Source organism: Triticum urartu, chromosome 3, assembly GCF_003073215.2.
Source record: "Triticum urartu cultivar G1812 chromosome 3, Tu2.1, whole genome shotgun sequence".
NCBI lineage: Eukaryota > Viridiplantae > Streptophyta > Magnoliopsida > Poales > Poaceae > Triticum > Triticum urartu.
Genome location: NC_053024.1, coordinates 72,878,403 through 72,950,491, shown reverse-complemented (window position 1 = coordinate 72,950,491; position 72,089 = coordinate 72,878,403). Strand labels below are relative to the sequence as shown.

Here is a 72,089-nt window from a genome sequence, read left to right as displayed (position 1 = left end):
ACTTAGTTGGATAGGGTGCATTTGGAGGAAATGGCTTCATCATTGAGAGCATCTGACTCATATCTGGCTCAGGACGCTGAAATATGCTCTCAATTGCTTCAACATGGAGTTGGCACCCTTCTTCAAAGAATTCGCCAGGAGTGGGAAGTCCGGTAAGCTCAATTAGATCGAAAGCATTGGCTTCATGATGGATATTTCCTGTCATCCACTCCAGGATCCATGTCTTCGGATCTCTGTTATAGCCTTTGATATGCAAGGTGGCATAGAACTGGAGCAGAAGCTCTTTGTTCCAGTGCTCTTCGTCAGTGATAAATGGCAGCAAACCCATTTGCTTGAAGCAATCCAGTGCTTCTTCCAGACCAGGCAGACCAGCAACAGCTTCAACCTCAAGGCGCTTGTGAGGAAAGATGCGGCCTTGGTTGTAGAGGATGCATGAATAATAGCTGCGCTGTTGATGGCTCCAGAACCTATCTGATACAATCCGTTCCCTTGAATAAGGGTTCTTGGAGCGGTCAAAAAACGTGTTATCTGCCCTGAAGCCGTTGATGTTGAAGGAACCAGGAGCTGATGCAGGACCTGGGAACCTTGGTAGTCGTGGGATCGGCTTCTGGACCTGGGGCCTGTGCGCAATATGATAGTTGAATTGTGGTCCGGCAGCAGACTCAGGCACAGAATGTTCAGGAGCAGTAGCTTCGGTGTCTTCTGAAGCTGTTGTTGGGGAGGGCTCCACATTTGCTTCGGCGTTGTTTGTGGCAGCCTCAACATTTCCAGCTTCAGGCACGTTCTCCTTGAGAACTGCTTCTTGTTGGTGCGAGGGAGTTGGAGCTTGTGGTATTTCTGCTTGCTCTTCGGCTGATGCAGCCGGAATGTCTTCAGCAGCCTGAGCCCTTGGCCCTTTGCGAAGCCTATGGAATGTAGGCGCTGGTGGAGTTGCAGTGGGTTGGGGCTCATCTTCCTCCTGTGGGCGATCTGCCCACGATGCATTTTGTGTGATTGGCGTCAATGGACGACCAATACTGATCTGTTCGCTTGTCTCAAGCTGAGGAAGGGCTGCATCACCTTGCACATTGTCTTGGGGACTAATGTCTTCAGCAGCATTGGGGTTGGCTGCTGGAATGTCTTCAGCGTGCGGAGCCTCTATGTAAGCAGGCTCATGCACTGTCAACTGATGGTCTGCGTCAGGATAGCGGACGCAGAGTGGTTCAACTATCAGGGGCTCTGTGGGAGCAGCCCGAGATTTCTTGGTCTTGCGCTTCTTGATGATGGGTTCAGAAGGAGAGGCTTCAGAATGTTTTCTCTTCTTAGCTTTAGCCTCTGCAGTCCGTGTCTTCTTGTGCTGTGAGGCGGTTGATCGACTCTTTGGCTTCGAGCCAGTCGTTGCAGCGGGGAAGACAATTGGAGCATCAGGTTCTGACCTTGGCGCTACAGGTTCGGGCACAGCCGCCTTCTTTTTCTTCTTCGCGGCCATCCTGGGGTCAATGCCGGGACGCCCAAGTGCCTTGCGCTTTTCTGCCTCATTGTAGGCTTGCACGCAGCGTTCAGCCAAAGTCTTCATGCGTTCTCACGAGCCTTGAGCTTCGGCGCGTGTCTTCAGGAAGTTCTCTTTCAGCTCGTGCAACATGATCTTGAAGTTTTTCACTTCTTGCACACTGAGCTTGGCCACGTGCTTCTTGAACTGAGCCTTTTCATGATCAATTTTCTGCTTCAGTTCTACAATTCGCTGGGCTATTGCAAGTTCTGAAGCAATTGCACCTTGAAAGGCAACGCTGAGACCTATGGGTAGCTGCAGATCATTGAAGCTTATGTCTGGTGTGTCAAACCATTCATCGATGAAGTTGTGAATGATGGCGACATCAAACAGAGGCAGATTGTTGAAGATTTCGGCCTCCTCCTTGCTCTTGATGAGCTGCTCAAGAGCATCATCTCCAAGATCTTCATCGCTTGAGAGATCAATGGCTTCGCAGCGCAGAATGTCAGCAGCTGTGAGCTCTTTGCCTGTGTGTGACTGAGGCTTCTTGGCTTCTTGGGGCTTGGACACTCGTGATAAGCCTTCTGACTGCACACTGGCTTCAGGAGGTGCAGTTGCTAAAGGCTTCACTCTTGCGATCTTGGGAGAAGCGGCTGGCTTTTAAGCTTTTGGTGCTTTTGGCTTCTTCTGCTTTGGCTTCGGAGCAGCAGGGGCGTCATCTGACTCAGTATCTGCTGGAGGGTCATTCACAGCAGTCCCTTGGACTAGGATGCGAGTGATGAGGCCTGCAAGATTGGCATACGGCTCGATGATATTGGGATCGGCGTTGCGTGTGCCATCCGCCCTTGGTGAGGAGGGACCAGGGTTGAAGTCAAGCCCAAATTTCTTCTTGTTTATCTTTGCTGACTGTTGTGCAAACTGAAAGTTGCTCTTGAAGAGATTATCATCGCGACACCAGAGAAGTGATGACGGATGTGCCTCAGCTGGCTGTGGTCCTCTCACCATGCATGGATAGAAGCCTTGAGCAATGGCTTCGTCTCTGGACTTGGGTACGAGATTTTTGTATAATACATCTCCCCACGGTCTCTTGATGGCGCACTTCTCCGCATATTCCTGAGTGACGAAGCGGTAGTGGAACCATTGCTCTGCCCAATATCTTCGAATCCATTGGATTCATGTCTTGCGCTGACCATAGCTTTCTTCAGGATCAGTTTTGTACATCTCTGCCAATTCATCAGGCAGATATTTGGACGTTTCACCACGTCGCTGTCTGCCTCCCTTCCTTGCAGCTGTTTCTGAAGCCATGAATAACTTGGAAGGCTTCAAGATGTTCAAAGGCTTCAAAGGCTTCCTTTTGCAAGAACTGGCTTCAGGCGAGTTGATGTGATGCTGCAAGTACTCTGCAAATGAATGCAGACTATGAGAACCAAAGGATTCTCCCACGGACATGTACCTGTGACAGCATTAAGGTGCGAGGGAAGGGGAAGAGGTCATATGCATTCTCAGAAGATTTTGAAGATAAATCGGTTTAGAAGACATTGACCTCATTATGCGAAGACATTCACTTATAGATAAGAAGTTGGTTCCAGATTTGTACGAACCCATGGATCAGTACAAGTGAGGAATCTAACTACTTTATGAAGCACAAGTGAATATACTAGGCATGTTATGAGATGCAGCGAGAGATTTAACTGGTGTGAAGAGAAACTTCTTATGGCAGAAAGTGACTGAACTGTAGGATCAAAAGAAGCTGTAAAAAGAGGTTTTATTTACCACACTTGGAACTGCTAGACGAAGTGAGAGTTGAGGCCGAGCAGTTCGATCCTCCATGCCCTAACTTGGCGATGGAAGACACCTACGGCGACGGCGGAGAGAGCGATGTCCGCTGTCGGCGTGAAAACGGCGTCGGAGAGGTTGCGGCAGTGAAGCGCTTCATCGCCGGCGTCGTCGAGTGCTAGCGGTGGCGCTAGGGTTCGTGCGAGGGTGGAAGAAGGAGATAATGACCGCAGTGAATCGTGTATTTATAGGGATAGAGGCGGCACAACGTTATTATGCAGGTACCCCTGGCGGTTCGCATTTGAGGCACGCGTGGCCAGTTAGAGGAAGATTGGGATTTGTTCTGTGTCCCACGCACGCCTAAATTGTCGGACGGTCGTTCCTGCTTCTCCGGATCTTATGTGGAGGAATGAGCATTAAAAACGGACTTTTATGGTTGTCTCAATGTCTTCGGCCGACAAGGACACTGTGAAGACATTCGACAGTTTCAACAGAATGCATATGACTTGGAGAGATAGAGTTTGAGATAGAAAGCATAGAGAGGTTAGGGTCCGATCACATTCACTTAGTTCAAAAGATTCAACCAAGAAGACATAGCTATAAGTGAATGCTGTAGAGGACAGAACATCAGTACATATATATATATCCATATAATCAACGCAGTGAAGATAATCATGAAGACATATTGAGAATGAAACCAAACCAATTGTGAAGACATTGAGAGGTAACGCCATGAGAGAAATGCTTCAAAATGGAACGTTTGGTGGTGGCGTTACCCACCGTATAGGAAGTATTAGACCCAGACATGGCGCACAATTATCGTGGCGCTCCGAAGTCAAATTCCACATTAATGTATTCACACTTAGAATGTATGTCTTCATTGTTTGAAGATATACGCTACTTCGTGTGTTGCACATCTAAGTCATCAATATGCTTAAGTGTTAGGATGTGTGCCTGATCACAGGACATTTGAGGATTCCAAGATATTTAGCTCACACCGTAACTTGCAAAATCTCTTCTCATCCAAGGGATTTGTGAAGATATCTGCCAATTGTTCTTCAGTGTTGACGTGTATGATATCAATGTCTTCCTTCACAACATGATCTCTGAGAAAGTGATGACGAATTTCAATGTGCTTTGTCTTCGAGTGCTGAACTGGGTTGTTGGCAATCTTGATGGCGCTTTCGTTGTCAAAGTAAAGTGGCACTTGCTTCAGATGAATGCCATAACCTTGAGTGTTTGCTTCATCCACAGAAGCTGAGCACAGCAAGATCCAGCAGCAATGTATTCAGATTCAGCAGTGGAGAGTGATACACAGTTCTGCTTCTTTGAAGACCAACATACAAGTGATCGTCCCAGAAAGTGACATGTGCCTGATGTAGACTTGCGATCAACTTTGTCACCAGCATAATCAGCATCCGAAAATCCAACTAAATCAAACTCTGAGCCCTTTGGATACCATAATCCTAGAGTTGGGGTGTGAGCCAAATATCGAAGAATTCGCTTCACAGCTAAGTGATGCGACTCCTTTGGTGTCGCTTGAAATCGAGCACACATGCAAACACTAAGCATGATATCTGGCCTAGATGCACATAAATAAAGCAAAGACCCAATCATGGAGCGGTATACCTTTTGATCTAACTCTTTACCATTGTCGTCGGGACCCAGATGATGCTTGGCTGGCATTGGTGTTGTGAAGCCTTTGCAGTCTTGCATACCGAACTTCTTCAGGCACTCTTTAAGATACTTCTCTTGAGATATGAAGATGTCATTGCGTTGTTGTCATATTTGAAGACCAAGGAAGAACTTCAGCTCCCCCATCATGGACATCTGATATTGCTCTTGCATCATATATCCAAACTCTTCACTGTACTTCTGATTGGTGCAGCCGAACATAATGTCATCCACATATATTTGGCACACAAATAGTTCACCATCATATGTCTTTGTGAAAAGAGTGGGATCCAGGGAACCAGGTATGAAGCCTTTGCTTTTCAGAAAGTACTTGAGTGTATCATACCAGGCCCTAGGGGCTTGTTTGAGGCCATACAGTGCCTTGTTGAGCTTGTATACCATATCAGGATATTTTGGATTTTCAAAGCCAGGTGGTTGTGCAACATACACTTCTTCTTCAATCTTGCCATTGAGAAAGGCACTTTTCACATCCATCTGATAGAGAAGTATGTTATGATGATTTGCATAGGCCAGCAGTATGCGTATGGCTTCAAGCCTAGCCACAGGAGCAAATGTTTCATCGAAGTCAATGCCCTCCACCTGAGTATATCCTTGAGCAACTAGACGAGCTTTGTTTCTGACAACTTGACCATGCTCATCTTGCTTGTTGCGGTATATCCATTTGGTGCCTATTATGTTGTGCTTCCGTGGATCAGGACACTTGACCAGTTCCCATACATTATTCAGCTCAAACTGTTGAAGCTCTTCTTGCATAGCTTGAATCCATTCAGGTTCCATGAAGGCTTCTTCAACTTTCTTGGGTTCTGATATTGAGACGAATGCGAAATGCCCACAGAAGTTTGTTAGCTGAGTTGCCCTTGAACGAGTGAGTGGACCAGGTGCATTGATGCTGTCCATTATTTTGTCAATTTGTACTTCATTTGCAACACGAGGGTGTGTGGGGCGAAGACTTTGCTCTTGCTGATCTATGTGGTCATTTGAAGGTATATCTTCAGGCTGAGCATTGTCTTCATGTGGATCAGGTGCTGAGATGATAAGTTCTTCTTCAGGTTGAGCTTCAGAAGGTACAATTTCTCCAGTTCCCATAAGCTTGATTGATTCATTTGCTGGAACTTCATTAGCACATTTGGCAATTGCTCTCTTTGTGATCCATTGGTTTCATCAAACCGCACATCCACTGTTTCAACCACTTTGTAGTGGTAGAGGTTGAAGACTCTGTAGGAGTGCGAATCCTTTCCATATCCAAGCATGAAGCCCTCATGTGCTTTTGGTGCAAACTTTGAGGTGTGGTGTGGGTCCTTGATCCAGCATTTTGCGCCAAATACTCTGAAGTAACTGACATTTGGCTTCTTGCCAGTTAGGAGTTCATAGGATGTCTTGTTCAGAAGCTTATGAAGATAAACACGATTGATTGTATGGCATGCAGTATCAATGGCTTCAGTCCAGAATTTTCTTGGAGTCTTGTATTCATCTAGCATTGTTCTGGCCATCTCAATGAGTGTTCTGTTCTTGCGTTCGACGACACCATTCTGCTGTGGCGTGTATGGAGCTGAGAATTCATGTGTGATGCCCAAGGTGTCCAGATATGTATCAAGGCCAGTGTTTTTGAATTCAGTGCCATTGTCACTTCTGATGTGCTTTATCTTGGCGCCAAAATTGTTCATAGCTCGATTTGCGAAGCGTCTGAAGACATCCTGCACTTCAGTCTTGTAAAGGATTATGTGCACCCAAGTATATCTAGAATAATCATCAACAATTACGAAGCCATAGAGGCATGCAGAAGTAGTAAAAGTTGAGTAGTGAGTGGGACCGAAAAGATCCATGTGAAGCAGTTCGAAGGGTTGAGTAGTGGTCATGATTGTCTTCGAAGGATGTTTTGCCCTTGTCATCTTCCCTGCTTCACAGGCACCGCATAAGTGATCTTTCTTGAACTTGACGCCTTCAATGCCTATGACGCGCTTTTTCTTCGCAAGGGTGTGGAGGTTCCTCATGCCAGCATGCCCAAGCCTTCGATGCCAAAGCCAGCATTCTGAAGCTTTTGCAAGAAGACATACTGCAAGTTGTGGTCCTGCTGAGAAATCTACCACATACAAATCACCTTTCCTATACCCTTCAAACACTAGAGATTTGTCAGATTCCATTAGCACCAGGCAGCGATATTTGCCAAACATTACAATCATATTCAAATCGCAAAGCATTGAGACAGACATTAAGTTGAAGCCAAGGGATTCAACAAGCATGACTTTATCCATGTGTTGATCCTTTGAGATTGCAACTCTACCTAGACTCAATACCTTACTTTTACCAGTGTCAGCGAATGTAATGTGGCTCTTGTCGGATGGACGTAAAGTTGAGTCCATAAGAAGGCTTCTTCTACCAGTCATGTGATTTGTACACCCACTGTCAATAATCCATTCTGAAGACTTTGAAGTTGCTGGTATCGTACCCTACAGTGCAGTTAGGGGGATAGGCTTCACGAAGAGTGTTGTGAAGCATAAACATTTGACGAACCAGTGGGTTATGAAAGCTTAGATCCAAATTAGGACTAATGGGGAGAGTAGCATGCGATTCAGGAACGAAGTACATAATGATGCCATTTGGGCAGTTTATCTTGCGCCCCACAAGATTTTTATGGTCCCCAGCAATAGCATCAGAAGATTTTGTTTTTGTGCTGGAGACCTTTCCCTGCAAAGGAGAGTTAAGCTTTCTTAACCACCCACATCTTCAAGGGTGGCTTAGAAGCTATAAGTCTAAGTGCAGCATCTGAGAATTTTGGCTTTGAAACCTTAGCAAACAGTCTAGCAGGTGGACAATAATACTCATAGGAATAAGCAGAATAATTTTTGGTCATTTGAACATGACGGTTCGATGAACCACTCTCATATTCATATGCCTGAGTATGGTTCCCCTGCAAAACATTTGCGTTAGTGCGACTCAGGTGAGTCCCCTGTTTGTATGAAGCATTTGGACCATATGAAGCCTTTGGTCTGAGGTTTGTCTTCTTCAAGTGAGGTGTCATGAAGACATTCACAGGAAGATTTTCCAGACATGTTTTCGGAACCCAGATCTTCTTCATATGCGGTCCATTCCTACAGTTAGTACCAATGTACCTGGCAAACACTTCACCATTCTGATTCTTAAACAGCTTATAGTTTGCATCAAAGGATTCATCAATGATAATTGGGTTAGCACAAGTGAAGCCAGATAAATTGGATGGATCTGCTGAAAGTTCCTTTGCAGCAACCCATGTAGTTTTGGGGTACTGCTCAGGTTTCCAGTAAGACCCATCTGCATTAATTTTCCTTACGAACCCAACACCCTCTTTCCTAGGGTTTCGGTTCAGAATCTGCTTCTTAAGGACATCACATAATGTCTGATGCCCTTTCAGACTTTTGTACATCCCTGTTTCAAGCAATGTCTTCAACCTAGCATTCTCATCAGCAATAGCAGTGGTATCCTCAGCAGAGGGGTTAGTTACCATATCAACAGTTGAAGATATTGAAACAGTAGTAGCAGTGGAACATTCAGCAACAGAAGCAGCATTATCACGCTCAATGCATTTAAGACATGGCGGTTCAAATCCTTCCTGAGCGGGACTGATCTGTTCAGCGCGAAGTGACTCATTTTCCTTTTGAAGATCTTCATGAGCCACCCTCAATTTCTCAAGTTCTTGCTTCCTTTGAAGATAATCATAGGAAAGCTTTTCATGAGTTGTTGAGAGAGTATCATGACGATCTTCAAGTTCCTGATACTTAACGTGAAGGTTTTTTATGTCTTCAATTAAGGATTCAGATCGAGTCATTTCAGCACCCAACAGATCATCGCTTCTGTCTAACAATTTTTGAATATGTTCCATAGCTTTCTGTTGTTCAGTTGCAATTTTAGCAAGTGTTTTGTAGCTAGGTTTTGAATCACATTCAGAGTCATCGTCACTAGATGTTTCATAGCGAGTTGTGCGTGTGTTTACCTTGGCACCGCGTGCCATGAAGCAGTAGGTAGGAGTGGAGTCGTCCTTGTCATTTGCGTCGGTGTCGGTGATGCAGTCATTGTCTTCAGTATTGAAGATGGACTTGGCGACGTATGCTGTAGCCAGACTCGCAGTGCCAGAATCAGACTCCTCCTCAGACTCCACCTCTGCCTCCTCAGATGCGGACTCCTCCTCTGAATCCATCTCTTTTCCAACAAACGCACGTGCCTTGCCGGATGAGCTCTTCTTGTGTGATGAAGACCTTGATGAAGTTTTGGAAGAAGACTTTGAGTATTTCTTCTTCTTCTTGTCGTCAGAATCATATTCCTTGCTCTTCTTCTTCCTTCTGTTCTCATTGTCCCACTGTGGACACTCAGAGATGAAGTGTCCAGTTTTCTTGGACTTGTGACATGTTTTCTTCTTGTAGTCATGAGCAGAAGCTTCATCATTCCTTGAGCTTGATCGTGAAGATTTCCTGAAGCCTTTCTTCTTAGTGAATTTTTGGAACTTCTTCACTAGCATTGCAAGTTCTCTTCCAATGTCTTCAGGATCATCAGAACTGCAGTCAGATTCTTCTTCAGATGAGGAGACAGCTTTTGCCTTCTAGGCACGAGTTCGCCCATAGTTTGGACCGTAGATATCTCTTTTCTCAGAAAGCTGAAACTCATGTGTGTTGAGCCTCTCAAGTATGTCAGACGGATCGAGTGTCTTGAAATCAGGACGTTCTTGAATCATCAGGGCCAGAATGTCAAACGAACTATCAAGTGATCTCAGCAGCGTCTTGACGATTTCATGTTTGGTGATCTCAGTAGCGCCGAGGGCTTGAAGCTCATTTGTGATGTCAGTGAGCCGATCAAAGGTGTGCTGGACATTCTCATTGTCATTTCGTTTGAAGTGGTTGAAGAGATTGCGAAGGACACTGATTCTTTGATCTCTCTGGGTTGATATGCCTTCATTAACCTTGGAGAGCCAGTCCCAGACCAGCTTGGATGTCTTCAAGGCACTCACACGGCCATACTGTCCTTTGGTCAGATGACCACAGATGATATTTTTGGCAGTAGAGTCCAGTTGAGTGAACTTCTTGACATCAGCAGCAGTGACACCTTCTCCAGCCTTGGGAACGCCGTTCTCGATGACATACCATAGGTCGACGTCAATGGCTTCAAGATGCATGCGCATCTTATTCTTCCAGTAGGGATATTCAGTTCCATCAAAGACGGGGCACGCAGCGGAGACTTTGATTATCCCTGCAGTCGACATAGCTAAAACTCCAGGTGGTTAAACCGAATCACACAGAACAAGGGAGCACCTTGCTCTGATACCAATTGAAAGTGCGTTATATCGACTAGAGGGGGGGTGAATAGGCAATTTTTATGAAAGTCTTCAAAACGTGAGAGTTGTGAAGACAAACAGTGAAGATCATGCCTATTACTATGTAGCGGAAGTTAGATTACACTAGGCCAGCCATGGTCATGTATTCAATAGAGTGAAAGCGCAATGACAAACAGCTTCAGTGTAATAAGGATCAGGTAGGAAGAAGTTATGAAGCCAAACAGATCATGCATTCATGTTGTGAAGACAAAAGATAAAGCAAGCATGCAATGGCTTCACAATGAATAACTGTAAGCGAGAAGAAGTGAAGATGAAACCAGTGACACGTTGGAAGACAATGATTTGTTGGACCAGTTCCAGTTGCTGTGACAACTGTACGTCTGGTTGGAGCGGCTAGGTATTTAAACCAAAGGACACACAGTCCCGGACACCCAGTCAAGGACACTTAGTCCAAGACACCCAGTCCTCACCGTTTTCTCCTTGAGCTAAGGTCACACAGACCTCGCCCAATCACTCAGGTAAGTCTTCAAGGTAGACTCCCAAACCTTCACAGACTTCGTTCACTGCAATCCACAATTTCTCTTGGATGCTCAGAACGCGACGCCTAACCGTCTGGAGGATGCACAGTCCTCAAGTGTAATAAGTCTTCAAATCACACAGACACGAAGACTTAAGTGATGCCCAATTTACTCTGGCTCTGGGTGGTTAGGGCTTTTCTCCTCACTAGGAATTTTTCTTTCAAAGGCTTCGAGGTGGGTTGCTCTCAAACGACAAAAGCCGTGCACTGAAATCTGAGCAGCCAACCGTTTATGGTTGTGGGGTGGACTATTTATAGCCACTTGGCAACCCGACCTGATCTGTCCGAAATGACCCTGGGTCACTAAGGAACTGACACGTGTACCAACGGTCGAATTTTGAACTCACACGGCAACTTTACTTGGGCTACAAGTAAAGCTGACTTGTCTGACTCTTGGACAAGATTTTCTCTCAAAGTCTTCGCTCGAAGACATAGGATTTGAATTAGGCATCACTTCAGTCATTCTGACTGGTTCTCTTCGACCCCACTTAACAGTACGGTGGTTCCTATGACACAACATGAATGAAATAAAACTACGAAGGATCTAGGTCTTCGAGTTCCAAAAGCTTCATAGGGAGTCTTCTCATGTCATTGTCTTCAATATGAATATCTTCATAAACCACCATTGTCTTCAATGTCTTCGTACATTTTTAGGGGTCATCTCTGGTAGTAAAACCGAATCAATGAGGGACTTCTACCTGTGTTTTCCTGCAATTCTCACAAACACATTAGTCCCTCAACTAGGTTTGTCGTCAATACTCCAAAACCAACTAGAGGTGGCACTAGATGCATTTACAGTAATGGTGCTGTAGAAGCGCATCAAGAGCATGGTAGATAAAAATACCAGCCTCGCCAGCGTGATCCAGGTGATGCTCTTCCGTCGAATTCTTCCCTGTCAGGCGTGTCAAGAGCCCATGTGGAAGTTCAACCCGTCGGTCCTCGGACCCTGCAGCGGTTCTTCGGCACGAAGCATGAAGACATGTGGAAGTTGCTCTTCAAGACCAAGAAGTCATGTCCGGAGGCAACCGAAGACCTCGGCTACGACAGCATCCACGCCGCGACCCCCGTAAGTTCTTTGATAACCTTACTTTGCGAATCCAAGGAGCACACTAAACCCTTCATTTATTTTTGAAGGGCTGAAGAAGAAAGCGGACCGGATTCACTGTCCGGCTCCGCTGCCCGAAGACCCAGCTATTCCTCTATTGACGAGGGTGCTGGTCCCGGCGCCGGAAAAGAAAGCCAGGGGAAGGGCAAGGAGGCCAAGAGCGGCTTCCGCCGTAAGAGTGCTTCAGACGTAGTGTCCGAGGACATCAGAACCCTCTCCTCCCCTGACGAAGAGGAAGAGGAGGAGGAAGAGAGCAACTCCCCCCTAAGGGGGAGAAGAAGAAAAGGGCAGCCTCCGTCGATCTAGAGGCGGAGGCATCCAAGAAAGGGAGGACGTCCCTTACGGATGACTCAGAATTGGATGCCGATGAGTGGCACCCCAGGCCAAAGCCCCTGGTCGGATCATAAGTACTCAAAGGTATGTATATGTCTGGCTTTTCTGGCTTATAGTTTTAATGCATTTAAATTGTATGTTGCAGTCCCTTACGTAGTCATGCAGGCAATTTTCTTTGTTCAGAGTTCCTTATGCTTGTCAAGATCTGCAAGCATTTCTTCTCTAAATATGCTTCTTGCTTACTTGAGCAATTTTAGTTTTCTGAATATGCAACTCCTCCTGAAGGTTGGAAACACATTTAGTTTGTGATAGTTAATCATGCTACCAATTTATTTGTTTCAATTCTCCTCTTTCTAGCAAACAACAACAAGGTTACGTCTGAATATGCAAGATGCTAAATGCAGTTGTCCAGAATCAACCAGAAGCTAACATGAAGACTGATTAAAGAAAGAGGTGGTGGGGGATCATCTATTACCTTGCAAATTCGTGAAGCAAGTTCTTCTCCAGGTTTATATCTTCTCGATTTTGATTTTCTTCCAGACAGATCTATCATTCTAAAATGATATGACGACTCATCCATTTTTTTGGTATTGTTCTGCTGTTGTGGATCTAAGGGCGTTTGGAGGAGAAGGACTTTGCAAGGAAGAAATTTAGCACAAGATCTATAGAGAGGTCAGAAGAGATCAGCACATCTCATGTTTGTTTCAGCGTCCATGGCGGCAGCTGAGTGTTTGCGGTGTCGGGGATGAAAGAGGAGGAAGAAGACCTAGTGGCTCTGTGCGTTAGGTGGATTCTGTGTAGTGGGTCTGTCTCTTAGCGGGTTCATGCCCATTTTAGTTTTGGGCTGAAGACTGAAGGCAGAAATATAAAGTCAGAACTCTTTTTTCAGCCCGTTTGACTGCTGGCCTTTTTCGACTGACCACAACTTTGGGCCAGTCAATTTGTTCTGAATAGTTATGTTTCCTTACCTTCTACAAATCGACTGATCCCTTTCTTGAGTCAGTCGATTGATCTATAGCCGCTCCCGTTTTGAGAAGTCAGTGGAGTACTTTATGATGATGATTAGATTGCAGCGCATTTTTCGCTCATTCTCTCTTGGTGTTTTGTTCGTGCATCCCTGTCACCCGTACCTTGAGATGCATGGCTCGGCAGAAAGTGCCGAATTCCATCATGATTTCCAATTCATATTTCTCGATGAGGACAGCCTACTGGAATTACGGGAGCATCTACAGGATATTAGTTAGTACTCCTACTAATCAAACTAACTTATTACATGCTTTCAGATCACGAAATTCACTTGCGGCGGGTTCGTGATGGGCGTGCGGTTCAACCACGCGTCGGCGGACGGCATGGGCGCGGCGCAGTTCATCAAGGCGGTGGGCGACATGGCGCGGGGGCTCCCGGAGCCGGCGGTGAAGCCGGTGTGGGACAGGGAGAAGTTCGCCAACCCGAGCATCAAGCCTGGCCCGCTCCCGGAGGTCCCCGTGCTGGTGCTGGACTACATCGTGCTCGACTTCCCCACGGGCTACATCGACGGGCTCAAGACGCAGTACAAGGCACACATCGGCAAGTTCTGCTCCGGCTTCGACGTGCTGACGGCCAAGCTGTGGCAGTGCCGCACCCGGGCGCTGAACCTGGAGCCGGAGGCCACGGTGAAGCTCTGCTTCTTCGCCAGCGTGCGCCACCTGCTGAAGCTGGACGCCGGGTACTACGGCAACTCCATCTTCCCCGTGAAGATGTCCGGGAGCAGCAAGAAGGTGCTGGAGTCGTCGTTGATGGAGGTGATCGACATGATCCGGGAGGTGAAGCAGCGGATGGCGGTGGAGTTCTTCCAGTTCGCCAAGGAGGAGACGCGGCAGGATCCCTTCCAGATGAGCTTCGACTACGAGTCCATCTACGTCTCCGACTGGAGCAAGCTGGGGTTCTCCGACGTGGACTACGGCTTCGGCTCGCCCATGTTCGCCGGCCCGCTCGTGAACAACGACTTCATCGCCTCCGTCGTCATCCTCAAGGCGCCGCTGCCGCTGGACAGCACCCGGATGCTCGCCAGCTGCGTCACCAAGGAGCAATCGGAGGAGTTCGACCCGGGCCTGAAGGAGGGCCTGCCCCATTTGATACGAGACAATAAAAATGATACATACCTGCATTTGGTTACTTGATTGATGATGGCTTGTATGGTTGCAAAACTCAAGAGGGACCAGAGGCATGGCGCTTTTAGAAAAAATACATTTTGAGTCGTGTATGGTGGGCTTCGTCTCTGTGGGCCATAGGGAAACACTAAAGCCCACAGCACAAGCAGCCCGATTAAGATGTGTCGGTTCTATGGGTCACCGCGGGCACGCGTCGAGGCTGGGTTTCGTTTAGTCCCACATGGCCAGACGAGAAGAACTTTGATCTCTTTAAATAGGGCTTCAACCGGCCTCATCATCGCCGGGCTTGGTGGCGCTAGCCTGTTACCGTAGATGAACGGGGCAACCAGAATTTGCAAGCCTCACATGGTGCACCGTGTGAGTGCAGCTCTCTGAAATCTCACTAGATTTAAGCAAGCGGACGTATATCCCTGTGGTGTACTGCTCCCGCAGCTTGTCTGGGGACTTTGGATTTAATTAAGCAAGCGGACCACTATCCCTGTACCGCTCCCGCAGCTTGTCTAGAAAATTCTTTTTCATTTTTTCATCTATTGAAATTTAGGATGCGTGCACCGATGCATCAGGCATGTGTATTGGGGAATGGGGAGAATATCACGTGATACCAAATTCGAAAAAATCAAATTTAAATCATTCCAAAAAATATATGAATGTTTGCAACACATGTGTCTACAAACCCTAAAAAATCCAGATCCAAATTTGATATACACATTGAGAAGCAAAAAAGACAAACCTGTTGTGAATAGTGTAGCTTTTCACACTTTTCATGTTTTTTTCTTTATCGACACTATTCATGCTGAATTTATCATGGAAGCATCTAAGTGATGGTATCATCTGCCATTCTCCCTTGTGTATTGCTCCTGCAGCTCGTCTAGTGAATTTTTTTTCCATTTTTTATCTATTGAAATTTATGATGCATTAGAAGTGTAAATATTCCTTTTTATGGTTCCGATATGCGGGGTTTGTTCGGCCGTAACCCGTGCGAGCCCGCAAAACGCGTGTTTTTTCTTCTTCTGAATTTGACACATATCTCATATATTACACAAAATTATGAATTTAAAAAACATAAAATGTCAATATTATGAATCCAAATGACAATAACAATTCAAATCACTGAAAAAAAACTAATAATTCAATACAACAATTGTCCCGAATACAACAAATGGTACCGACTGTCGGTGGCAAAACCGGCAGATCTCGGGTAGGGGGTCCCGAACTGTGCGTCTAAGGATCGATGGTAACAGGAGACAGGGGACACGATATTTACCCAGGTTCGGGCCCTCTTGATGGAGGTAATACCGTACTTCCTAGTTGATTGACTTTGATGAGTATAGGGGTTACAATAGTTGATCTACCACAAGATCGTAATGGCTAAACCCTAGAGGTCTAGCCTATATGATTATGATTGTGATTGCCTCTATGGACTAAACCCTCTAGTTTATATAGACACCGGAGGGGACTAGGGTTTGTACAGAGTCGATTTACAGAGAAAGAAATCTTCATATCCGCACGCTAAGCTTGCCTTCCACGCTAAGGAGAGTTCCATCCGAACACGGGGAAAGTCTTTCGTCTTGTATCTCCACGGCCCATTAGTCCGGCCCATATCACTTAGCCCGGACGCCCGAGGAGCCCATAATCCTAGACTCCCTCAGTAGCCCCTGAACTAGTCTTCAATGACGATGTGTCCGGCGCGCAGATTGTCTTCGACGTTGCAAGGCGGGTTCCTCCTCCGAACACTTCAAATCAGTTGATCGTCAGTACTATATTTGGCTCTGTACAACAGTCATACCTCTGAATTACAAGGGCAGAATACAGATAAGCTCTGTCTTCTGAAGATTTCACTAGTGAGACATTACGTCCGGCCATTTTATTACTTCAAACCATTTTTTGGCCTCCAGTTTCACGTTTCGAGACGCAACCACTGACATCACGTCTTGTCAAAGCAGAGATCGTGCCCCCTTATTACGGGATTTTCATCAATACGGGTTTGGGAAAACTAACCGTGCCATTTTGCACGACCCCTTGGAAATAGGCGAGCTTTAAGACTCATGGGGGACACATGATATTCACTGCCTTTATAAGGAGATAAGATTCCCCCTTTTTACCCCACGCCTTCCCCTTCCTTAGCACATCTGCCCTCAAGCTCCAGCGCCCAAGCTTCAATCCTCTTCGTTCCCAGAAAGTACTCCAGCCATGTCCGGATCCGGAGCGCAGGGCAAGTGGATGGCTTCCTCCGTCACGGAGAAAAACATCAAGGAACTCCGGGAAGCGGGGTACCTGGCCAAGGAGATCGCCCACCGGCTTCCAGCCAAAAAGCAGATCATCCCCACTCTAAAGCCCGGCGAGAGGGTAGTGTTTATCCCTCATTGTCTTCGCGGACTGGGGTTTCCCCTTCATCCTTTTGTCCGCGGCCTCATGTTTTACTACGGGCTAGATTTCCATGATCTAGCCCCAAATTCTTTCCTCAACATTTCGGCGTTTATCGTCGTATGCGAGGCATTCCTTCACATTTCCCGCCACTTCGGCCTATGGCTCAAGGTCTTCAATGTGAAGCCAAAAGTGGTGGATAGGCAGCAGGGCGGATTGCGGTGGCGCTATGGTGAGCAAACTTCCCAATGTCACTTGGCCCCAGGGCACCTTCGTGGAGACCGTGAAGGGATGGCAACAGGGGTGGTTCTATGTCACAGAGCCCCGTGACTCCACATGGGCTGCTCCTGCGGAGTTCAAGTCCGGACCCCAATGCGGCTGGCATCCTGGCTCAACAAGGGCCTGGACTGGGCGTCGTCTGACAAGGTAACGGTGCTGCAAAAGCGCATCAAGAGCATGGTAGATAAAAATACCAGCCTCGCCAGCGTGATCCAGGTGATGCTCTTCCGTCGAATTCTTCCCTGTCAGGCGTGTCAAGAGCCCATGTGGAAGTTCAACCCGGCCGGTCCCCGCACCTTGCAGCGGTTCTTCGGCACGAAGCATGAAGACATGTGGAAGTTGCTCTTCAAGACCAAGAAGTCATGTCCGGAGGCAACCGAAGACCTTGGCTACGACAGCATCCACGCCGCGACCCCCGTAAGTTCTTTGATAACCTTACTTTGCGAATCCAAGGAGCACACTAAACCCTTCATTTATTTTTGAAGGGCTGGAAGTAGAAAGCGGACCGGATTCACTGTCCGGCTCCGCTGCTCGAAGACCCAGCTATTCCTCTATTGACGAGGGTGCTAGTCCCGGCGCCGGAAAAGAAAGCCAAGGGGAAGGGCAAGGAGGCCAATGTAACACCCTCGATGCGACTATATCTCGCACGTGTCGAGGCACGACTTAGAGGCATAATCGCATTGAAGGCATATGTCGCAAGTTAGGCAATCTTCACAACATCCCATGTAATATAAATAATAAATGGGAGATAACATAGTTGGCTTACACTCGCCACGTCAATCAAGTACATAAATAACATTACATCAACCAAACACTCATGGCCCGACTACGGCGCCAAAATAAAAGATAACCCAACATGCGACACGGACCCAATCACCCCCAACTGGGCACCACTACTGATCATCGGGAAAGGAAACATAGTAACGTTGAGAGTCTTCGTCGAACTCCCACTTGAGCTCATACGCATCTGCTGGAGCGGAAACATCAGGCCCTGCATCTGGTGTAATAGTAATCTGTGAGCCACAGGGACTCAGCAATCTCGCACCCTCGCGATCAAGACTATTTAAGCTTAAAGGTATGACAGGGTAAAGATATGTGGAGCTGCAACAAGCGACTAGCAAATATGGTGGCTAACTTATTCGCAAAAGAGAGCGAGAAGAGGAGGCAAAGCGCGAGCGAGAAACTAGAGAACAACCTGCGCAAACATTACTCCAACACCGTGTCCACTTCCCGGACTCCACCGAGAAGAGGCCATCACGGTAACATACTCAGTTGATTCATTTTAATTAATTAAGGTTCAAGTTATCAAATCCCTGCAGGGGAGTCCCAACTTAGCCCATGACAAGCTCTCACGGTCAACGAAGGAATAGACCTCCTCCCAAGACGTTCCGATCAGACTCGGTATCTCGGTTACTCAAGACACCTCGACAGGTTAAAACAAGACCAGCAACACCGCCTGAATGTGCCGACAAATCCCGATAGGAGCTGCACATACTCTTTCTCAGGAAACACTCAGATGAACACTACGTACAACTAAAACCAACCCTCAAGTTTCCCCGAGGTGGCGCTGCAAGTGGCTCTATTTGGACCAACACTCAGAGGAGCACTGGCCCGGGGGGGTTAAAATAAGATGACCCTCGGGCTCCGGAAACCCAAGGGAAAAAGAGGCTAGGTGGCAAATGGTAAAACCAAGGTTGGGGATTGCTGGAAAAGCTTTAATCAAGGAAAAATATCAAGGGGTTCCCATTATAACCCAACCGCGTAAGGAACGCAAAATCCGGGAACATAACACCGATATGACGGAAACTAGGGAGGCAAGAGTGGAACAAAACACTAGGCGAGAGGCTGAGCCTTCCACCCTTTACCAAGTATATAGATGCATTAAGATAACAAGATAATATAATGATATCCCAACAAGTAAATAAATGTTCCAACAAGGAACGGCCTTCAATCTTCACCTGCAACTAGCAACGCTATAAGAGGGGCTGAGCAAAGCGGTAACATAGCCAATCAACGGTTTGCTAGGACATGGTGGGTTAGAGGTTTGACATGGCAATTTGGGAGGCTTGAAAGCAAGTGGTAGGCATCGTAGCATTGGCATAGCAAAAGAGCGAGCAAACTAGCATAGCAAAGATAGTAGTGATTTCGAGGGTATGATCATCTTGCCTGCACAGTTGTCAGAGTTGACTGGATCCTCGAAAGCAAACTCAACGGGCTCCTCGTTAGCGAACTCGTCTCCTGGCTCTACCCAAACAAGACAAACAAGCAACAAGGACACAATCAACCGCGTGCAAACTCAAACAACACAATGCAAAGATGATATGCTATGCGGGATGCGATGCGGGATGCAAAATGCAAGATATGACAGGAAATGCATGAACCTGGCCTCAACTTGGAAATCCAAGTGTGCCACTGGAAAGATGAGATGAAATCGCTTGAAAACGATATAAAGAACGCCGGAATCGGAGTTACGGTTTGGAAATGGCAAGCGATTCAAATATGACACCGGTCTGCGATTTACAGCAAGTAGCCATCTAAATGCAATGAGATGAACATGCTACAGCACCCAAACATGACAACAAAATATATGGCAGGGATGCATACAAGATGCTTAACAAAAGTCTAGCACTGAGCTACGGCCAATTCATCCATTAACAGGTTCAAACAAGCATGGCAAAAATGCATATGGCAAACAGATCTCAGACTTAGTGAAATTAACACTTGTCTGGAATTTCAGATCAGGTAGCCCTCTTCGAAGCAACAAAACTACAAGCTACAGGATATGAACATGGCAAAGTAAAGCATGGCCTGGAGCTACTCAAAGAGCTTAACTAAAGTCCCTTAGTGACCTTGTACCAAAAGGGGTCAGAAAATACAATTGCAAGCATGTGAACATAGCAAAAACATAATCAGTTTTCATACTTGGTGAAAACTGGAGCAAGCTGAAATATATCTCAAGTAGGCATGTTTACGAGCTCGATGCACTCACTATGACGCAAGTCACGGCAAGACAAGCATACACCCATCAATAAGGCACAAAATGCAATCTAGACATGGCAAGAACAATAGCATAGCATGCACGGATCAACTACAACATCATCGGCAAAATTGCAAACAAGTTGACAATCTGCCCAGATTCACAAAGTAGCAAAAGTAGAGCTCGATTGACTCAAGCTAGGGTGCTCCATAATTGCAAACAAAGACATGGATGGATAGAGCACTACAAGATTAACAAAACATCCTTACTGATCATCCTCAAAAGAGGCACAGATCACTAGGAAACAACAGGAACATATGGCATCATGAGATAAACAGCTCCAGGACTTGGTGAAATTACTAAGTCCCTGAAAACAGAATTAGCAAGTGCACTACTTTGCAAGCTTGCACTAGTCACCACACACATCAAAAAAATGCATGGGTTGCACCTCTGGAAATATGAAAAAACCCTTAACAAAACACATGTAGAGCATCAGGGCATATCATGCACACATTAATCATGGCAAAAATGACAAAAACCTAAATGGAGTAGCAGATCTGACAATTATCTCAAGTAGCCCTCTTGTAACAGCATTTCGGGCATCAAGATGAACTCAAATTAAAATGATGCAATGGAATGAAATGATGTACTCTCTGAGATGAACATTTTGATATGCTATATGCATGAAACGGAGGTACGGATGCAAAGTTACGGAGCCGAGAACATGAGCACATGGATCTGCAAATCCGAGGACTTGGACGAAAAATTGAACCTCTCCGGGACAGATCTAGGGTTTCGCCGGGTGAGGAATCCGAGGTTCGCCGGGATCCCGCCAGAGCTCTTGCCGTACGACGAGGGAGAGGACGGGCCGGCGGTTGGGGGCGACGCCGGCGCGCTCCGGCGGCGGCGCGCGAGGCGGCGGCTCGGGGCGGCGAGCTCGCCGGGCGGCGGGACGCGTGGCCGGGCGGCGGGAGGCGGCGCGGTCCGGGCGGCAGCGACCGGAGAAGGAGGCGAGGCGGCGCCGGGCTGCCGCGGCCTAGGAAGAAGGAGGCACGGGCGGCGGCTTCACCGGGCGGCGAGGCGAGGCGAGGTGGGCCTCGGGGGCCGGCCACGGGCCTCCCGGGCCTGGCGGCGGAGTGGAACGGCGGCGGAGGCGGGGCCAATGGTGGCGTGCCACGTGGCGGCGGCGGGGCGGACCGGACGTGTCCGTCGGTGGCGAGATGTGTCCGGTGCGTGCGAAGACGAATGGATCTAGGGTTTCGGAGGGGAAGGAGAAGGAGATTTTCGGGGGATCTTTAAATAGGCATAGGAGGAGCTAGGAGAGTCCAAATGAGGTGCGGTTTTCGGCCACGCGATCGTGATCGAACGCTCTAGATGATGGAGCAGAGATAGGTGGGTTTTGGGCCAAATTGGAGGGGTGTTGCGCTGCAACACACACGAGGCCTTTTCGGTCCCTCGGTTAACCGTTGGAGTATCAAACGAAGTCCAAATGATACGAAACTTGACAGACGGTCTACCGGTAGTAAAGCAAGGCCGCTTGGCAAGTCTCGGTCCAATCCGGAAATGTTTAATCCCCACACACGAAAGAAAGCTAGAAATGGCCACCGGAGGAGAACGAAGCGCCGGAATGCAAAACGGACAACGGGGAAAATGCTCGAATGCATGAGACGAACACGTATGCAGATGCAATGCACATGATGACATGATATGAGATGCATGACAATGACAACAACACACGGAGACAAAAACCCGAACCCGAGAAAATAAAATAACTTAAGGCCAGAAACGACAAGAGTTGGAGTACATATTGGGTAAATCATATCCGGGGTGTTACAACACTCCACCACTACGAAAGGATCTCGTACCGAGATCTAGGACTGAAAGAACGCCGGGTACTCAGAACGGAGGTGATCCTCGCGTTCCCAGGTAGCTTCACGGTCGGAATGGTGTGACCACTTGACTTTGAGAAATTTGATTGACTTGTTGCGAGTCTTGCGTTCAGTCTCTTCAAGAATAGCAACTGGGTGCTCACGATAAGAGAGATCTTCTTGGAGCTCAATGTCCTCGAACTTGATGGTGCGGTCAGGAGTCTTGAAGCACTTTCGGAGCTGAGAGACATGGAACACGTCATGAACATTTGCAAAGTTTGAAGGAAGCTCGAGTTGATAGGCGAGGTCGCCTCTCTTGCTGACAATCTTGAAAGGTCCCACGTATCTAGGAGCAAGCTTCCCTTTGATACCGAAGCGACGAGTACCTTTTATAGGAGAGACGCGGAGGTAAACATGATCTCCGATCTCGAAAGCCAAATCACGGTGCTTACTATCATAGTAGCTCTTCTGGCGAGATTGGGCTGCTTTGAGGTTATCACAAATGACTTTGCACATTTCTTCTGCCTCTGTGATTAAGTCATTACCCAAAAGCTGACGTTCACCGGTTTCAGACCAGTTGAGAGGGGTACGGCACTTCCTGCCATACAGAATTTCAAATGGGGCCTTGCCCGAACTTGCTTGAAAACTGTTGTTGTAGGAGAATTCAGCATAAGGAAGACAATCCTCCCACTTCATGTCGAAGGAGATCACACAAGCCCTGAGCATATCTTTAAGAATCTGGTTGACACGCTCGACTTGACCGCTAGTTTGAGGATGGAAAGCTGTGCTGAAGCGGATGTTCGTGCCCATGGCCTTCTGAAAAGAATCCCGAAACTTCGAGGTAAAGATGCTGCCACGGTCTGAAGAGATCACTTGTGGAATACCGTGCAGAGAAACAATACGAGAGGTATAGAGTTCCGCCAATTGAGCTGTAGTGATCGACTCTTTGATAGGCAGAAAGTGAGCCACTTTGGTGAGTTTATCGATGACAACGAATATAGCATCATTGCCACGCTTGGACTTTGGAAACCCAGTCACGAAGTCCATTTCAATGTGGTCAAACTTCCATTCTGGAATGGCAAGAGGTTGGAGGAGACCTGCTGGCCTTTGGTGTTCTGCCTTCACTCTTCTGCAGACATCACATTCATTCACGAATTGAGCGATCTCGCGCTTCATTCGAGTCCACCAATAAGCTTGCTTAAGGTCCTGATACATCTTCGTGCTCCCAGGGTGGATGGAGAGGAGAGAATTGTGAGCCTCGTTCATGATCACTTTACGGAGGTCACCTTTGGGTACAACAATACGATCCTCGAAGAAGAGAGTGTCCTTGTCATCAAGGCGGTAGCACTTGTACTAGGGCTGACTCTTGGCAATCCCAATCTTCACCTTTTTCACCATAGCATCAAGAAGCTGGGCTTGGCGAATCTGGTCTTCTAAGGTAGGAGAGACTAGAAGGTTGGCGAGGAAACCTTGAGGAACAACTTGCAGATTAAGTTTGCGGAAAGCTTCACAAAGCTCGGGTTGATAAGGCTTGAGAATCAGACTGTTGCAGTAAGCTTTCCTGCTCAATGCGTCAGCAATCACATTGGCCTTACCTGGAGTATACTCGACACTCGGATTATACTCTTGAATCATTTCGACCCATCGAGTTTGCCTGAGGTTGAGATTAGGCTGAGTGAAGATGTACTTGAGACTCTTGTGATCAGTGAAAATGTCCAGTTTTCTTCCCAATAGAAGATGTCTCCAAGTCAAAAGAGCGTGCACAACTGCCGCCAACTCGAGATCATGAGTGGGGTAGTTCTTCTCATTAGGCTTCAACTGGCGAGATGTATAAGCAACAACTTTCTTCTCTTGCATCAATACTGCGCCAAGACCTTGGAGAGAGGCATCACAAAAGACCTCGTACGGCTTGGATTCATCAGGCGGAGTCAGAACTGGAGCAGTGATCAATTTCTCTTTCAAAGTGTTGAAAGCAATGTCACACTCCGGAGACCGAACGTACTTGACGTGCTTCTGAAGAAGATTTGAGAGAGGCTTCGCGATCTTAGAAAACTTTTCAACGAATCTTCGGCAATAGCTTGCGAGACCGAGGAAGCTACGGAGTTGCTTCACATTCTGAGGAGGTTCCCAATTCACAATTGCAGACACCTTCTCAGGATTCACGGCAATGCCCTTGGCAGAGATGATATGACCAAGATAAAGAACCTCATCGAGCCAAAATTCACACTTGGAGAACTTGGCGTAGAGCTGATGTTCTCTGAGCTTATCAAGAACCAAACGCAAGTGCTTGGCATGATCTTCCTTGTTCTTGGAGAAAACTAGAATGTCGTCGAGATAGACCAAAAGGAAGTCATTGGTGTAGGCGTTGAAGATGAAGTTCATCATGCGACAGAACGTCGGAGGAGTGTTGATGAGGCCAAAAGACATGACAGTGTATTCATATGAACCAAAGCTTGTTCTGAAAGCCGTCTTGGGAATATCTTGCTCACGGATTCGAATCTGATGATAACCCATACGGAGATCAAGCTTGGAGAATACTCGAGCACCTTTGAGTTGTTCGAACAGCTCATTGATGTTGGGAAATGGGTATTTGTTCTTGATGGTCTTCTTATTCACTGAACGGTAATCAACACAAAGTCGGTCCGTTCCATCCTTCTTCTTCACAAAAAGAACACCACAACCCCACGGAGAAGAACTAGGCCGGATGAGACCCATTTTCTCTTGAATATCGAGTTGCTTCTTCAGCTCCTTCAACTCTTCAGGTCCGAGTTTGTAAGGACGTTTGCACACAGGTTCCGTGCCAGGCTCAAGATCAATAACGAATTCAACTGGCCGGTGCGGAGGCATTCCTGGTAGCTCTTCTGGAAAAATGTCTTGATATTCGCAAACGACTGGAATTTGCGAGATAGCATCGAGTTCACCCTTCTCATTGAGAGAAAACAGACGGATGGTATCGTCCCGAGCGGCAAAGATAATTACATCCTCAGAAGAATGAGTCAATTGAATCTGCCTGGCAGCACAATCAAGATGTGCCTTGTGCTTAGAAAGCCAATCCATCCCGAGAATAAGATCAATATCCGAGTTACCAAGAACCACCGGAGAAGAGAGAAACTTGTAGTCACCCAAAGTGATAGAGACATCCGGGACGCAATTGTTAGAAGTCATTTGCTTGCCCGGAGACACAATCTTCAACGGAACAAGAATCCTTTCGGTCACAAAATCATGCTTGGCCACAAATGGAGTTGAAATAAAAGAAAGCGATGCACCAGTGTCAAAAAGAACTTTTGCAGGAACATCGTTAACAGGAAGGTTACCCATAATCACATCTGGTGAGTCCTCTGCCTGAGCTGCATTCAGCAAATTGACCTTGGCGTGCTTGGGATTATGCTTGACCACAGCTGTACTTGCCGATCTGACAGGAGGAGGAGGAGGAAGACGCCTCTGGTTGAAACACTTGTTGGCATAGTGACCCTTCTGTTGGCACTTGTTGCACGTGACCTCTGAAAGCGGACGGTGATACGGAGCACTCGATCTTGGAGCTTGAGACGAAGTCTTGTTCTGAAAGCTAGGGTTGGGTGGGTGGGAAGAGCCACTGCCACCTTTGCTCTTCTGTTGATACGGCTGACGGAACGGAGGAGGAGGAAGCCAATACTTCTGCTGCTTGGCCACTTGAGTAGAGGAAGAAGGAGTAACATCTCTGACTCACTTCTTGGAAGCATCACACCTCAACTGAGCAGCCTCTTGCTTCAGTGCCATGTTGTAGAACTCATCGTATCTCAAGGGCTCAAAGAGAACAAGAGCTAGCTGAATTTCTTCTCTGAGACCACCCCTGAATTGATATATCATGCTCTTCTCATCAGGGACGTCCTGCTTGGCAAAGCGGGCGAGCTTCTGAAACAACTTGTTGTAGTCATAGACAGACAAAGAGCCTTGCTTCAGTTTGCGGAATTCCTCACGCTTGCTTTCAACCACGCTCTGCGGAATATGATGAGCTCGGAAATCTCGACGGAAATCATCCCAAGTGATAACACGTCCACCTCTGGAGTCCTTGTACTGCTGGAACCATTCTGCAGCTTGATCCTTGAGTTGGAAGGAAGCGAACTTGACAAAGTCCTCAGGCCTGACGTTACTGCACTCGAAATGCTTGCACAGATCCACAAGCCAATCATCAGCATCGGTTGCCTCAACACAATTGCTGAAAGTCTTTGGCCCGTTAGCAAGGAACTGGTTGAGTGTAGCAAAGTGATTCTGATTGTTGCCTTGATTCCCTTGGTTGCCTTGATTACGCTCTTGGAGAATTTGCATGATCAACTGTGTGTTTTCATTGGTTGCGGCCATCACAGCTTGCCATGCCTCCGGAGGAGGTGGAGGTGGTGGCGGATCAGGATACGGAGTCGTGCGCATTGGAGGAGCCATCCTGAAGAGGTTGACCACCATTAGCACATTGACAGACAAATATTGAAGCTGAATCCAACGGAATGAAAATGGACAACATATAGTCTTCACATCCGAACAAAATGAACGAATGCATTCCTCTTGAAATGGTCACATATCCATAAATTGAGAAGCCACGTAGAATTAAGGTAGAGAAATAAATCAACAAGGTACGGATCAAGAACGAATAATAGGTAAGAAATCCCAATCTCAAACCAATATCCGTGGAAGAAAAACTAGAGCTACTAGAATTCCCACCTATGAAACTCCCGAACCTTTCCGGTTATGCAATCAGGTGTTGGGGATACAGGGGAAGCATAATATCTCACCCAAACTAGCAAATCCTACATCCAGCTGTATCCATCCTTCAACACATAACCAAGAAACCTTCGGAAACCATCTACCTCAACCTTCAAAAAGCATCCGTTATACAAGTTATGGCGATACTCCCGAACTCCCGCCCCAGTACTGGGTGGCGTCGAGGTTATCTCACCAACGAACTGCATAAAAGAGATTTTCGATGTCGGCGTACTAAACTCAGGTATTCCAGAACTGCAACGATAAAATTATGATGACAACACCTCAGAGCTCAACTCCCCGGGACACTTCCACTAAACCCCTGACAGGAGGCACCAAGACAATGTTCTCATCATAAAACCATCGGAACGATTCCAAGATACCCGCGTGATCCTAAAAAAAAATTTAGTGAAATTTGAGAAGAGAAGAGTCAAAACTCTACGTCAGGATGCCTTACCAGAGCGATGAGGAGACTGGGAAGTAAAAAGAATTCCTAAACTCTCCGATATATAATTCCTAAAGACTCAAAACATTTTTCTAGACACAACTCGGCCGCTAAAAACGATCAAGCAATGGGGCTCCTAAGGTCGGGGAAGGCTCTGATTACCAACTTGTAACACCCTCGATGCGACTATAGCTCCCACGTGTCGAGGCACGACTTAGAGACATAATCGCATTGAAGGCATATGTCGCAAGTTAGGCAATCTTCACAAACATCCCATGTAATATAATAAAAGGGGAGTAACATAGTTGGCTTACACTCGCCCACGTCAATCAAGTACATAAATAACATTACATCAACCAAACACTCATGGCCCGACTACGGCGCCAAAATAAAAGATAACCCAACATGCGACACGGACCCAATCACCCCCAACTGGGCACCACTACTGATCATCGGGAAAGGAAACATAGTAACGTTGAGAGTCTTCGTCGAACTCCCACTTGAGCTCATACGCGTCTGCTGGAGCGGAAACATCAGGCCCTGCATCTGGTGTAATAGTAATCTATGAGCCACAGGGACTCAGCAATCTCGCACCCTCGCGATCAAGACTATTTAAGCTTAAAGGTATGACAGGGTAAAGATATGTGGAGCTGCAGCAAGCGACTAGTAAATATGGTGGCTAACTTATTCGCAAAAGAGAGCGAGAAGAGGAGGCAAAGAGCGAGCGAGAAACTAGAGAACAACCTGCGCAAACATTACTCCAACACCGTGTCCACTTCCCGGACTCTGCCGAGAAGAGGCCATCACGGTAACATACTCAGTTGATTCATTTTAATTAATTAAGGTTCAAGTTATCTACAACCGGACATTAACAAATTCCCATCTGCACATAACCGCGGGCACGGGTTTCGAAAGTTCAAATCCCTGCAGGGGAGTCCCAACTTCGCCCATGACAAGCTCTCACGGTCAATGAAGGAATAGACCTCCTCCCAAGACGTTCCGATCAGACTCGGTATCTCGGTTACTCAAGACACCTCGACAGGTTAAAACAAGACCAGCAACACCGGCCGAATGTGCCGACAAATCCCGATAGGAGCTGCACATATCTCTTTCTCAGGGAACACTCAGATGAACACTACGTACAACTAAAACCAACCCTCAAGTTGCCCTGAGGTGGCGCTGCAAGTGGCTCTATTTGGACCAACACTCAGAGGAGCACTGGCCCGGGGGGGTTAAAATAAGATGACCCTCGGGCTCCGGAAACCCAAGGGAAAAAGAGGCTAGGTGGCAAATGGTAAAACCAAGGTTGGGCATTGCTGGAAAAGCTTTAATCAAGGCAAAATATCAAGGGGTTCCCATTATAACCCAACCGCGTAAGGAACGCAAAATCCGGGAACATAACACCGATATGACGGAAACTAGGGCGGCAAGAGTGGAACCCAAAACTGTAACACCCCGGATGTAACTTTCCCAATTTGTACTCCAACTCTTGCCATTTCCGGCGTTAAGTTATATTTATTTCCTCGGGTTCGGGTTTTTGTCTCCGTGTGATGTTGTCGTTGTCATGCATCTCATATCATGTCATCATGTGCATTGCATTTGCATACGTGTTCGTCTCATGCATTCGAGCATTTTCCCCGTTGTCCGTTTTGCATTCCGGCGCTCCGTTCTCCTCCGGTGGTCATTTCTAGCTATCTTTCGTGTGTGGGGATTAAACATTTCCGGATTGGACCAAGACTTGCCAAGCAGCCTTGGTTTACTACCGGTAGACCGCCTGTCAAGTTTCGTACCATTTGGACTTCGTTTGGTACTCCAACGGTTAACCGAGGGACCGAAAAGGCCTCGTGTGTGTTGCAGCCCAACACCCCTCCAATTTGGCCTAAAACCTGCCTAACTCTGCTCCATATCCTAGAGCGTTCGATCACGATCGTGTGGCCGAAAACCGCTCCTCATTTGGACTCTCCTAGCTTATGCCTATTTAAAGACCCCTCCGTTTTCGGATCTCCCCTCTCCCCGAAACCCTAAAAATTCATCCCTCCGCCGCCGGACATGTCCGGCTCCTAGCGGACGAAATCGCCGCCGCCACCCCACGCCAATCGCGCGCCAACACGTGGCACTCGTCGCCTCCCACCACCGCCGGCCCGCGGAGCCCGATCCGGGCCCCCGTGAGCCTACGTCGCCCCGCCGCCTCCTCCCAGCTCCGCGCCGCCTCTCCCTCGCGGCCGGCCGCCGGCGCCGCCGCGCGCCATTACCGGCCCCCGCCGCCGCCCGCAACTTTGGTGGCCGGAGCCTCAAGTCCCGCACCGCCCCGTCCTTCGACTCCGGTGGCCGGAGCCGCAAGCCGCGCCACCGCGGCGTCCTTCCCCGCCGGCGACGTCCTCCCCGGCCGCCGCCCGCGTCCGGTCCGGCGAGCTCCCTCCTCTCCGGCGAGACCCCGACGCCGGCGACCTCGGACCCGCCTCCCGTGAACAGTGCAGCGCCGCGCCTCGGTTTCCGTGCGAACCCTAGATCCAGATCCAGAGGTTGTTTTTTTTGCTAAGTCCCTAGATTTTTACTCCATATGGTCCTGTTCGAGGCCCCGTAACTTTGCATCCGTAGCTCCGATTTGGGCATATAGCATATCAAAATGTTTGCCTCGACGAGTACATCATTTCATTCCATTGCATCATTTTTATTTGAGTACATCTTGATGCCCGAAATGCTGTTAGAAGAAGGCTTCGTGAGTTAATTGTCAGATCTGCTAGTTCATCTTAGAGTTTTGTCATTTTTGCCATGATTGTTGTGTGTATGCTATGCTTGTAAGTCCTTCATATGTTTTGTTAAGGATTGTGTTATCTTTCCAGAGGTGCAACCCATGCATTTTTAGGATGTGTATGGTGACTTGTGCAAGCTTGCAAAGTGAGGCACCCGGTAAATCTGTTTTCAGGGACTTAGTAGTTTCACTAAGTCTGGGATTATTTAGTTCATGATGCCATATGTTCAGCTTGTTTCCTAGTGATACGTTCCTCTTTTGAGGATGATCAGTAAAGGAGTTTTGTTAATCTTGTTATGCTCTATCCATACATGTCTTTACTTGCAATTATGGAGCACCCTACCTTGAGTCAATCGAGCTCTACTTTTGCTTCGTGGTGAATCTGGGCAGGTCGTCAACTCATTTGCGATTTTGCCGATGCTATTGTAGTTAATCCGTGCATGCTATGCCATTGTTCTTGCCATGTATAGCTAGATTTTTGTGCCTTCTTAATGGATGTATGCTTGCCTTGCCATGAATTTCACCGTAGTGAGTGCATCGAGCTTGTTTACATGCCTTCATGAGTTATATTTCAGCATGTCTCAGTTTTCATCAAGTCTGAAAACTGATTGTGTTTTAGCTATGTTCGTGGGCTTGTTAGTATATTTTGTGAACCCTTTTGGCCCCAGGTCACTTTGGCTATTTTGTTAAGCTTGTTGATTAACTCCATGCCATGTTCTTACTTGTCTTAATCAGGTCATGTATCATGTTGTTTTGCTGCTCCGAAGAGGGCTTCGTGATCTGAAATTTCAGACAAGTGTTAATTTCACTAAGTCTGAAATCTGTTTTGCATTTGCGTTTTTGACATGCTTGTTTGAACCTCATAATGGATGAATTGGCCGTAGCTCAGTGCTAATCTTTTGTTAAGCATCTTGTGTGCATCCCTGCCATGCATTTTGTTGTCATGTTTGGGTGCTGTAGCATGTTAATATCATTGCATTTAGATGCGTACTTGCTGTAAACCGCAGACCGGTGTCATTTTTGAAACGCTTGCCATTTCCAAACCGTAACTCCGATTCCGATGATCTTTATATCGTTTTCAAGCGATTTCATCCAATCTTTCCAGTGGCACACTTGGTTTTCCAAGTTGAGGCCAGGTTCATGCATTTCCTGTCATATCATGCATTTTGCATCCCGCATCGCATCCCGCATAGCATATCATCATTGCATCGTATCGCTTGATCCTTGCACGTGGTTGATTGTGTCTTTGTTACTTGTTTGTCTTTCTTGGGTAGAGCCGGGAGACGAGTTCGCTACCGAGGAGCCCGTTGAGTTTGCTTGTGAGGATCCAGTCAACTCTGACAACTGTGCAGGCAAGATGATCATACCCTCGAAATCACTACTATCTTTGTTATGCTAGTTTGCTCGCTCTTTTGCTATGCCATTGCTACGATGCCTACCACTTGCTTGTCAGCCTCCCAAATTGCCATGTCAAACCTCTAACCCACCATTGTCCTAGCAAACCGTTGATTGGCTATGTTACCGCTTTGCTCAGCCCCTCTTATAGCGTTGCTAGTTGCAGGTGAAGTTTGGAGGCCGTTCCTTATTGGGACATTTATTTACTTGTTGGGATATCATTATATTGCCTTGTTATCTTAATGCATCTATATACTTGGTAAAGGGTGGAAGGCTCGGCCTCTCGCCTAGTGTTTTGTTCCACTCTTGCCGCCCTAGTTTCCGTCATATCGGTGTTATGTTCCCGGATTTTGCGTTCCTTACGCGGTTGGGTTATAATGGGAACCCCTTGATATTTCGCCTTGACTTAAAGCCAATCGAACATCCCTGTTGGTGTGATTGGCCGGCTTTTCGGGGGTGCCATGTATCTAGCACAAGCGGTCGAGTATACGGTCCAAACTGGACGGGCCCCTAGGATTCCTTTTAAATGGCTTTTTCCGCTGACCGGATTTAGAGCCTCTGAATCCGGCATTAACTGCCGTATCCTTAGCATTGTCGCCGTTAATGCGGCACTTCTGCTTGTTGCGACGCGACCTGCCACTACTGTCCCTGGTATCCGAATTACCAGGGTTCTTGGTCATATTGTTGCTACGAGCAAGCCAGCTGTCTTCTCCCGCGCAAAAGCGGGTCATGAGTGTCGTAAGTGCTGCCATAGACTTCGGCTTTTCCTGTCCAAGGTGCCGGGCAAGCCACTCGTCACGGATATTGTGCTTGAAGGCTGCTAGGGCCTCAGCGTCCGGACAGTCGACTATTTGATTTTTCTTTGTTAGGAACCGTGTACAGAATTGCCTGGCCGATTCCTCTGGCTGCTGAATTACGTGACTTAGGTCATCGGCGTCTGGGTGTCGCACATAAGTGCCCTGGAAATTATCGAGGAATGCGGCTTCCAGGTCCTCCCAACAACTAATTGATCCTGTTGGCAAGCTATTAAGCCAATGCCGAGCTGGTCCTTTAAGCTTGAGTGGGAGGTATTTGATGGCGTGGAAATCATCGCCGCGGGCCATGTGGATATGAAGGAGATAATCCTCGATCCATACCGCAGGATCTGTTGTGCCATCATATGATTTGATGTTTACGGGTTTGAAACCCTCGGGGATTTGATGATCCATTATCTCGTCTGTGAAGCATAGTGGGTGTGTGGCGCCTCTGTACTGGGCTATATCACGACGTAGCTCCAATGAGCTTTGTCTACTGTGTTCGGCCCTGCCGAATTTGTGGCCGGCGTGACGGTTACCGTCTCGAGCCGTGGGGCGCCCGTGCGATCCGTAGATCGATCTTGTTTGCCTTGCCTTGTCCTCCAACATATCTCGTAAGCCCGGCGCATATTCCCGTGCCTTGGTACGGGGTGCGGCTTGAGTGGAGGGCCGAGAGGCCTCTCTGTCGCGGCCACGAGGTGGCCGGTCGGGCGCATCAAGTGCTTCCTCCTCTAATCGGGGTAGCAACCTGCGCTTTGGGTAGCTCTTGGAGGGGCGTTCGAGTTTTTGCTCTTCGGCCGCAAGGACTTCAGTCCATCTGTTGACTAGCAAATCTTGATCAGCTCTAAGCTGTTGCTGTTTTTTCTTGAGGCTTCTTGCCGTGGCCATAAGCCTGCGTTGAAAATGCTCTTGCTCGACGGGATCCTCTGGCACGACGAATTCGTCGTCGTCGAGGCTCGCCTCGTCTTCGGAGGGAGGCATATAATTATCGTCCTCGACCTCTCTGTCTGCCGCTCTCTCATGAGGGCTGGTTTCTCCATCCTCCTGTGCTAAATCTTGCTGGAGGGGGTTTTCTTTGGCGCTTTCCGGAGTATTATTATCTCCCGTGCTGGAATCACCGTATTTGTTTTGGCGGGATTTTGAGCGGCGCCGCTGACGCCGGCGCTTAGGCTGTTTCTTGGAGGGGTCATCCTCCGCTGTTCCATCGCCATCTCCTTCTTTTGGGGTGTCCACCATGTATATGTCATATGACGAGGTGGCTTTTCCAGGGCCTGATAGGCGCTGGTTCTTCATCGTCTCCTTCATCGGCGTCCATACCGTCGATGTCTTCGAAGTCGAATTCGAGCATGTCGGTTAAGTCGTCGGCAGTGGCTACAAAGTGGGTGGTGGGTGGGCTTTGAATTTCTTCATCGTCTGAATCCCAACATTGCTGACCGTAGTCCGGCCAGGGCTCTCCTGATAAAGAGAGAGACTTCAGTGTCTTCAGAATATCGCCGAAAGGCGAGTGCTGAAAGATGTCCGCGGCAGTAAACTCCATGATCGGCGCCCAATCGGATTCGATCGGCAGGGGCGCGGAGGGTTCGGAGTCCGGAGAGGAGTCCGGCTCCTTGGAGTCACGAGTCTCGCAGAGTGCGGGGCTGGTGTTCGGCTCGATCGCCGTTGGGATCGCAGCCCCCAAGGCGGCGCCCAACCACCCATCCTCGATCAGCGCAGTTGGCTCCGAATTAAGGGTTGAAGCCGATTCGGGTGCGGCCTCCAGGGCACTGTTCAGCGGCAGAGCTAGATCATGCTCATCGTGACAGTGCGGCGCGCTCGGCAGTGGCTCGAATCCGTCGAAGATCAAGTCCCCGCGGATGTCAGCCGTGTAGTTTAAGCTTCCAAATCTGACCTGACGGCCAGGGGCATAGCTTTCGATCTGCTCCAGATGGCCAAGTGAATTGTCCCACAATGTGAAGCCGCCGAAGACGAAGATCTGTCCGAGGAGGAAGGTCTCACCCTGGACTGCATCGCCATTGATGATCGTAGGAGCCATCAAGCCTGACGACGATGACACAGAGGAACTCTCAATGAAAGCACCAATGTCGGTGTCAAAACCGGCGGATCTCGGGTAGGGGATCCCGAACTGTGCGTCTAGGCCGGATGGTAACAGGAGGCAAGGGACACGAAGTTTTACCCAGGTTCGGGCCCTCTCGATGGAGGTAAAACCCTACGTCATGCTTGATTGATATTGATGATATGAGTAGTACAAGAGTAGATCTACCACGAGATCGAAGAGGCTAAACCCTAGAAGCTAGCCTATGGTATGATTGTTGTTGTGTATATTGTCCTATGGACTAAAAACCCTCCGGTTTATATAGACACCGGAGAGGGTTAGGGTTACACAAAGTCGGTTAGAATGGTAGGAGATCTGCATATCCGTATCGCCAAGCTTGCCTTCCACGCCAAGGAAAGTCCCTTCCGGACACGGGACGAAGTCTTCAATCTTGTATCTTCATAGTCCAGGAGTCCGGCTGAAGGTATAGTCCGGCCATCCGGACACCCCCTAATCCAGGACTCCCTCAGGGAGGGTTGACAAGAGATAACTATCAGTGACAACCACGGTCGTTGTCGCCTCAGCGGTAGTCATAGCAGTGCAACTCCTTGGACCTTCTTCTTCTTCTTCTTCTTCTTCCATGACACACACTTTTCCCATTCATTTCTCTTGCTTAGCGGTGAAAGGGGCAACGTCATACAGTCACACATATTTCTAGATTCTTGCTACGATGAGCTCCCAGGACCATTGGATTCGATGTTGGTAAGCCCGTGATGGTCGGATCCTGACAACAGTGAGTCGAGTCTGCCAAATGAACATGTGGGTGTCAAGAGAGGGATCTACTCAGACATCATGGCGGCGAGACGAAGATGTTTCAAAGCACTGGTTGGTTTCCATGCGTGATTCGAGGGAGGACCAAGGGGATCGTCACTTTCCCAAAAGATAGGCAAGTGTGACTTGAAATTGGGGAGAATAAAATTAGGCGAGGAGATCAGGGAGCTGCTAGAGACATGTTGTGTGCTTTCTTCATCACGCGGGAGTGACCGGGTCGCTCCAGACCCTTTTATTTTTAGAAATTAAATCTAGACATATTTTTTTGATAAAAAATATTAGATCAACACAACATTGGACATAACCAAATATAGGGCAAGTGAACTCATCGACGTGGAAACAACACTAATTAGGGACAGATCGTGAGTACAACTATATGCCTCCAAATTATCATCGAAGCTGTGACTGAATATATCGTTGCCGCACCATTGTAATTCACACGAATGCGGGACAACATCAAGAAATCGGACCATCGAACTACCTGCAAAGACTTGTAAAGGAACAAGTAGATCGCCGCATGAGATGAAGATTAGCAATCGTAATAAGCATATCAACAAGAGACCACCCCGATCTAGATAGACATCCACGTAGGAGGTAAACGGCGCGCCATTTAAGCCCGTTTAAACCAACTTATCGATCTAACAGTTTAAGAAAAAATTGCTAAACAAAATGCTATTCCTCCGCCCCAAAATATAAGATAATTTTTGATACTATCATAATGTTGTAAAAAGTGATCTTATAGAAGTATGAACGGCCGCCATGCACGTGCGTTTGAACGGCTATCGAAACCTGTACGTCAAACACCCCGCCCGGACAGCCGATCTCGGCCGTTGAAGGCGCCCACGGTACACCGCAAATAGTCCAAGTGTCCAACGCTCTTCCACGACCCCACACCCACCTCCCTCGCCGGGCCCCACACACCCTCGACCCACTGCCGAGCGAGCACCAAACCAAACTCCATTTAAGGAACCAGCTCAAGCTCCAGAGCCTCGTCCCAAAGACTCCACACACACGCCTCACAGAAGCCCAGAGCATAGCAGAGCAGAGCCGAGCGGGAGCGGCCATGGCGTCGTCGAGCTTCAAGGTGACGCGGATCTCGGAGGGCGCGGTGAAGCCGGCGTCGGAGACGCCCGACCACACGCTGCCGCTGGCGTGGGTGGACCGGTACCCGACCCACCGGGGCCTGGTGGAGTCGATGCACATCTTCCGGTCCGGCGCCGACGCGGCCCCCGCCGTGATCCGCGAGGCGCTGGGCAAGGCGCTCGCCTTCTTCTACCCGCTGGCGGGCCGCATCGTGGAGCAGCCGGAGAAGGGGTGCCCCGCCATCCGCTGCACCGCCGACGGCGTCTACTTCGCGGAGGCCGTGGCCGAGTGCAGCCTGGAGGACGTGCGGTTCCTGGAGCGCCCCCTGCTGCTCCCCAAGGAGGACCTCGTCCCCTACCCCGCCGCCGACCTCTGGGGCGTCGAGCCCCACAACACCATCATGATGATGCAGGTATGCACATGCTCCCACCGACCACGCCGGCGGCTGGCCGGCCGCCGTGATTCTTAAGCTAAATCGCTCGCCGTAGCATCGTTGATCCGGTCGCGTGAGGAGAGAGAGCTAGATCCGCGCGCGCGGGGGTAGATCTGGGGAGCAGAGGCGATAAGTCAAAAGCTGATGGGTGGATGGATGGCGTCGTCGTGGGAAGCTTCTCCCATTTTCCCCTTCGACGCGTCGTGGGTAGGTAGTGGCGAGTGGAGACGATTGGTTGACGGTGTCGGTCGGGGAGGCTGTCACGCGGCCCCCACCGGCGTCACCCATCATCGGTCTTCGTAAAGGTGATTACGACCTCGCACGGAGCAATTAACGGCTACCCGGAGTTGACGTGGCCGGAGTTACCCGGAGTGGTGAAGCCGAGAGCTCGTGGTGTGTGCCTGTGAAGTGTGAGGCATACTGCCGTGATTGGCAACGGCAGGCTTGCCACTTTCGTCCTTAGGACAGGGTTAGCTGAGCCGTTGCTGTGACGCCATCGACTAGGTTGAGTACTCCGATAAGAATGCCGGACGCCGGCGGCGGTCGGCGAGGCGAGATCGCGAAATCCCGGCGTTTCAGGCGAGGCGGCCGAGCGCGGCCACGGGGTGCCTCCCTCGCGGCGCCACTGCGTCACTGCACTTTTGTTCTGTTGCGGGTTGCGTGTGCGTAATGCCGCCGCTGCCTGCGACGGTACGTGCCACCAAGCACGACTTTGCTTCGACCTCAGGCGATTACGCGGCGTGCTACGGTGGTGGGCAGTGATTAGGTAGAACCGCACTCGCGTACGTAGGGGAGGATTCCGTCCATCATTCCGATCATTCCGGGGCTGAAAGTGACCGCCATGGGACGAGGCCGGAGCTGCCGAATTTTGTTTGACCTCTCTAGGCGTACTGAATCGGACTTGTTGGCGAGCACCCCCCCCCCCCCCCCCCCCCCCCCCCCCAAGCAGTTGTCTTAATCAGGATTAGTTTCAGCCTCGCAGCTTAATTATTATGCGGTCACAGACAGAGATGTACTGCCAGAATATGCCGATGTGCCTGTAGGTGTAGGTGTTGTCCTTGCCAGACAGGTGGTGTCTGTCTGAATGTGTGTGTTGCTTCGAAGCCAAGGGTTTTTCGTCCGAGAGCCCATCCACTCCTCTGCTTTTGTTGCCCACCGACTGGTGCAGGTCAGTGAGGTTGTTTTTCTCGAATATGGTCAGTGAGGTTGTTGGAGAGGACCGATCTTCGTCGAGCACGATGATCAGATTGCAGCAATTTTCGCTCAATCTCTCTTGGTGTTTTGTTCGTGCATCCCTGTCGCCCGTACCTTGATATGCATGGCTCGGCAGAAAGTGCCGAATTCCGTCATGATTGCCAACTCATATTTTTCGACGAGGACAGCCTACTGGAATTATGGGAGCATCTACAGGATGTTGGTTTGGCACTACAACAAATCCAGAGCTGACATTCAAACTTATTATTTACATGGTTCCAGATCACGAAGTTCACCTGCGGCGGGTTCGTGATGGGCCTGCGGTTCAACCACGCGTCCGCGGACGGCATGGGCGCGGCGCAGTTCATCAAGGCGGTGGGCGACATGGCGCGGGGGCTCCCGGAGCCGTCGGTGAAGCCGGTGTGGGACAGGGAGAAGTTCCCCAACCCGAGCATCAAGCCTGGTCCGCTCCCGGAGCTCCCCGTGCTGGCGCTGGACTACATCGTGCTCGACTTCCCCACGGGCTACATCGACGGGCTCAAGACGCAGTACAAGGCGCACAGCGGCAAGTTCTGCTCCGGCTTCGACGTGCTGACGGCGAAGCTGTGGCAGTGCCGCACCCGGGCGCTGAACCTGGAGCCGGACGCCACGGTGAAGCTCTGCTTCTTCGCCAGCGTGCGCCACCTGCTGAAGCTGGACGCCGGGTACTACGGCAACTCCATCTTCCCCGTGAAGATGTCCGGGAGCAGCAAGAAGGTGCTGGAGTCGTCGGTGATGGAGGTGATCGACATGATCCGGGAGGTGAAGCAGCGGATGGCGGTGGAGTTCTTCCAGTTCGCCAAGGAGGAGACGCGGCAGGATCCCTTCCAGATGAGCTTCGACTACGAGTCCATCTACGTCTCCGACTGGAGCAAGCTGGGGTTCTCCGACGTGGACTACGGCTTCGGCCCGCCCATGTTCGCCGGCCCGCTCGTGAACAACGACTTCATCGCCTCCGTCGTCATCCTCAAGGCGCCGCTGCCGCTGGACGGCACCCGGATGCTCGCCAGCTGCGTCACCAAGGAGCACTCGGAGGAGTTCGCCCGCGGCATGAAGGAGGACCTGCCATGAGCGAGCTCCTTCGCTTTGCTTTGCTAAGAGAACCTTGGCATGCATGCATGCATGCAGGGGGGTGGGGATGGAAGCATCGTGGAGCTCTGCTGATGCGGCTGTTTGGTTGATATATTGTTGCTGATGTTGTTGTATTTGTACCTGTTTTCGTTGTATTTACTTACTTTGTTTCTACATCCATCTTGAGCAGTACGTTACCATTCTTAGAATGTAGACAGCCAATTCGATTTTTTAATCATTTGATACGAGACAATAAAAATGATACATACCTGCATTTGGTTACTTGATTGATGATGGCTTGTATGGTTGCAAAACTCAAGAGGGACCAGAGGCATGGCGCTTTTAGAAAAAAATATATTTTGAGTCGTGTATGGTGGGCTTCGTCTCTGCGGGCCATAGGGAAACACTAAAGCCCACAGCACAAGCAGCCCGATTAAGATGTGTCGGTTCTATGGGTCACCGCGGGCACGCGTCAAGGCTGGGTTTCGTTTAGTCCCACATGGCCAGACGAGAAGAACTTTGATCGCTTTAAATAGGGCTTCAACCGGCCTCATCATCGCCGGGCTTGGTGGCGCTAGCCTGTAACCGTAGATGAACGGGGCAACCAGAATTTGCAAGCCTCACATGGTGCACCGTGTGAGCGCAGCTCTCTGAAATCTCACTAGATTTAAGCAAGCGGACGTATATCCCTGTGGTGTACTGCTCCCGCAGCTTGTCTGGGGACTCTGGATTTTATTAAGCAAGCGGACCACTATCCGTGTACCGCTCCCGCAGCTTGTCTAGAAAATTCTTTTTCATTTTTTCATCTATTGAAATTTAGGATGCGTGCACCGATGCATCAGGCATGTGTATTGGGGAATGGGGAGAATATCACGTGATACCAAATTCGAAAAAAATCAAATTTAAATCATTCCAAAAATTCCAAAAAATATATGAATGTTTGCAACACATGTGTCTACAAACCCTAAAAAATCCAGATCCAAATTTGATATACACATTGAGAAGCAAAAAAGACAAACCTGTTGTGAATAGTGTAGCTTTTCACACTTTTCATGTTTTTTTCTTTATCGACACTATTCATGCTGAATTTATCACGGAAGCATCTAAGTGATGGTATCATCTGCCATTCTCCCCTGTGTATTGCTCCTGCAGCTCGTCTAGTGATTTTTTTTCATTTTATATCTATTGAAATTTATGATGCATTAGAAGTGTAAATATTCTTTTTTATGGTTCCGATATGCGGGGTTTGTTCGGCCGTAACCCGTGCGAGCCCGCAAAACGCGTGTTTTTTCTTCTTCTGAATTTGACACATATCTCATATATTACACAAAATTATGAATTTAAAAAACATAAAATGTGAATATTATGAATCCAAATGACAATAACAATTCAAATCATTGAATAAAACTAATAATTCAATACAACAATTGTCCCGAATACAACAAATGGTACCGACTGTCGGTGGCAAAACCGGCAGATCTCGGGTAGGGGGTCCCGAACTGTGCGTCTAAGGATCGATGGTAACAGGAGACAGGGGACACGATGTTTACCCAGGTTCGGGCCCTCTTGATGGAGGTAATACCCTACTTCCTACTTGATTGACTTTGATGAGTATAGGGGTTACAATAGTTGATCTATCACGAGATCGTAATGGCTAAACCCTAGATGTCTAGCCTATATGATTATGATTGTGATTGCCTCTATGGACTAAACCCTCTAGTTTATATAGACACCGGAGGGGAATAGGGTTTGTACAGAGTCGATTTACAGAGAAAGAAATCTTCATATCCGCACGCTAAGCTTGCCTTCCACGCTAAGGAGAGTTCCATCCGAACACGGGGAAAGTCTTTCGTCTTGTATCTCCACGGCCCATTAGTCCGACCCATATCACTTAGCCCGGATGCCCGAGGATCCCATAATCCTAGACTCCCTCAGTAGCCCCTGAACCAGTCTTCAATGACGATGTGGCCGGCGCGCAGATTGTCTTCGACGTTGCAAGGCGGGTTCCTCCTCCGAACACTTCAAATCAGTTGATCGTCAGTACTATATTTGGCTCTGTACAACAGTCATACCTCTGAATTACAAGGGCAGAATACAGATAAGCTCTGTCTTCTGAAGATTTCACTGGTGAAACATTACGTCCGGCCATTTTGTTACTTCAAACCATTTTTTGGCCTCCCGTTTCGCGTTTCGAGACGCAACCACCGACGTCACGTCTTGTCAAAGCAGAGATCGTGCCCCCTTATTACGGGATTTTCATCAATACGGGTTTGGGAAAACTAACCGTGCCGTTTCGCACGACCCCTTGGAAATAGGCGAGCTTTAAGACTCATGGGGGACACATGATATTCACTGCCTTTATAAGGAGATAAGATTCCCCCTTTTTACCCCACGCCTTCCCCTTCCTTAGCCCATCCGCCCTCAAGCTCCAGCGCCCAAGCTTCAATCCTCTTCGTTCCCAGAAAGTACTCCAGCCATGTCCGGATCCGGAGCGCAGGGCAAGTGGATGGCTTCCTCCGTCACGGAGAAAAACATCAAGGAACTCCGGGAAGCGGGGTACCTGGCCAAGGAGATCGCCCACCGGCTTCCAGCCAAAAAGCAGATCATCCCCACTCTAAAGCTCGGCGAGAGGGTAGTGTTTATCCCTCATTGTCTTCGCGGACTGGGGTTTCCCCTTCATCCTTTCGTCCGCGGCCTCATGTTTTACTACGGGCTAGATTTCTATGATCTAGCCCCAAATTCTTTCCTCAACATTTCGGCGTTTATCGTCGTATGCGAGGCATTCCTTCGCATTTCCCCCCACTTCGGCCTATGACTCAAGGTCTTCAATGTGAAGCCAAAAGTGGTGGATAGCCAGCAGGGCGGATTGCGGTGGCGCTATGGTGAGCAAACTTCCCAACGTCACTTGGCCCCAGGGCACCTTCGTGGAGACCGTGAAGGGATGGCAGCAGGGGTGGTTCTATGTCACAGAGCCCCGTGACTCCACATGGGCTGCTCCTGCGGAGTTCAAGTCCGGACCCCAATGCGGCTGGCATCCTGGCTCAACAAGGGCCTGGACTGAGCGTCGTCTGACGAGGTAACGGTGCTGCAGAAGCGCATCAAGAGCATGGTAGATAAAAATACCAGCCTCGCCAGCGTGATCCAGGTGATGCTCTTCCGTCGAATTCTTCCCTGTCAGGCGTGTCAAGAGCCCATGTGGAAGTTCAACCCGGTCGGTCCCCGGACCCTGCAGCGGTTCTTCGGCACGAAGCATGAAGACATGTGGAAGTTGCTCTTCAAGACCAAGAAGTCATGTCCGGAGGCAACCGAAGACCTCGGCTACGACAGCATCCACGCCGCGACCCCCGTAAGTTCTTTGATAACCTTACTTTGCGAATCCAAGGAGCACACTAAACCCTTCATTTATTTTTGTAGGGCTGGAAGAAGAAAGCGGACCGGATTCACTGTCCGACTCCGCTGCCCGAAGACCCAGCTATTCCTCTATTGACGAGGGTGCTGGTCCCGGCGCCGGAAAAGAAAGCCAAGGGGAAGGGCAAGGAGGCCAAGAGCGGCTTCCGCCGTAAGAGTGCTTCGGACGTAGTGTCCGAGGACATCGGAACCCTCTCCTCCCCTGACGAAGAGGAAGAGGAGGAGGAAGAGAGCAACTCCCCCCTAAGGGGGAGAAGAAGAAAAGGGCAGCCTCCGTCGATCTAGAGGCGGAGGCGTCCAAGAAAGGGAGGACGTCCCTTACGGATGACTCCGCATCGGATGCCGATGAGTGGCACCCCAGGCCAAAGCCCCTGGCCGGATCATAAGTACTCAAAGGTATGTATATGTCTGGCTTTTCTGGCTTATAGTTGTAATGCATTTAAATTGTATGTTGCAGTCCCTTACGTAGTCATGCAGGCAATTTTCTTTGTTCAGAGTTCCTTATGCTTGTCAAGATCTGCAAGCATTTCTTCTCTAAATATGCTTCTTGCTTACTTGAGCAATTTTAGTTTTCTGAATATGCAACTCCTCCTGAAGGTTGGAAACACATTTAGTTTGTGATAGTTAATCATGCTACCAATTTATTTGTTTCAATTCTCCTCTTTCTAGCAAACAACAACAAGGTTACGTCTGAATATGCAAGATGCTAAATGCAGATGTCCAGAATCAACCAGAAGCTAACATGAAGACTGATTAAAGAAAGAGGTGGTGGGGGATCATCTATTACCTTGCAAATTCATGAAGCAAGTTCTTCTCCAGGTTTATATCTTCTCAGTTTTGATTTTCTTCCAGACAGATCTCTCATTCTAAAATGATATGACGACTCATCCATTTTTTTGGGATTGTTCTGCTGTTGTGGATCTAAGGGCGTTTGGAGGAGAAGGACTTTGCAAGGAAGAAATTTAGCACAAGATCTATAGAGAGGTCAGAAGAGATCAGCACATCTCATGTTTGTTTCAGCGTCCATGGCGGCAGCTGAGTGTTTGCGGTGTCGGGGATGAAAGAGGAGGAAGAAGACCTAGTGGCTCTGCGCGTTAGGTGGATTCTGTGTAGTGGGTCTGTCTCTTAGCGGGTTCATGCCCATTTTAGTTTTGGGCTGATGACTGAAGGCAGAAATATAAAGTCAGAACTCTTTTTTCAGCCCGTTTGACTGCTGGCCTTTTTCGACTGACCACAACTTTGTGTCAGTCAATTTGTTCTGAATAGTTATGTTTCCTTACCTTCTACAAATCGACTGATCCCTTTCTTGAGTCAGTTGATTGATCTGTAGCCGCTCCCGTTTTGAGAAGTCAGTGGAGTACTTTATGATGATGATTAGATTGCAGCGCATTTTTCGCTCATTCTCTCTTGGTGTTTTGTTCGTGCATCCCTGTCACCCGTACCTTGAGATGCATGGCTCGGCAGAAAGTGCCGAATTCCATCATGATTGACAATTCATATTCCTTGATGAGGACAGCCTACAGGAATTACGGGAGCATCTACAGGATATTAGTTAGTACTCCTACTAATCAAACTAACTTATTACATGGTTTCACATCACGAAATTCACTTGCGGCGGGTTCGTGATGGGCCTGCGGTTCAACCACGCGTCGGCGGACGGCATGGGCGCGGCGCAGTTCATCAAGGCAGTGGGCGACATGGCGCGGGGGCTCCCGGAGCCGGCGGTGAAGCCGGTGTGGGACAGGGAGAAGTTCCCCAACCCGAGCATCAAGCCTGGCCCGCTCCCGGAGCTCCCCGTGCTGGCGCTGGACTACATCGTGCTTGACTTCCCCACAGGCTACATCGACGGGCTCAAGACGTAGTACAAGGCGCACAGCGGCAAGTTCTGCTCCGGCTTCGACGTGCTGACGGCCAAGCTGTGGCAGTGCCGCACCCGGGCGCTGAACCTGGAGCCGGAGGCCACGGTGAAGCTCTGCTTCTTCGCCAGCGTGCGCCACCTGCTGAAGCTGGACGCCGGGTACTACGACAACTCCATCTTCCCCGTGAAGATGTCCGGGAGCAGCAAGAAGGTGCTGGAGTCGTCGGTGATGGAGGTGATCGACATGATCCGGGAGGCGAAGCAGCGGATGGCGGTGGAGTTCATCCAGTTCGCCAAGGAGGAGACGCGGCAGGATCCCTTCCAGATGAGCTTCGACTATGAGTCCATCTACGTCTCCGACTGGAGCAAGCTGGGGTTCTCCGACGTGGACTACGGCTTTGGCCCGCCCATGTTCGCCGGCCCGCTCGTGAACAAGGACTTCATCGCCTGCGTCGTCATCCTCAAAGCGCCGCTGCCGCAGGACGGCACCCGGATGCTCGCCAGCTGCGTCACCAAGGAGCACTCGGAGGAGTTCGCCCGCGGCATGAAGGAGGACCTGCCATGAGCGAGCTCCTTCGCTTTGCTTTGCTAGACGACCGAGAGAACCTTGGCATGCATGCATGCATGCAGGGGGTGGGGATGGAAGCATCGTGGAGCTCTGCTGATGCGGCTGTTTGGTTGATATATTGTTGCCGATGTTGTTGTATTTGTACCCGTTTTCGTTGTATTTACTTACTTTGTTTCTACATCCATCTTGAGCAGTACGTTACCATTCTTAGAATGTAGACAGCCAATTTGATTTTTTAGTCATTTGATACGAGACAATAAAAATGATACATACCTGCATTTGGTTACTTGATTGATGATGGCTTGTATGGTTGCAAAACTCAAGAGGGACCAGAGGCATGGCGCTTTTAGAAAAAATATATTTTGAGTCATGTATGGTGGGCTTCGTCTCTGCGGGCCATAGGGAAACACTAAAGCCCACAGCACAAGAAGCCCGATTAAGATGTGTCGGTTCTATGGGTCACCGCGCGCACGCGTCGAGGCTGGGTTTCGTTTAGTCCCACATGGCCAGACGAGAAGAACTTTGATCGCTTTATATAGGGCTTTAACCGGCCTCATCATCGCCGGGCTTGGTGGCGCTAGCCTGTTACCGTAGATGAACGGGGCAACCAGAATTTGCAAGCCTCACATGGTGCACCGTGTGAGTGCAGCTCTCTGAAATCTCACTAGATTTAAGCAAGCGGACGTATATCCCTGTGGTGTACTGCTCCCGCAGCTTGTCTGGGGACTTTGGATTTAATTAAGCAAGCGGACCACTATCCCTGTACCGCTCCCGCAGCTTGTCTAGAAAATTGTTTTTCATTTTTTCATCTATTGAAATTTAGGATGCGTGCACCGATGCATCAGGCATGTGTATTGGGGAATGGGGAGAATATCACGTGATACCAAATTCGAAAAAAATCAAATTTAAATCATTCCAAAAAATATATGAATGTTTGCAACACATGTGTCTACAAACCCTAAAAAATCAAGATCCAAATTTGATATACACATTGAGAAGCAAAAAAGACAAACCTGTTGTGAATAGTGTAGCTTTTCACACTTTTCTTGTTTTTTTCTTTATCGACACTATTCATTCTGAATTTATCACGGAAGCATCTAAGTGATGGTATCATCTGCCATTCTCCCCTGTGTATTGCTCCTGCAGCTCGTCTAGTGAATTTGTTTTCCATTTTTTATCTATTGAAATTTATGATGCATTAGAAGTGTAAATATTCCTTTTTATGGTTCCGATATGCGGGGTTTGTTCGGCCGTAACCCGTGCGAGCCCGCAAAACGCGTGTTTTTTCTTCTTCTGAATTTGACACATATCTCATATATTACACAAAATTATGAATTTAAAAAACATAAAATGTCAATATTATGAATCCAAATGACAATAACAATTCAAATCACTGAATAAAACTAATAATTCAATACAACAATTTTCCCGAATACAATAAATGGTACCGACTGTCGATGGCAAAACCGGCAGATCTCGGGTAGGGGGTCCCGAACTGTGCGTCTAAGGATCGATGGTAACAGGAGACAGGGGACACGATGTTTACCCAGGTTTGGGCCCTCTTGATGGAGGTAATACCCTACTTCCTACTTGATTGACTTTGATGAGTATAGGGGTTACAATAGTTGATCTATCACGAGATCGTAATGGCTAAACCCTAGATGTCTAGCCTATATGATTATGATTGTGATTGCCTCTATGGACTAAACCCTCTAGTTTATATAGACACCGGAGGGGACAAGGGTTTGTACAGAGTCGATTTACAGAGAAAGAAATCTTCATATCCGCACGCTAAGCTTGCCTTCCACGCTAAGGAGAGTTCCATCCGAACACGGGGAAAGTCTTTCGTCTTGTATCTCCATGGCCCATTAGTCCGACCCATATCACTTAGCCCGGATGCCCGAGGAGCCCATAATCCTAGACTCCCTCAGTAGCCCCTGAACCAGTCTTCAATGACGATGTATCCGGCGCGCAGATTGTCTTCAACGTTGCAAGGCGGGTTCCTCCTCCGAATACTTCAAATCAGTTGATCGTCAGTACTATATTTGGCTCTGTACAACAGTCATACCTCTGAATTACAAGGGCAGAATACAGATAAGCTCTGTCTTCTGAAGATTTCACTGGTGAGACATTACGTCCGGCCATTTTATTACTTCAAACCATTTCTTTTTGGTTTAGTGACTCTCTCGTGTTTCCCCTTGTGTTTCCCCTCGTGTTTACCCTCGTGTTCTTCGTGTTCATCGCGGGATCCGCTCCTTTCGTGAAAGATCGGCCCCTAGGGTTCCCACCCTACATCATCTTGGTATATAGAGACATGTTGATCACGATTTCGGAGTCTCCCTGTTGTGCTTCTAGCCTTGGTTTTGTTGATTTTGTCCCTAATTCAAAAATTCCCCACAAAAATAGCCCCAATTTTTTTGTGATTTGTTGGTGTGATGTGTTGGATTTGATCCGTGGATTTCATGTGTTGCAGGTAGATCTAGCTTTCAATCCACTTTTCCCCAATTTCCGTTCACAAATTCCTTCAAATTTTGCCCGGATTTGCCACCTTCCACGCGGAGTTCGTCCGGATCTAGAGCCCGGACATCCGGCCCGATAGCCTGGACATCCAGCCATCAAGCCCGGACATCCGGCCCCTGGCAGCAACATCTCCATCCACCGCCCTATTTTCCGTCCATATTTCGCCAAATATTGTTCCGGTACCCACATACACTTCCGCATACCACCACCACTTCCGCATAGCACCGCCATATACCACATACACAACCATCGCTTACCACTACCAACTACGACAATTTTTTCACTTTTTGCCTTGAGAATTTGAGTTGCGGTTACGTGTCCTATTTGTGTTTCGGCTATTTAGGTACGGTTCGACATCAACATCACCGCCGCTCATCTTCGCCATGAACGCGTCATCGACAACAACCAATAAACCATTTTGACACCATATCGTAAGCAAGAAGCGGTAACCTCATCTTGATATTGGATACATCATTCTTGCCATTACATTGATAGCCATCATAGCCTTACTCTTTTGCGTCGCTTACCCATCGAGACTAGCCTTTGAGTATTGCCGGGAACGTGACTTGTGCACATTAGTGATCATACTTCCCATAGCATACATACATCTCATGGGTGCATATCTTGGTATCATCTTTTGTGTCACAAGGTTGTCATTGCATGCACAATTGCTATCTTGGTCCGTGAAGTATTGCATGAGAAAAGAGCTCAAACACGAAGAGCCAAACAAGCTTTTAAGCACAAGGGAAAGATAAGCAAAGAGCTTTTAAGAAAGAACCATAGCATCATACAACATTAAGATTGTCATACTAGATCATCTTGGATCATATCATCGAAATACCATACATAGAGCATACTTGGGATAGAAGTCGTTGCATTTTTGCTTAGTAGTTTGTGCACAAGTCTTTCGTATCTACCTATTGTGCAATCGTGCTAGCGTCTCTCTAGTGTTGTGCAACACGAGCATTTTTGTGGATCTCACATTTTGGCTCATCCTTGGTTGCACGACCCCATTTATCTCTTTGCGCGTGTGTTTCCGTGTACCTTATATTTCTTGGTCTACTTGTTGCATTGCAAACTTGCGAATCTTTTCCAACATTATTGAATCTCACTAACAATTGCATCAAATTTTGTGCCACCATCCTAACCAAGCTCCACCATAAGCTTTTACTTGTGTAGGTGTGAGAGACCGACAAGAATTGGTACCAATTGTGCTATTTCCTTGTTCCACATTGGAGTGATCCTTGATCCACCTTCAACTTCGGTCAAGGTACATTTGGTATACGTTCTTCTCTTTCTACCACTCACATATTTCTCTTAGAATGATGGATAGGCCAAGTACTTCTACCAACCCACTTTTCATCGGGCAAGACGATGACATGAACTCCTACGTCATAAAGAGCCACCTCTTTGGTGCACAACGTGCTTTGCATCAAGAGAAACAAGCAATGAGTGAACGCATCGACAACCTCGCCACTGACTTGCGACTCTCCGAGCAACGTACAAGAGACTACTTCGACCACAAGCTCGACAATCACAAGCAAGAGAACAATGCAAGAATGGACGAGATTCGTGCTTTGTTGCTCAACCGCTCTTCTTCCACTTCGTCCTCATCAAGACAGACCCGCTCAAGTCGACACTCCGACTTCACCCTCTCCGGCTCAAGTACACCGACATCGAACACTCTTCGCCGTGCCACGTGCAACGATCGTCAAGCAAGCCTCAATCCTCTACGTGACACCGACTCTCAAGAGCACCAACACCGTCAAAACCAAGCTACCTTTGCACAAGCACGAGAACGACAACAACTACGCCAACACGGAGAGGAAGAGCGAGCACGCCTTCACCAAGAAGCACAAGATGCCGAGGCACAACGTCACGAGTAACAATTGCGATATGCTCAAGCATTTGAGGTGTAACAAGCCCTCTGAGAATCAAGGCGAGCCGTAGCCAACCAAGGTCGGCAAGCTCGTGAACATGAAGAAGCAGTTCGTGAAGAAGCTCACGAACGACGATATCAAGCTCGCGTGCAACGTCAAGCTCGACAAGTTCCTCCACAAGCTCGCCAACAACATCAAGTTCACCAAGAGCATGAAGAAAATGGAAATCATCCACAACAAGAGAAACATGTGGTCGACAACCCTCCTCGCCAAGAGCAACACGAGTTTGACAATCCTCAACAACATGGGCGTCATCATCCCCGACCCCAACACAATGAAGAGCAATGCTACGGCAAGCTAAAGTTCACCATGCCCAAGTTCAATGGAAGAAACGATCCCGAAGAGTACCTTTCATGGGCATTGAAGGTCGACAAAATCTTCCGCTTGCACAACTATGAAGAAGAGAAGAAGATCGCGATGGCATCCCTTGAGTTCGAAGACTATGTTCTCATTTGGTGGGAACAAGTCATCGAGCGCCATGAGGCAAAAGGTGAACCACCCATCACTACTTGGGCGCAAATGAAGGATGTCATGAGAGCACGCTTCGTGCCCACCTACTACAACCGCGACCTCTTCAAGAAACTCCAACTACTCAAGTAAGAAACCAAGAGCGTTGAGGAGTACTACAAGGAGATGGAGATTGCCATGATAAGAGCCAATGTCACGGAAGATGATGAGCAAACTATGGCATGTTTCTTGAATGCACTCAACCATCCTATCAACAAGATCGCCGACTTCCAACCATACTCGAACCTCATCAAGCTAGTGCATCAAGCTACCAAAGCGGAACGCCAAGTGGAAGATGATTACAAGCATGCCAAATTCTCATCCAAATCATATGGTTTCTCCAACACCCAAGCTTCAATGGATCCAATAACGCCTTCGTCAACAAAGCCTTCTACAAGCAACGTCGACAAGCCGAATTACAAGAAAGCTTCGTCAACCCCAAGTCATCCTTCTACGACGAGCAACTTCAAGCCGAGAGCTTCATCATCATCCACCCCAACTGATGAGACCGTCAAGACAAGTTCCTTCAAATGCTTCACATGCGGAGGTCAAGGCCACAAGTCCTTTGATTGTACCAATAAGCGAACCATGATCCTCAAGGACGATGGTACATACGGCTCCATGAGCGAAGGAGAAACGGAAGCACTTGAGCAAGTCGCCATGCACCGGCAAGTGAACGATGAAGAGGAACAAGTCTTTTGTGATGAAGATTCAAGTCCCGCTCTAGTTTTCTCCAAGGTCTTGACTCTTAAACATCACCAAGAAGAATACCAACGATGCCACATATTCCATACCAAGGCCGGCATCAATGGAAGATCCGTCAAGGTCATCATCGATGGAGGGAGTTGTCATAACCTCGCAAGTGAAGAACTTTGCTCCAAGCTCCAATTGCCCAAGATGAAGCATCCACATACCTACAAAGTTCAATGGCTTAGCGACTCCGACACTATCTAAGTTGAGCATCGAGTACAAGTCTCCTTCAAAATTGGCGCTTACGAAGACACTTTGGAGTGTGATGTAGTTCCAATGACCGTTTGCCACCTTCTTCTGGGACGCCCATGGCAATTTGATAGAGGTGTCATCCACAATGGCCGAACGACCCACTGCATCTTCAAGATGAAAGGAAAGGAATACGTACTTTGTCCTATGTCTCCAAGACAAGTGATCGCCGACAAGCAAGCCACCCATCGTGGAGAGAATGGTGAGAGAGCGAACCACCAAAAAGAGAGTGAGCGCCACAAGCCCAAATTGAGTTCCTCCATGATGAGCGAAAAGAAGAACCTAGTTCTATTTGCCACCAAAAGTGAGATATGAGGAGTGTGTGAGAACCCATCTAGTGTCCTACACTATGTCCTTTTGTGCAAGGACAACGCACCAAAAGCTAACACCTCTCATGCTCTACCTTTAGTGTTGTCTTCTCTTTTGCAGGAATTCCAAGATGTTTTCCCCGACGAGCTACCTCTGGGACTACCTCCACTACGAGGCATCAAGCACCGCATCGACCTCATCCCCGGAGCACCTCTTTCGAACAAAGCTCCCTACCGAGTCAACCCCGACGAAACGAAAGAAATACAAAGGCAAGTAAAACACCTCATAGATCATGGCCATGTACGCGAAAGTTTGAGTCCTTGTGCCATTCCGGTCATTCTTGTGCCAAAACGAGACGGTAGCTTTCGCATGTGCTCTGATTGTAGACCTATTAATGCCATCACCGGTCGCTATAGGTATCCCATTCCAGGCCTTGATGATATGCTTGATGAACTTAGTGGTGCCACCATATTTTCTAAAATCAATCTTAAAAGTGGTTACTATCGAATCCGCATACACGAGGGTGATGAATGGAAAACCGCTTTCAAAACAAAGTTTGGTTTGTATGAGTGGTTAGTCATGCCTATGGGTCTATCGGAAGCACTGGGTACTTTTATGCGTCTTATGAATCATGTCTTTCTCCCTTACAGCCGTGAGTTTGTTGTGGTCTACTTTGATGATATCCTTGTTTATATCAAATCTCTTCAAGATCATGTTACCCATGTGCGAACTGTTTTGCAACCTCTTCGAAAAGGGCATCTCTATGGTAACATGGAAAAGTGCCTTTTTGGCGTTGATAAGCTCGTTCTTGGGTTTTGTTATTTCCTCTAAGGGTGTTCATGTTGATGACTCTAAGATCAATGCTATTGAAACTTGGCCCCAACCAACCAATTTGCAACAAGTGCGTAGCTTCCTTGGTCTAGCCGGTTTCTATCGTAGATTTGTGAAGGACTTTAGCACCATTGCTTCACCTTTGCATGCTTTGAGCAAGAAAAATGCGCCTTTTGTTTGGGGACCATCCCAAGACACCACTTTCAATGAGCTTAAGAATTTGCTTACTCATGCTCCCGTGCTTGCATTACCCAACTTTGACAAACCCTTTGAGATTCATTGTGATGCTAGTGGTAATGGCATAGGAGGTGTGTTAATGCAAGAGAAGCGCCCCATAGCGTACTTTAGTGAGAAACTTTCCGGAGCGCAACTCAATTACCCCATCTATGACAAAGAGTTATATGCTTTAGTGCGAGTTTTGCATGAATGGGAACACTATCTTCGCCCTCATGGATTTATCATTCATACCGATCATGAAACGCTTAAATACCTTAAGGGTCAAACCAAGTTGAACAAGCTTCATGCTAAGTGGAGTGAATTCATTGAGTATTTTCCTCATGTCATCAAGTACATCAAAGTTAAAGAAAATGTTGTGGTGGCCGCTCTTTCCCGCATATGCATGCTTGTTACTCAACTTGAATTGGATGTCATTGGCTTTAAGCACATAAAAGACTTGTATGAGCATGATCCTACTTTTGCTATTCCTTATGCCAAATGTTTGAAGCATACCTCTTGGGACCGCTATTACATCAAAGATGGATATCTTATGAGAGCTAACAAGCTTTGCATCCCCGAGTCTTCCCTTCGTTTGTTGCTTTTGCAGGATTCTCATGGAGGAGGACTAATGGGACATTTTGGATGTGATAAGACTTATGCTACGCTCTCCAAGAACTATTATTGTCCCAAGATGTTTCGCGGCATCAACCACTTCACCAACCGATGCTCTACATGTCGCAAAGCTAAGTCTAAAGCTCAATCCCATGGCCTTTACATGCCTCTCCCAATTCCATACCAACCATGGGAAGATATTAGCATGGATTTTGTACTTGGATTGCCTAGAACTCGAAATGGAAAGGATTCAGTACTTGTTGTTGTGGACCGTTTCTCTAAGATGGCACATTTCATTCCTTGCAATAAGATAGACGATGCTTCACATGTTGCCAATATCTTTTGTAGGGAAATATTGCGTCTACATGGAGTGCCAAAGACTATTGTCTCAGACTGCGACATCAAGTTCCTAAGCTACTTTTGGAAGATCCTATGCGCCAAGCTCGGAATCAAGCTACTCTTCTCCACGGCTTACCATCCTCAAACCGATGGCCAAACGGAGGTGACCAACCGCACACTCTCCGCTCTACTTCGAGTGCTCATCAAGAAGAACATCAAGGAGTGGTAGGAGTGTCTACCTATCGCCGAGTTCGCCTACAACCGCGCAAGACACTCAACAACCAGCAAGTCCCCCTTCGAGGCCGTCTACGGATTCAACCCTTTGTCCCCATTGGACATTCTACCTCTACCACTACAAGAGCGCATCAATATGGATGCAAGTGCACGTGTGAACAATCTCAAGAAGGTGCATGAAGATACAAGGCAAACCATCAAGCGCCGAGTACAACGACTTGCGACCAAGCGCAACATCAACAAGAACCCCATGGTATTCAACATTGGAGATCTTGTGTGGCCACACCTTCGCAAGGACTGCTTCCCCCATGAACGCAAGTCCAAACTTTGACCACGAGCGGATGGACCCTTCAAGGTGCTTGAACGCTACAACAACATCACCTCAAGATCGACCTCCCGCACGACAAGTACTCCGTGAGTGACATCTTCAACGTCAAGGATCTCTTGCCCTACCATGGCGATGAGGATTTTGATCCGAGGTCCCATCTTCCCCAAGGGAGGGGAGACGATGCGGAGCATCCTACGGTCATCCCCATGGACCTACCATCGTCTCACGAAGTGCCAAGAGGACCCATGACTCAAGCTAGAGCTAGAGCTCTCAAGACCGAGGTGACTTCTCTCCTTAGTGATATTACATATGATCCTCTCGAGACATGGCTACTACCTAAGTCCGAGATGTTGTGCATGATTAGGTACCAAGAGGACCCTCCTGAAGATGCACGTGAAGATGGACAAGCCGCCAAGTCCACGGATGAAGAGGAACGACAAAAGAAGAAGAAGGCATCTCCAGGGCCCGGACATCCGGCCCCGAGCCCGGACATCCGGCCAATGGAGACATCAGCTACAGCAACCTCCCAGCCGCTGGACATCTACAGGCCCCGGACATCCGACCTCAGCCCGGACATCCGGCCCCGGCCCTGAAATCCGGCCTCTCGCCCGGATATCTGGACAAGCTGCAACAGAGAACAGAAGGAAACCCCCGCCAGCCCGGAAATCCGGCCCCTCCAGCCTGGACATCCAGCCTTCCACGAATGCCCGGACATCTTGCCCGACGCCCGGACGTCCGGCCTCCCTTGTCTGCGCACAGTGTAAGGGCCCGAGGCACGTGTACCCCTTCGCCCAGCTAGACTATATATACTCATCTCCTACCTACGTTTTAGGGTTAGCATTGGTTTAGCTCATACTTGAGATAGAGCTTTGCTCATCCACATCGGATTTACTCCACGCGAGAGACCGTAACCCCTCTTCGGAGAAGATCCCTTTGGATTCAAGACCTCCTTGTGGAGAAGACCATCAAGACCTCCTCACGGAGAAGACCCGTTACCTTTTGTATCGTCCTTAGTTGACCGTGGATCATGTGATCTCTTATGTACTCGAGGATCTAGCATATGTGTGACTATTTCTTGTTGGTTTAGTGATTCTCTCTTATTTCCCCTCGTGTTTACCCTCGTGTTCTTCGCGGGATCTGCTCCTTTCGTGAAAGATCGGCCCCTAGGGTTCCCACCCTACATCACAAATGTACACCAAGAAAGGTAAATACCATCTGTAAGATAGTACCCCTTTGTAAACTCATGCCCATTCACCGTGAAGTTGCAAGCAGGAGCATCACCACCGGCAAGTCTAGCAAACAAATGAGACCGTTGAAACACATTGATATCTTTGAGAGTACTCAAATACCAAAAAACAATGTCAAATCCATAAATCCTTGTATGCTACGGCCTCTAGCACAATTGTTGCATCACGAGACTTCCCACAATATTGCTCGTGCCATGCCTTCAGGCAGTTTTTCCAAGTCCAATGCATGCAATCAACGCTTCCTAGCATGCCAGGCCAATCTCACCTCTCGTTGGTTGCCATCAACTTTTTTGTGTCTTTCATGTTGGGTGCACGAAGATATACATGACCAAAGACGCGGATGATCACTTTGGCGAACCTACACACTGACTCAATTGTGGTATCTTCGCCAATGCGAAGATACTTGTCGGCATAGTTAGCCGGAATGCCATATGCAATTACCCGCATAGCTGCAGAGATTTTTTGATATGTGCTAAAACCCAACAAACACACGGCGTTTCTCCTTTGAGTAAAAAATCAAGAATTAACCTCGCAAGCTTGCACAATTTTTATGAAGAGGGATCGTCGCATTCGATACCATCTCCGGAAGAGGTTTGGCAGATAGGTAGGATTGTCCGCGAAGTAGTGCATCAACATCATGTTCCCGAGATGGTGGTTGGCGAAGGATGCAAAGACGGCCATCGCTTGGTCCTTGCCGTCTCTTGCAGTTTCGATCCTCGACCACTTTCATGGCTAGGACCGCCACCACCATCTGCTGCTGATGGAGCTCGAGCATCGATTCCACGTTCGACTCGTTGGACAAGGATGAATCCTCGAGAAAAAATTGCTCGCAAAGGCTTAAATCCATCTAAAAATGACATTCGAGCTCGCATCAACAAAAATTCACCCGCGATTGAGCTAAAGGGGGAGAAAAGGGGCTCACTGGTGCGGCGGCGACCGGGGCCTCACTCGGCGAATCCGGGGAGGGCGGCAACTCGTTGGCAGTCGATCCAGGGCGACGGCGACCGGGGGCTCACTCGGCAAATCCGGGGAGGGTGGCTACTCGTTGGCGGTCGATCCAAGGTGGCGGCGACCCGGGGGCGGCTCGGCTCGGCGGATCCGGGGCGTCGATGAGTGGACCCGGGTGTAGTGCGGCCCAGCGGCGCGATTCCACTGGGGGAAATGGCCGGAATCGCAGGCGGTGATAACCCACAAGTATAGGGGATCGCACAGTTTTTGAGGGTAGAGTATTCAACCCAAATTTATTGATTCGACACAAGGGGAGCCGAAGAATATTCTCAAGTATTAGCAGCTGAGTTATCAGTTCAACCACACCTGGAAACCTAATATCTGCAGCAAAGTATTTAGTAGCAAAGTAATATGATAGTAGTAGTGATGGTAGCAAAAGTAATAGTTTTGGTTTAATAGTGATTGTAACAATAGCAACGGAAAAGTAAATAAGCGAAGAACAATATGTGAAAAGCTCGTAGGCATTGGATCAGTGATGGATAATTATGTCGGATGTGATTCCTCATGCAATAGTTATAACATAGGGTGACACAGAACTAGCTCCAGTTCATCAATGTAACGTAGGCATGTATTCCGAATATAGTCATACGTGCTTATGGAAAAGAACTTGCATGACATCTTTTGTCCTACCCCTCCCGTGGTAGCGGGGTCCTATTGGAAACTAAGGGATATTAAGGCCTCCTTTTAATAGAGTACCGGACCAAAGCATTAACACATAGTGAATACATGAACTCCTTAAACTACGGTCATCACCGGTAAGTATCCCGATTATTGTCACTTCGGGGTTAACGGATCATAACACATAATAGGTGATTATAGACTAGCAAAATAGGATCAAGAACTCACATATATTCATGAAAACATAATAGGTTCAGATCTGAAATCATGGCACTTGGGCCCTACTGACAAGCATTAAGCATAGCGAAGTCATAGCAACATCAATCTCAGAACATAGTGGATACTAGGTATCAAACCCTGACAAAACTAACTCAATTACATGATAAATCTCATCCAACCCATCACCGTCCAGCAAGCTTACGATGGAATTACTCACGCACGGCGGTGAGAATCATGAAATTGGTGATGGAGGAAGGTTGATGATGACGATGGCGACGGATTCCCCTCTCCGGAGCCCCGAACGGACTCCAGATCAGCCCTCCCGAGAGAGATTAGGGCTTGGTGGCGGCTCCGATCATAAAACGCGATGAATCATTGTCTCTTATTTTTTTCTCCCCGAACACGAATATATAGAGTTGGAGTTGAGGTCGGAGGAGCACCAGGGGGCCCATGAGGCAGGGGGCGCGCCCAGGGGGTAGGCCCACCCCCACCCTCGTGGACAAGGTGTGTCCCCCTGGCCTTGATTCTTTCACCAATATTTTTTATATATTCCAAAAATAATCTCGGTTGATTTTCATGCCATTCCAAGAACTTTTATTTCTGCACAAAAATAACACCATGGCAATTCTGCTGAAAACAACGTCAGTCCGGGTTAGTTCCATTCAAATCATGCAAGTTAGAGTCCAAAACAAGGGCAAAAGTGTTTGGAAAAGTAGATACGATGGAGACGTATCAACTCCCCCAAGATTAAACCTTTGCTTGTCCTCAAGCAATTCAGTTGACAAACTGAAAGTGATAAAGAAAAACTTTTACAAACTCGGTTTGCTCTTGTTGTTGTAAATATGTAAAGCCAGCATTCAAGTTTTCAACAAAGATTATGAACTAACCATATTCACAATAACATTTAGGTCTCATGTTTACTCATATCAATGGCATAATCAACTAGCGAGCAATAATAATAAATCTCGGATGACAACACTTTCTCAAAGCAATCATAATATGATATAACAAGATGGTATCTCGCTGGCCCTTTCTGAGACCGCAAAACATAAATGCAGAGCACCCCTGAAGATCAAGGGCTGACTGGAAATTGTAATTCATGGTAAAAGAGATCCAGTCATACTCAATGTAAACTAATAATAATACATGCAAATGACATCAGTGCTCTCCAACTGGTGCTTTTTAATAAGAGGGTGATGACTCAACATAAAATTAAATGGATAGGCCCTTCGCAAAGGGAAGTAGGGATTTGTAGAGGTGCCAGAGCTCGGTTTTGAAATAGAGATGAATAATATTTTGAGTGGTAATACTTTCATTTTCAACATAACAAACGAGAGATCTTGATATCTTCCATGCTACACACATTATAGGCGGTTCCCAAGCAGAATGGTAAAGTTTATACTCCCCCACCAACAACAAGGATCAATCCATAGCTTGCCCGAAACAACGGGTGCCTCCAACTAACAACAATCCTGGGGGAGTTTTGTTTGCAATTATTTTGATTTGGTTTGAGCATGGGACTGGGCATCCCGGTGACCAGCCATTTTCTCGTGAGTGAGGAGCGGAGTCCACTCCTCTTGAGAATAACCCACCTAGCATGGAAGATACAGATAGCCCTAGTTGATACATGAGCTATTCGAGCATACAAAACAGAATTTTTATTTGAAGGTTTAGAGTTTGGCACATACAAATTTACTTGAAACGGCAGGTAGATACCGTATATAGGAAGGTATGGTGGACTCATATGGAACAACTTTTGGGGTTCATGGAATTGGATGCACAAGCAGTATTCCCGCTTAGTACAGGTGAAGGCTAGAAAGATACTGGGAAGCGCCCAGCTAGAGAGTGACAACAGTCATGAACATGCATTACAATTAATCAACACCGGATGCAAGCATGAGTAGGATATAAATCACCATGAACATAAATATCGTGGAGGCTATGTTGATTTTGTTTCAACTACATGCATGAACATGTGCCAAGCCAAGGCACTCGAATTGTTCAAAGGAGGATACCACCCTATTATACCACATCACAACCATTTTAATAGCATGTTGGCACGTAAGGTAAACCATTATAAACTCCTAGCAAATTAAGCATGGCATAAGCAACTATAATCTCTAATTGTCATTGCAAACATGTTTCATTCATAATAGGCTGAATCAGGAACGATGAACTAATCATATTTACAAAAACAAGAGAGGTCGAGTTCATACCAGCTTTTCTCATCTCAGTCAGTTCATCATATATCGTCATTATTGCCTTTCACTTGCACAACCGGATAGCGTGAATAATAATAATAATAGTGCATGTGCATTGGACTAAGCTGGAATCTGCAAGCATTCAATTCAAGGGAGAAGACAAGGTAATATGGGCTCTTTGTTAGATCAACAATAATGCATATGAGAGCCACTCAACATTTTCATGATGGTCTTCTCCTCTCGACCCCCAAAGAACAAGAAAAGAAATAAAAATATTTACACGGGAAAGCTCCCAACAAACAAAAGAAGAACAAGAAATCTTTTTGGGTTTTCTTTTTAATTACTACTACTACAGGCATGGAAAGTAAATTAGCTAAAATCTACAACTAATTTTTTTGGTTTTTCTATTAAGGTTTTCCAAACACACAAGAAGAAAGCTTAAAAAGAAAATAAACTAGCATGGATGGTACAATGAAAAAGTATGAGCACCGACAACTGGCATGAGTGTGTGAACATGAATGCAATGTCGGTGAGAGATATGTACTCCCCCAAGCTTAGGCTTTTGGCCTAAGTTGGTCTATGCCCATGGATCAAAGTTGTAGCTGGGGTCGTACTGAGATGCAACGGCAATTGCCTCATGAGCTGCAGCTTGGAGGCGAGCTGCCTCCGTTCTCCTCTCGTACTCGTTCGCCTCCTCCCTGGTTATAACAAATCTCCCTTTTGTCTGAAAATCAAAGAAAGCAGGAGTAGGGAGAGCAACATGGAAGGTGCACCATCTATCAAAGATTAGTTGGTACTGGAGGAACTGATCGTTCCTCTCAACAAACTGATGACAAACCATAGCATTATAATCCAGATAAGTAGGGGGCAACTCCATATCATACCCACGTATGGGTACCTCAAGAAAATTAGCTAAACAGGTTGCGTAAATTCCACCGAACAAATCTCCATTAATACTGTTATTATGCAACCTACGTGCAACAATAGCCCCCAAGTTATATTGTTTATCTCCTAATACAACACTCTTGAGAACACTAAGATCGGGAACACACATGTGACTTGCCTCATCCTTACCGTTAATGCATCTACCTATAAAGGGAGCAAAATAATATATGGCAGGAAAATGAATGCTCCCTATGATAGCTTGTGTTATTTCTCTAGATTCCCCCACAGTGATACTAGCAAGGAAGTCTTTAAATTCAGATTTGCGAGGTTCACTAACACTACCCCACTACGGGAGTTTACAAGCAGTATTAAAATCTTCTAAGTCCATGGTATAAGATTTATCATAAAGATCAAATAGGACATTGTGAGAATTACGCGAGGATGTAAACTTAAACCTTATCACAAAGGAATCAGTTAGGTGATAATATTGGGGGCACTTATCTGACACGAAGCCCTCAAGTTCAGCATTACGCACATACGCGTCAAATTCCCCCTTAATTCCTGCTTGGACCATAAAATCTTCTGACGGACATTCACAAGGCCGCACTTGAGCTTCTCTTGGTAGTTCATTGTCTGGCTCACGTATCGCGGGCCTGGGTCCTTGCTTCCTTGAGGAACCACCTTGGTACATTTTCCTAAACATATTTCTTCCTCTGAAAAATTTCTGAAATTTTTAGTGACTCAAAATAAAAGTGAACCAAACTCAACAAAACTGATAGCAACTACTCCTACAAGTGCCTAGAGGCTATATCATGCATTAAAACTACTTTTGACCACACAAATTTGACATGCAAGCTCAAGAATAGGGTGACCTAAGCAGCAAAAATTTGCAATAAATAAAGCACTAGAACAAAAACTAATTGGACCATTGGAGGAGTCACATACCGAAGAACAATCCCCCAAAGCAGTTTTGTGAGTGGAGCTTTGAGCAAGGAGATCGAAAATGGCAGCAAGATGATCTAGAACTCGGGTTTGAGCTGGTGGGTGATTTTTTCTGGAGGAAGACGAAGTGTGTGGGTGAAAGAATAAGTGGAGGGGACCCACGTGGGGTCCACGAGGCAGGGGGTGCGCCCTCCACCCTCGTGGGCACACGGTGGGTCCCCCTGGAGTGTTCTTAGTGCCAAAAATTCTTAAATATTCTGGAAAAAAATATATTTCATTTTCAGGGCATTTGGAGAACTTTTATTTTCGGGGTATTTTTTATTGCAAGGATAATTCAGAAAACAGACAAAAAATACTATTTTTTACTTTATTTAAGATAAATATCATAAAGTAAAAAGAGGGTACAAAAGGTTGTGCTTTCTAACTTCATCCATCTCATGCTCATCAAAAGGAATCCACTAACAAGGCTGATCAAGTCTTGTTAACAAGCTCATTCCGAATCGCATGAAACCGGAGAAATTTCGAATAACACTAGGTTACCTCAACGGGGATATGCACGTCCCCAAAAATAAGAATATCATATTTCTTCTTGACAGTAGGAAGATGAAATTCAAAACCTCCAATAGTAATCGTTGAATTTTTTCCAATAGAATTGATACTGTGGACTTGAGGTTGTTTCCTCGGAAAATGTACCATTAACATGAAAAGTGACATCGCCTTTGTTGCAATCAATAACAGCCCCTGCAGTATTCAAAAAGGGTCTTCCCAGAATAATGGACATACTACCGTCCTCAGGAATATCAAGAATAACAAAGTCTGTTAAAATAGTGATGTTTGCAACCACAACAGGAACATCCTCACAAATACCGACAGGTATAGCAGTTGATTTATCAGCCATTTGCAAAGATATTTCAGTAGGTGTCAACTTATTCAAATCAAGTCTACGATATAAAGAGAGAGGCATAACACTAACACCGGCTCTGTTGGGGATATGACTATTAGGTATGACCCGCCCAGGAGGGGCCGGGTCATCCCTATGGCGATTCATCTCCATGAAGCCCAAGAGCGTATTAACAATGGGCGGTTCATAGATAGGCTTAGTAGAGGGCCCAAACCTGAAGGTGGCTTAAGGCCCATGGATATAAACCTCCATGTATGTAAACTTGTATTGTAAGGTATGTAAGAAAGGTCACCGAGCCGGATACATTGTATGCGCCGGCCGGGACTCTGTAGGCCGCAGGGCGTCGACCTGTGTATATAAGGAGACGACCCAGTGGCGGCTTAGGAGAAGAAAAACAACAGATCGAGAGCCAGGTTAATCGTATTCGCTCCCTACTCATCGAAACCCTAGCAATACCACCTCAAACTGGATTAGGCTTTTACCTTCACCATAAGGGGTCGAACCAGTATAAACTCCTCTTGTCCTTTGTCCTGATTAACCCCTTTAAGGTAACCCCATTGAGATGGCTCCACAACTAAGTCCTCAGACTAGGACACCTACCGTGACAATTCCACGATAGTTGGCGCCCACCCTGGGGCTATCGCACGATGGCTTAAAGTTCTTAGAGGGCAACTTTGAATGGGTCAAGGGATATGCCATGGGCCAGATGACCAAGAGTCGCTGCGGTAAGCTCTACATCGACGACGCAGGCTAGGGCCCCGAGGCCGGCTCAATTGAGTACGGGTACCGGGTCCCATTCAGCGGAATTCACGTCTTCATCAGCAAGATCGATGAACCGGGCCGTGAGCCGGACATCTGCACCGACATCATCGAGACGGCTCAGCGTGCGAGACCCGCCCAGGTTTGGCCCACCATGAATCGCGCCTTCGTAGGATTTATCCATGGAGCGGAATCTGAGGATAGATCGACATCTGGTGGTGAGACCGTCGTTTACTCTGATGGTGAGTCATCCACCGGTGAGACCGAGTCATTGTATCAACTGCAAGACGGCCGGTGATACGTCTCCAACGTATCTATAATTTTTGATTGCTCCATGCTATATTATCTACTATTTTGGACTATATTGGGCTTTATTTTCCACTTTTATATTATTTTTGGGACTAACCTATTAACCAGAGGCCCAGCCCAGAATTGCTATTTTTTTTGCCTATTTCAGTGTTTCGAATAAACAGAATATCAAACGGAGTCCAAACGGAATAAAATCTTCGGAAACATGATTTTCTCACCGAACGTGATCCAGGAGACTTGGACCCTACTGCAAGGGATCAAAGAGGTGGTCACGAGGGTGGGGCGTGCCCCCTAGGGCGCGCCCCCTGCCTCGTGGGCCCCTCGGTGCTACACCGACGTACTCCTTCCTCCTATATATACACACGTACCCCCAAACGATTAGAACAGGAGCCAAAACCCTAATTCCACCACCGAAACTTTCTGTATCCACGAGATCCCATCTTGGGGCCTGTTCCGGAGCTCCGCCGGAAGAGGGCCATCATCACGAAGGGCTTCTACATCATCCTAGCCCTTCCGATGAAGTGTGAGTAATTTACCTCAGACCTTCGGGTCCATAGTTAGTAGCTAGATGGCTTCTTCTCTCTCTTTGAATCTCAATACAAAGTTCTCCCCCTCTCTTGTGGAGATCTATTCGATGTAATCTTCTTTTTGCGGTGTGTTTGTTGAGACCGATGAATTGTGGGTTTATGATCAAGTCTATCTATGAATAATATTGGAATATTCTCTGAATTCTTTTATGCATGATTGGTTATCTTTGCAAGTATCTTCGAATTATCCGTTTGGTTTGGACAACTAGATTGGTAGTTCTTGCCATGGGAGAAGTGCTTAGCTTTGGGTTCGATCTTGTGGTGTCCTTACCCAGTGACAGAAGGGGCAGCAAGGCACGTATTGTATCGTTTCCATTGAGGATAACAAGATGGGGTTTATTTCATATTGCATGAATTTATCTCTCTACATCATGTCATCTTGCTTAAGGCATTACTCTGTTTTTAACTTAATACTCTAGATGCATGCTGGGTAGCGGTTGATGAGTGGAGTAATAGTAGTAGATGCAGAATCGTTTTGATCTACTTGTCACGGACGTGATGCCTATATACATGATCATGCCTAGATATTCTCATAATTATGCACAATTCTATCAATTGCTCAACAGTAATTTGTTCACCCACCGTAGAATACTTCTGCTCTTGAGAGAAGCCACTAGTGAAACCTATGGCCCACGGGTCTATTCTCATCATATCAATCTCCATCACTTTTATATTGCTTTGCTATTTACTTTGCCTTTACTTTTTACTTTGCATCTTTATATCAAAAATACCAAAAATATTCTATCTATCAGATCTCCTCTCGTAAGTGACCGGGAAGGGCTTGACAACCCCTAATCGCGTTGGTTGTGAGTAGCTATCGCTTTGTGAAGGTACGAGGGACTTGAGCGTGGGCTCCTACTGGATTGATACCTTGGTTCTCAAAAACTGAGGGAAATACTTACGCTACTCTGCGGCATCATCCCTTCCTCTTCGGGGAAAATGAACGCAATCTCAAGACGTAGCAAGAAGGATTTATGGCGCCGTTGCTGGGGAGTCTACGCAAAAAGTCAACATACCAAGTACCCATCACAATCCCTATCTCTCGCATTACATTATTTTCCATTTGCCTCTCGTTTTCCTCTCCCCCCAATTCACCCTTGCCGTTTTATTCTCCCTCTCTCTCTCTCCATCCTCCCTCTCTGTTTGCCTTTTTGTTTGCTCGTGTGCTAGTTTGTTTGCTTGTCGTCATGGCTAGTCTCATATCTTCTCCATTGTCTCCCGAGAGTGAAGTTCTAAATTTTAAACAAAGGGAGGGAGAAAATCTAAAAGATGCTTGGTATAGAATTTGCAATGCTCAAAATAGATCTACCAGGAAACAATCTACCTTAGTTCTTCTTCGCAATTTTTATGTAGGTGTTAATCCTTGGTATAGATATATCCTCGATACCATTACCGGAGGGAACTTCTTGGGTAGCCATACTTTTGATTCTTATAATGCTATGATAGATTTATTTGGCTCACCACCTCTTTTGGTTAATGGAACCATGTTAACTTTGGAGCATGTTATGCAAAGACTTGAAATTATTGAAAATAAAGTTGCTACTATTGAATCAATTGAAAATCTAGATAAAAAGATCCACAATCAAATTACTCAATATGGATCTAAGGTAGGAATGACATTGGAAAATATTAAGGAAAAGGAACCCATAGTTAATGAGAAGATGAACTTAGATTCTACTAGAATTGATAAACTTGAGGGTATCATTGCAAATTTGGGAACCGCTTTTTCTTCCGTAAAGAATACTCCTAGTCCTACTACTAAAATTGCCAAGCTTATGTATGTTCCTAAAAATAAGGGTGAATCATCTAGTAAGGAAACTGCTGATCTTAAATCTATAAGTATTCATCCCAATCTTTTTTCTATCATTAAAGAACCATTTATTACAAATGAATTTTTCGATCTTGTGCCTAAAAGTTTGATAATTAATAAAGAGAAATAAATTCCTAAAGATGGTAGATGCCTAATTTAAGAATTATACCAAAGATGGCAATACCTAGATCTATTCTTGCTCGTTATGCCTAGCTAGGGGCGTTAAACGATAGCGCTTGTTGGGAGGCAACCCAATTTTATTTTTATTCCTTGCTTTTTTCTCCTGTTTAGTAATAAATAAATTATTTAGCCTGTGTTTTGGTTGTGTTTTTTGTGTTTAATTAGTGTTTGTGCCAAGTAGAACCGTTGGGAAGACTTGGGGAAAGTCTTGTTGAACTTGCTGTAAAAAACAGAAACTTTAGCGCTCACGAGAACTGCTGTCATTTTTATTTGAAGAGTTATATTTAGTTAATTCTTTTTGCAGATAATTAATAGATAAATTCCTCACGTCCAGAAATTTATTTTAGAATTTTTGGGGTTCCAGATCTTGCGCTAGCTACAGATTACTACAGACTGTTCTGTTTTTGACTGATTCTGTTTTTCGTGTGTTGTTTGCTTATTTTGATGATTCTATGGCTAGTAAAATAGTTTATAATCCCTAGAGAAGTTGGAATACAGTAGGTTTAACACCAATATAAATAAATAATGAGTTCATTATAGTACCTTGAATTGGTCTTTTGTTTTCTCTCGCTAACGGAGCTTACGAGTTTTCTATTTTTAGTTTTGTGTTGTAAAGTTTTCAAGTTTTGGGTGAATTCTTTTGATGGATCATGGAACAAGGAGTGGCAAGAGCCTAACCTTGGGGATGCCCATGGCACCCCCAAGATAATCCAAGGACACCAAAAAGTCAAAGCTTGGGGATGCCCCGGAAGTCATCCCCTCTTTCGTCCACTTCCATCGGTAATTTACTTGGAGCTATATTTTTATTCACCAACATGATATGTGTTTTGCTTGGAGCATCTTGTATTATTTGTGTCTTTGTTTGTTAGTATGCCACAATCATCCTTGCTGTACACACCTTTTGAGAGAGCCATACATGAATTAAATTTTAATAGAATGCTCTATGTGCTTCACTTATATCTTTTGAGCTAGATAATTTTGCTCTATGTGCTTCACTTATATCTTTTGAGCTAGATAATTTTGCTCTATGTGCTTCACTTATATCTTTTGAGCTAGATAATTTTGCTCTATGTGCTTCACTTAGATCTTTTAGAGCACGGTGGTGGATTCGTTTTAAAGAAACTATTGATCTCTCATGCTTCACTTAAATTAATTTGAGAGTCTCTTAATAGCATGGTAATTTTCCTAATAATAATATGCTTGGTATTCAAGATTTGTGAAACTTTCTTTTGAGTGTGTTGAATACTAAGAAAATATTGAAGCATGATAATTGTTTTGAGATATGGAGGTGATAATATTAAAGTCATGCTAGTTGAGTAGTTGTGAATTTAAAGAATACTTGTGTTGAAGTTTGTGATTCCCGTAGCATGCACGTATGGTGAACCGTTATGTGATGAAGTCGGAGCATGATATATTTATTGATTGTCTTCCTTATGAGTGGCGGTCGGGGACGAGCGATGGTCTTTTCCTACCAATGTATCCCCCTAGGAGCATGCGCGTAATACTTTGCTTTGGTAACTTCTAAATTTTTGCAATAAGTATATGATTTCTTTATGACTAATGTTGAGTCCATGGATTATATGCACTCTCACCCTTCCACCCTTGCTAGCCTCTCTAATACCGCACAACTTTCGCCGGTATCATACACCTACCACATACCTTCCTCAAAACAGCCACCATACCTACCTATTATGGCATTTCCATAGCCATTCCGAGATATATTGCCATGCAACTTTCCACCATCTAGTTCATCATGAAATATCCATCATTGTCATATTGCTTAGCATGATCATGTAGTTGACATAGTATTTGTGGCAAAGCCACCGTTCATAATTCTTTCATACTTGTCACTCTTGATTCATTGCATATCCCAGTACACTGCCGGAGGCATTCATATAGAGTCATATTTTGTTTTAGTACCGAGTTGTAATCATTGAGTTGTAAACAAATAGAAGTGTGATGATCATATTCAATAGAGCATTGTCCCAAAAAAAGAGAAAGGCCAAAGAAAAAAAGAAGGCCCAAAAAAAGGGGCAATGCTACTATCCTTTTTTCCACACTCGTGCTTCAAAGTAGCACCATGATATAGCGAGTCTCATATATTGTGCTTCAAAGTAGCACCATGTTCTTCATATAGAGAGTCTCATATGTTGTCACTTTCATATACTAGTGGGAATTTTACGTTATAGAACATGGCTTGTATATTCCAATGATGGGCTTCCTCAAATTGCCCTAGGTCTTCGTGAGCAAGCAAGTTGGATGCACACCCACTAGTTTCTTTTGTTGAGCTTTCATACATTTATAGCTCTAGTGCATCCGTTGCATGTCAATCCCTACTCACTCACATTGATATCTATTGATGGGCATCTCCATAGCCCATGCTTCAAAGTAGCACCATGTTCTTCATATAGAGAGTCTCATATGTTGTCACTTTCATATACTAGTGGGAATTTTACGTTATAGAACATGGCTTGTATATTCCAATGATGGGCTTCCTCAAATTGCCCTAGGTCTTCGTGAGCAAGCAAGTTGGATGCACACCCACTAGTTTCTTTTGTTGAGCTTTCATACATTTATAGCTCTAGTGCATCCGTTGCATGTCAATCCCTACTCACTCACATTGATATCTATTGATGGGCATCTCCATAGCCCATTGATACGCCTAGTTGATGTGAGACTATCTTCTCCTTTTTGTCTTCTCCACAACCACCATTCTATTCCACCTATAGTGCTATATCCATGGCTCACGCTCATGCATTGCGTGAAGATTGAAAAAGTTAGAGTATGAAACAATTGCTTGGCTTGTCATCGGGGTTGTGCATGATTTAAATACTTTGTTTGGGGAAGATGGAGCATAGCCAGACTATATGATTTTGTAGGGATAACTTTCTATGGCCATGTTATTTTGAGAAGACATAATTGCTTTGTTAGTATGCTTGAAGTATTATTATTTTCTATGTCAATATAAACTTTTGTCTTGAATCTTTCTAATCTGAATATTCATACCACAATTAAGAAGATTAGCATTGAAATTATGCCAAGTAGCACTCCGCATCAAAAATTCTCTTTTTATAATTTACCTACTCGAGGACGACCAGGAATTAAGCTTGGGGATGCCTGATACGTCTCCAACGTATCTATAATTTTTTATTGCTTCATGTTATATTATCTACTGTTTTGGACTATATTGGGCTTTATTTTCCACTTTTATATTATTTTTGGGACTAACCTATTAACCGGAGGCCCAGCCCAGAATTGCTGTTTTTTTGCCTATTTCAGTGTTTCGGATAAACAAAATATGAAACGGAGTCCAAACGGAATAAAATCTTTGGAAACGTGATTTTCTCACCGAACTTGATCCAGGAGACTTGGACCCTACTGCAAGGGATCAAAGAGGTGGTCACGAGGGTGGGGGGCGCGCCCCCCTAGGGCGCGCCCCTGCCTCTTGGGCCCCTCGGTGCTCCACCGACATACTCCTTCCTCCTATATATACACACGTACCCCCAAACGATCAGAACAGGAGCCAAAACCCTAATTCCACCGCCGCAACTTTCTGTATCCACGAGATCCCATCTTGGGGCCTGTTCCGGAGCTCCGCCGGAAGAGGGCCGTCATCACGGAGGGCTTCTACATCATCCTAGCCCCTCCAATGAAGTGTGAGTAGTTTACCTCAGACCTTCGAGTCCATAGTTAGTAGCTAGATGGCTTCTTCTCTCTCTTTGAATCTCAATACAAAGTTCTCCCCCTCTCTTGTGGAGATCTATTCGATGTAATCTTCTTTTTGCGGTGTGTTTGTTGAGACCGATGAATTGTGGGTTTATGATCAAGTCTATCTATGAATAATATTTGAATATTCTCTGAATTCTTTTATGCATGATTGGTTATCTTTGCAAGTCTCTTCGAATTATCCGTTTGGTTTGGCCAACTAGATTGGTAGTTCTTGCCATGGGAGAAGTGCTTAGCTTTGGGTTCGATCTTGCGGTGTCCTTACCCAGTGACAGAAGGGGCAGCAAGGCACGTATTGTATCATTTCCATTGAGGATAACAAGATGGGGTTTATTTCATATTGCCTGAATTTATCTCACTACATCATGTCATCTTGCTTAAGGCGTTACTCTGTTTTTAACTTAATACTCTAGATGCATGCTGGGTAGCGGTTGATGAGTGGAGTAATAGTAGTAGATGCAGAATCGTTTCGATCTACTTGTCACAGATGTGATGCCTATATACATGATCATGCCTAGATATTCTCATAATTATGCACAATTCTATCAATTGCTCAACAGTAATTTGTTCACCCACCGTAGAATACTTATGCTCTTGAGAGAAGCCACTAGTGAAACCTAGGCCCCCGGGTCTATTCTCATCATATCAATCTCCATCACTTTTATATTGCTTTGCTATTTACTTTGCCTTTACTTTTTTACTTTGCATCTTTATATCAAAAATACCAAAAATATTCTATCTATCAGATCTCACTCTCGTAAGTGACCGTGAAGGGCTTGAAAACCCCTAATCGCGTTGGTTGCGAGTAGCTATCGCTTTATGCAGGTACGAGGGACTTGAGCGTGGGCTCCTACTGGATTGATACCTTGGTTCTCAAAAACTGAGGGAAATACTTACGCTACTCTGCTGCATCATCCCTTCCTCTTTAGGGAAAACCAACGCAAGCTCAAGACGTAGGAGCCGGCTTGGGGGCTGTTCCGATGGCGACAGTATTTCGGACCCCTGTGAGCCACTGAACCGGGTTGTAATCTTCATGGCCGGTACACAGCCCATGCAACACTCATCAACGGCAGCAGAGCTGATTTCTAGGCCAGCGGCGGCAGCGGCTGCCGGGGCAGGAAGCCCTGAGCACCCGCCGGCTCAGGTCTTAACCGACTTACTGGATAAACTGACAGCGCTGTTAACAGCGGTGGTTAACCCGGAGGATCAAGATCAGCATAATGCAACAGTCATGAAGTTGCGTGATGAGATAGCACATGCCAAGGAGGGGCTAAACGCAGAAAATGCTAGGATGGCCGAGGAGCGGGCTGCTTTGGATGCTGAGGCACAACGGATTCAGTCACAGTCTTACCGGCTCATGCTAGATCAGAACAGTTCAAACGAAGTCATGAGGAGGAGGCATCAGACTCGTCTGCTGTCGGTTTATGAGGCAAGAAATCTCTTTAACACGCCAGGAGCAGGAACCAGTGACCCGGCAGTGGTAAACCGGGTCGAAGCACCTGGGACGGGTATGCCAGTTCAGCCATGCATGACGGACCCGCCTCGTCAGAACAATAACCCGCCGCAGCACGTGCCGATGCCACCGAGTCATTATTCTAACCCTTTAGATAACATGATCGCTGCGGTGTCATGATTGGCGGCTCTCCCGGTTGATGGTGAGTCGCCGACGGCAGTTGAAACAAGGAGGGCTAGAGAGCTTCTTTAGACAGCACTGACTCAGCAGTAGGCTTATTCTTACAGTCGTGACAGGATTCACTCCGCCCCTCGCCCGAGCCGGAGTTACAGCAGACATATTGACGAGCCGGCTGTGTCAAGCAGTGGACGGAACCATAACCCGCCTCGTGGACATAACCCAGCGGGCGGAGGTGCTGATGCTCAAAATGTAGTGGATCAAGGAAGAGCACGTCGACAGGCCGAGCTGGCGGCACAGTATGCAGCCTGTCAGGCTACTCCGGTTAGTCCAACCACTTCTGTGGAGCCAGGTGTGACCTTTAGAAATTTGGGCATGCCATGCTTAGTACCGGATCTACGTAATGAGCGTCTGCCCAAGGATTTCAAAGGTCCTCGCAAGGTGCCTAACTATACAGCCAATTTAAGTCCTGAGGCATGGGTTGAGAGTTATGAGATGGCCATGGAATTGCTAGATGTCAGCGAGGCTGCGTGTGCTAAATATTTTCCCCTGATGTTGGAAGGAACAGCCCACACTTGGTTGAAGGGGCTCCCTGCCAATTCCATCGGGTCATGGGCCGAGTTAAAAGCCCGGTTCATCCAGAATTTCAAGGATACATGTAAGCAGCCCATGTCAATTGTGGATTTAGCCTCCTGTGTCCAAGAAGAAGGTGAGTCGACAACCCATTGGGTGTGTCATGTCTCAACAATCCTGCACTCGTCGGATCGTATCAATGCCGACTCAGCGGTGTTGATGTTGGAGAACAATTGTCGTTTCACGCCCTTAAAGCAGAAGCTAGGGCGGTTCAAATGCCACTGCAATGACATGGGGACACTCATGGCGGCTCTGGTTAAGTATGCCGACTCTGATAGTACCAAGGAGCCCGAGTCTGATGATGAAAATCCGGGAAAGGGAAAGAAGAGCAGCAAGACCAAGGGGTAGCAGCATAACTCGGCGAACCAGGGAGGCAACGGTAAGCGCAAAGATGATAATAGTTTTTACTTTGTGGCTAACATCAATGCACAGAATAATGGTCAGCATTGTAAGGGTAAACCGCCCCCACTGGCCAGAGGATCCGGTGTCAATCTTGAACAGATGTTAAATCAGCCCAGCCCAAGACATGGTACGCGAGAAAGACTGTCCGGGCACATCTGGAAGGATTGTTACATTATGAAGGAGTAAAAGAATTCCAATCTTTTTCAAGACAGTCATGGGCCAGGTGGCGGTTCAGGATCCGGCTCTCTCGGACCGGGTTATGGCGGTGGCGGCTCTAACTCTGGATTCCAAGGAAATCAAGATAATCACGGCAACCAGGGTAGTTACAATCAGCAGAGTAATCAGGGGAGTCAACAGCAGCAACAGTCTGATTATCAGAGCAACCCGAAACAGTTGAATAGTGGACAGTACCATGTCTTCACCACTAGCTTATGTAAGCATGACCAGAATCTTCATAAGAGGGCAGTCAATGATGTTGAGCCGGCAGTTCCCCATTACTTACGCTGGTCTGAGCAGCCCATTGTGTGGAGTCGGGAAGATCACCTGCCCCGAGTTGATAATCTGGGTCACTTGGCTTTGGTGGTCGCACCTCAGGCCGGAGGGTATAAGTTCACCAAGGTACTCATGGACGGAGGGATCAGCATCAATATCCTTTATTATGAAACTTTCTGT

General features: G+C 47.0%; 2 protein-coding genes and 1 pseudogene across 2 annotated transcripts; all 3 read left to right on the top strand.

Moving 5' to 3' along the window:
- Positions 1 to 13,521: 13,521 nt before the first annotated feature.
- Positions 13,522 to 14,412, top strand: LOC125546674 (acyl transferase 9-like; the record flags this gene model as incomplete). The annotated part of the gene is made up of 1 exon (XM_048710847.1): positions 13,522 to 14,412. A coding segment is annotated over one exon (891 nt), but the record flags the coding sequence as incomplete, so codon positions are not given.
- A 21,441-nt stretch (positions 14,413 to 35,853) lies between these two features.
- LOC125542944 (acyl transferase 9-like) lies at positions 35,854 to 38,973 on the top strand. Its single transcript, XM_048706173.1, has 2 exons — positions 35,854 to 36,366; positions 37,864 to 38,973. Exons 1-2 carry the CDS (start codon positions 35,935 to 35,937, stop codon positions 38,689 to 38,691), a joined length of 1,260 nt encoding a protein of 419 aa, XP_048562130.1. The 5' UTR covers positions 35,854 to 35,934; the 3' UTR covers positions 38,692 to 38,973.
- A 4,727-nt stretch (positions 38,974 to 43,700) lies between these two features.
- Positions 43,701 to 44,612, top strand: LOC125548005 (annotated as a pseudogene).
- Positions 44,613 to 72,089: the final 27,477 nt, after the last annotated feature.

What these genes read in the sequence shown, in the direction of transcription:
- LOC125542944 (XM_048706173.1), top strand. Translation starts at nt 35,935, where the DNA reads ATGGCGTCGTCGAGCTTCAAGGTGACGCGGATCTCGGAGGGCGCGGTG. An exon ending in ACACCATCATGATGATGCAG is followed by an intron (nt 36,367 to 37,863) that starts GTATGCACATGC and finishes ACATGGTTCCAG; the next exon opens with ATCACGAAGTTCACCTGCGG.